Here is a 72,089-nt window from a genome sequence, read left to right as displayed (position 1 = left end):
ACACTTTATGGCAGATTCATCAGGGCTCACCACTCGGTCACCGCACCAGTGTTGGACATCTCCTGGGATGATTTATGGTCCTGGTTCATTACCCGTACGATTGATGCGACAATCGACAGTAGGGCTGAAAGCTTTCCCTTGCCAGCCGGTATGAGAGGACGTGGCTGAATAAGGTTTCCATAATGAAGATGTCCAACACTGGTGCGGTGACCGAGTGGTGAGCCCTGCCTTCCTTTTCACCACACATTTTTTATTGTGTTTATTTTTAAGTGTGGGTGGATGTACTGTCTCAGTGGAACAGACATCAGTGGATGTGTCAAGTTGAATTCTGCCTGGATTCTCCCTTTTGCAGCTACAAACAATGGTTTGATTCGGACGGTTAGGCACAGAAAGAATACACCCAACTACACGTAGAGAGGGGACGAGTCTGGATCTAAATAGTATATTTTTTCCAGTAAATAATGTTTGGATGCCTATTAGATGAATGCTAACCAATGTCCAGGGTACGGGGATTTTTGGGTATTGACGTTTGTTGAGTGGAGGTCTATCCCGTAGGTACCCTTATTTCCCTCTTGGCTCCTTTTTGTATTACATAGTAACAACAAGAAGCATGTTCGGCCTAATCAAAACTGAAGAGTGAATGCATTCTGCCTTCAGGAAACTAAACGCAGCTGTAGCTGATTTTTCTCTCTCTAGCACAGCTAACCAGCAGAGTGCCGGGGTGGGCGGTGCAGGCAGTAGTGGACAGGGAGACAGGCAACGACAGTACAAAAACAAAAAAAGAACTTATCTGCTCTGGTACCCATCGCTTCGGCACTCTTCTGCTGCTCACTGAAGCACAGGCTCCCAGTCTGCCCTGTGGCTAATCCTGAGGCTGCTCTCATGCATGAGTGTAGTGTCAGGATTAGGCTGAGTGCCCTCGATTTGCACACCCAGGGAGAATTTGGGCCTGTACTTTTCTGTCTCCAACCCGGCAATGTTGCTGGGATGGAGACAGCTCAGTGTGCATGACGGTTTGGCCGTCCTGAGAGGGACAGTCAAACCGACTTGCTCACTGATAGCGGTGCACCTAACACTCGTCCTGGTGATTGCCCCCGCGATGGCCCTGCCCCCAAGACTCAGGCTGGCCTAGAACATTAAAAATAAAATTATAACAAATTTGCTTTATTTTCAAAGTTTTGGAGGCTGCTGGCGGGGGAGGGGGGGACGCTCCTCCACCATACCGGAGGGTCTTCCACTTCAGCTAACCCTTCTGAATTAACACTGGCTCTGCGAAGCATATCCTGACAAGAGTCCCCCATATATTGTCCACTTCTGCCAGAACACTGGAACTGTCCTCACAATTCAGAATTGAGACTCATGCCGCTATTTTATGGTCATTTGTTTCCAGCCTCATTCCCTAATGTTTTCTGATTGAGGGCTAGTGCTTTAGTAACGTGGTGATTCTTTTTGGTCTTTCCTAAGCTAATTTAGTACACCTTAGACGTTTTGCGGTCATTGCAGCTGATCTGTTTTATCTAAGAAGAAATTAGATAACAAGACACTTCATCGCTTTCCTAGATTACTAAATTCCCCTCTTAGCACAGATAGAAGAAAACCTTTTCTTCATTGTCTTCAAGCCCATCCTCCTCAAACAACCAGCAAATCTGAAGGATAAACTTAGCACACCAGTTCAATGGTAAAAAGAACAGACATCTCCAAAGTCACCTATCTTTAATGGACATGAGGCAGGCCAATTTTTTTAATGTAACTAAAGGATCGTGTGGTAGCACACTGCTATTTTCAGACAGCGCATTTTACATGTAAAGGGCTATTACATTTGCACAGATATTCAATTCTGCTGATAAAACCATATTTCACACAAATGATAACGTTGCAATCGGGTTTCAGTGAATCTTTATTATTCGTGCATCACCGGGTAAAGTGTGGGTCTTACTTTCTTTTAATCATATTAAAATCTTTGCTTCCATCACACTTCAAAATGTAAGAAAATGGGCTTCATTTTTGCTTTGATAACTGCTGAATACGTACAGTTCATTTACAGGCATTTACATTTTGCTGTGTGTAATAAAAGATGACATTGAAAAGCCTTTCCTTTTACACACTTCTTGTACCCCAGCAAGATTGACACAATTCACTTTACTTTTCTGTCTGAAAATGCAAAGTGAAATCCCCATGTTAAGAAAATAAGCAACAATTTCTCAGAAGACATAGCCTGATATTTAAGCTCTGTCTTTGGCGCTGCAAATGTGACAAGATAAATACAGAATTTAAAGGCATCGTTATTTATTGCTTGGACTTTTGCGACCCACCAAAAATCGTCTTACGACCCTCCTGTGGGTCCTGATCCCTAGTTTGGGAAACACTGCCTCAGGCTCTTCCTATTCATATCTATGAAGCATGTACTTCTTTCGCCTGTAAGCTCCCACCCCTTGCCTCTCGTTTTTCATTTCTCCCATCTGTCTAATGTACATTAGAATGTTCCTGATTTGTAGATAGTGACACACGGGGTTAAATGAGTTTTCCATTCTCTGCTGCTAGTGAAGCACTTTACTCATTGTAGCAGAATGCCGGTGCTACAGCAAGGCTGCCATTTCTTTTATGTAAGAACAATTCTGTTGGGGGTGCGATTCTAGCAAATTCATTGTAAATATCTCTGGTATCTAGCTGCGCGGTATTTTGTTTGAGTGGAGCCTGTGTGTGTGTAGTCTGACTGGAGATAGAATGGGTGCAGTAGAGTGGTCCATCAGGAGCCAGCCAGGGAGCCCAGAAGGAGAAAGGCTGAGGTGACATGTAAATCTATGCTCCAATTGGGGCTTTATGCACAAAACTGTTTCTGCTTAGACCTGGATTGTAAATAATTAAATACAAATATTAATTGGAACTTACCTGCATGCAGATATTGAATAGTGCAATACCATTTAACAAGATGAAGCTTCATATGTGTTATACTTACACCGTTTTATTTTTAAATATGTTTAATTGATTTTCTACATTATGATAACATCAGTATCTGCATTACGGCATAAACCAATATTGGCCTTAAAAATGGCAGTATTTAAATGGCTCAGTCGGGATGTCCGGAGAATCCTAGCCAGTGAGTAGGAATGTCCATCTTGTTTTCTATGTCGCCACCCATGTCCATAGTAAATTACTTTTATGTACAATTTACACGAGTTGTAAGTACAACAGGAGAAATCTTCATAACGACACAGATCAATTCCATCCTTGAGTGACATGTGACCAACAATGTATAATAGCCTGAAAAAAAAGAAAACTAGAAGTCGATCACGGCGTGTGGGTACAAATCTAAGTGCATACAGCAGAATACAAAGTTCCCCGGGGAAAGTATTGCAGAGTGGAGAAGAGAGTTGATATCACAAGTAAAGGGACTGGAAGGGTTCCCTTGTCGGAACTTAGAGAGCCTCACACACCCAGAGTATTAGGTGTGAAACACACCCTGACTGAAGGGTGTCCAGTGTCATCATCGACTCACTGCCCCTCGACAGACCGGCGCTGCAATGTCTGACGGAGTACCTAAAGGCACTCTTTTGGCAGCGTTCTTTTGTTCCTTGCCAATGGTGGGTGTGAGTGAGGATGGAAGAAAGTGTAGTCGGTGCGAAAGTGAGTGAAAGTTAAAAAGGGTTATCAGTCCACACTGACTTTTATTGACGTGGCTGATTCCCACATTAAAAGGGGTGAGAGGGGAGTTAGAGACCGTGGGTATACAGAAAACTAGCTCAACCCCCTGGTGTGGTCAACATGTTTCTCGCCAACCGGCGATTCGTCAGGACCTCAACAGAGTACTACACAAAAAAACATAAGAATTAGATGCTCATTCACTTTGAAAAAGGCAGATACAACCTCTCAGGGTCGGGGGTATAGAGGGCCAAGGGGTCCTGCTCTATTTAGGCGACCTAGAGGTAAGGGAAAAAATAGGTTAAAAAAGAACAATTCAAGTCAAATCTCACTTAAGTTACTTTTTTCTCAGAAGATATAACGTGACTTCGGTGAATACTCTCCACACTGTGAGGGGTGAGGGGGGTGTGTGAAGGGAAACCAATCGTACCGCACATTGGGTGGAAATTCCCTTCATAATCGGTCTATTAATGGCACGATTAGTGTCTCACATTGGAGGTTCCCAGAGTGCTTTTCAAACACTAAACTGAGGTGTGATGCCAAAACTTTCAAGAGGACACCCATTCCTAGGAAAATAGCAAGCAGGTTCTTACCCTAAGGGAAGTGATAAGGGCCTCGCAGCATACTCCAGCGCTGTTAGGTTAGATGAACCTGTAGGGTATGTAAGGGAGGTATAAATTGGTGTCTAATCCATCAGGGAAGGGTTGAGGAAGTGTATGGTGGTGGAGGCTGGTTGGATATATGACCTCCATGGTGAAACCACTTGATTTCGTTAAATTCAAATTCGAAGATAAAGTCAAAAACATGGAGGAGGGATGACCACTCTATCAACCCCAGTGTGGGGAGTATTGTCTGAAGTTTGCATCCAAGATAACACTGCATACTACAGAACCCAGCGTATTGATGAAACCGGCGCTATGATGTTGACGTTCATCACGCTGATCCCAGCGTACCGAGTTAACATGGAAATGAGTAAGTGTCAGTTTAACTCATGTCTAGCGCTTTGCTGACAATGGCGCTGTGATATTATGGTACCCCACGCCGAACTCAGTCTTCAAATTATATATGTAAAAGGGTAGAGTTAACCCGGAGGCAGGGGGGAAGAAGAAGAACCAACGAACAAGGAGGAAACACCCCGGGACACTGCCCGTACTCCTTTAGATTCTTAGCCGTGCTGCGGGGAAGCGTAATGTCACAATGGCGGGGTAGGGCGTCATATACATTACTACCAGTGCCCACTGGCTCGAGGGACAGAGTGAGGTGGTGTTGGAACTACGGAGACTCACAACGAGTCTAGTTAGGTAGCTGGGAGCAACAAAAAAAAATACAAATCTAAGTGCACCTGTCGGAAAGCATATCAGTGGGCTTCAGGTATGCAGCTAGATGTGTGCGGTGGATCACCCAGTGTGGATGAGCCGACAGAGAGGACGACGAGGGTTGGGAGATGGGGGGAGGAGGGAAGGGGAGAGAGCGCCCAGGAGGGGGGTTTGTCTCGGCCAACTTGGTCTCAATTATTGACAGATAGCCCCGCCATTGAATAGGACTCTGTCGTAGGGGCGCTGACGCCTGTGAAGTCTGCTGCAGCTGGTTCATCTGTTCCGATACCATGGCCCTTTGTAAATCTAACAGCCACAAGTGCACGCTGTGGTCCGTCTGGGCCTTCCATGTCATGGCTATTTTGCGTTTGGCGAGGCCCAGGGCTAGATCTAGGAACTTATTCAGGCCTTTGCGCGATGCGCAGCGCTTTGTGACGCCCAGCAGGAAATGAACGGGCTGCGCTATTACCTGGGTGTCAGCTTCCTGTGTGAGTATATTGGCTATATTAATCCAGCACGTTTAGATGCTTGAGCATGTCCATACCATGTGCGTGAATGTGGCCCCCGGGTCACGCCACCTGGGGCATCTATCAACAGTGGTTGGATACATGCCGCTAGCCTGTGGGGTGTTAGGTACGTGTGGTGTAAGTAATTGAATTGGGTGTATTTCAACCTAGCGTTGGTTGACACCGTTTTTGGGTGACTGAGACATTGCGCCTGGTGTTTATCTGAAATAGTGGTTGCCAACTCAGCTTCCAGTAAGTTCGCGGGGCTGCCAGTGCAGGTGCATCATCCAACCTGAAGGAGGTGTATATGGCTGTTACTTTGTGTCTGCCCCATCCATGCGTCAGTAATGTTTGCAAGAGATGCGATATAGGATGTTCAGTGCGATCCTTATCCCACGCTTGTAGGAAGTGGCGCGCAAGCAGAGCATGTAAGAAGAATGAACCTTGTGGCACCTCATGAGTGTCTGCTAACTCTTCAAATGTTTGTAGTTGTGAGTCTGCATACATGTCACCCCATGTGTCTAATCCCCTCTCCCTCCAGGGTTCGAGTCAAAGTGTCCGTGGCAGGTGAATGTGCCGGGGAGTACCTCCAGTGGCAGGCCGGGGGCATGCATTGCAGTTCGGCTCTTGGGTAGCACATATCTAGATCAACTACGTCTAGCCACCGTCATTAGGATGTTCCCCCGTTGTTTTCTGGGTCAGTGTGTTAGTGCCCGACGACCACTCCAGTAGTGTCGGCTGATCCCAAGACACAGCCTCCATTACCAATTCGGTAAGGTTAATCCTACCCAGCCATCTCATTGACCATTGCAATTGTGCTGCAGGTAGTAAAGCTCTTAATTTGGAGCACCTAGACTGCCCTCCGATAATGGCAAACATAATTTATGTAGAGCCACCCTGGCCCTAGAATGTCCCCATATGAGGGAGACCAAAAGGGATTCCAGATCTTTAAAGAGTTTCCGCGGCAGGCGATAGGGGAGTGCGTGAAAGAAATATAAAAGACGCGGGAGTACCAGCACCTTGGGGATCTCCACCCGTCCCATTGAGGATAAGGGAAGGATTAACCAGAACGGGAGAGTTGATCTGGCTTTAGTAATGGAATGCCCCAGGTTACCATCCGTTGTGTCTACCCCTGAATGATAGACCTGGATCCCCAGGTATTTTAAAGTGTCAAACGCCCATTCCAGTGGGGTATTCGGTGCAGCCTGCCTCTGGGTTAATGACATAGGTGTCATCGGGAACACCACCGATTTAGACCAATTGACTCGCAGTCCAGAGGCCCGTGCATGTTCATCTAATAGGTCTATAATCTGTTGGAGTACCTCGGTTCGGCTGCGTAGGTATATTAATGCGTTGTCCGCGTCTAGCGACACTATGCCATCGGTGGTCTGCGTATACGCCATATTGGCCCCGCCCCCTGCACTTACACCGTTTACCTGGTTTGTCACACATAATATGTGGTTTAATTATGAGAAAACAACATATTGGTTTCTTGATTTGATGAGTCTAATTAAAATATAAATATTTTTTATATTTTGATAAATGTTATATATGAATATGAAAGCATGTTAACTGCTGCATTCCTCGTCAAGGAAATTTGAGAGGCTTCAGGGTTAAATGAGGTAAAAACACTTTTTTTTCTTTTTTGACTTTCTGTTCTTAACCATATATGGATTGCACTGGGCTGCTTATTGAATATATGGGGCATGCAAGGGAAACCCTATCATCGCGTTCGCTTGCAGTCTAAACACGTGTAAATACAGAAACGTAGGTGGCAGGCTGTGCTCATAAATAAAGTAAACCTATCAGGCAACCCGTGCCTTTAAAGTGCTTAAGCTCAAGATTCCTGACCTGCAGAGATTATACACACTGCTCGTCTCGGTTGAATCGAGCGCAGGAATGTCAAGGGGAGTGAACAAAGTGAGCAAGCATGCCAAGTTTAAAACACTGATAAATACACATCCTTAATAACTTGTGGGAAGTTCTTATCTGTACGTAGACCTGGCTGTTCATCAACACGGTGCCGTGTAGGGAAGGGATGGCAGTGAAGAAAGTGTCAGCCACTGGCCTTCAGATGTTAAAACGTGCAGTTTGGGCCCGTACATTACGGATACACAGATTAGCCAGATTCCAAAGGGTTTCTCTGAGTATTGCCATTTAACATATGCCCTAGTATGTAGCGGCATAGTGAGCAAAAAAAAAACGAGGAGCTAGGCTTCGGCACAGAATAATCGGCAGCGGCTAAGATTAACTCAAGCATTCCACCAATCACCTTCCGATGAACCAAAGATGATTTTGCACCTAAATATGATATCGCAAGTAAACGTTTTTTAGACCTAGATATTTTTTCTTCTAAAAGTATCTCTACACTCTCACTGTTTCCTCGATTATGAACTGCAATGCACTTTAATGTGATTTTAAAGCGAAATGTCGCTTTGCTCTTAAATGTGGTAGCAGTGTTGTTATTTTGCACGAAGGGTGATTTTGCACCCCTAAACCGGAATCTGCACATAACCGTTATTTTGCTGATACATGTGTTTCCCACTCCTGATTTTGCACCACTAAATGTCATGTGACACGGGGCATCCTTTTATACCTAATGTGACATATTTCTACTGCTTTTCCAGCAATACTATGTGATTTTTTATAGAAATATGACAGCACGCAGTTGCTGACTTTTCACAATGTGCAAATTGTGTGAATGTGTTTTTGCATCAACGTGTGATTTTTGTATTAAAGGTGCACCAAGCGTGACTTTGCAAATGTGTTTTTACACTTAAATGTTTTGACCCCTAAATGTCACACTATAACCCTTCCTACTTTTTACCAAGGATGATTTTGCACCTCAACATGATTGTGAACTTAAATGGGATTTTTACATTTCAAAGTTATTTTGTGAATGAACGTGATTCTGCAGGATAATGTTTTCGACGAGCAAGGTGATGTTTTACTAAGGGTGATTATACAGCTTACTTTTCTATCAACTAAATACGAGGTTCTACTGAGACACACCTATACCACATAATATGACATCTTATCATCACATGTTCTCTCTGTCTTGAGTGGTACCACATGGCTGCGCATTGCCGTTGTACCAAAACGAATCTTCTTCATAAGAAAAATAGGGGCTTATTTACAAACCCCTTGCGCCACTTTTGCGTCACTTTTCCCATGTTAAAAGTGACGAAAAAGTGGCACAAGGGGCTTGTAAATCTGCTCCATAGTGTTTTGTACATTCTTATAATGACCGTCAATCCAAAGCAAGAAGAGTGGCATATCAGATCAGGGCCCCCTTCAAATTGATCTACTCTTTTAACTAAGGTGTCACAACACATTTGAAGGCCACAGGGTGAGCCAGGGCTATTGGGCCATACCCATGGCGGTTTAACCCCTTTACTACTGCTTTCCTGGTGCCCAATCTAATATGGCACTGAAAACTAAACACCAAGTGCACCTTATCATCACTTGACCCTCAGGATAGCAAAATGAGCAGTCCAAGGATTCTCATAGAGGTAGTGTGGGAGCCAGAGACTTAGACCTCAACAGAAACGAAATAACATTCACCAATAATTTACCAATCAGGTGCATATCTTTTATACAATACAACTAATTTATATTACCAAAATGAAATGAAACACAAAGAAATATGTCTATGAGAACAGTGTGTATCAGAGGTACTATGGGGAAAATATGCTAAACAATCAGTCTTAGAATAATCTTACAGTTAATAATAAAACATTTCTTTATTCGGCTTTGCACAAAGGAAAACCATAAAAGCAACATTTGAAGATACAATTGGATATTTAAACGAGCGAACATGTTATAAAATGTAGTAAAATTCATCCAAAGACAGATTAATATATTTTAAAACAGAGTGTCAAAATATTTCATTTCATCAACTGGGGCTAGCACCGGGATACATTTTACAGATTTTTCCTGTGCTTCATGACACATTTTAGTAAATTAAGGACAAGATAACAAACAAATTCAGATTCTAGCATTTGGAGGCGTAGCATTGCAGGACGACACTGTCTCAATCCCCAACACCTTAGTAGTGGTAATAGCCAGATTTTCCTCTGTGGATGATGGAATTTACAGAGCAGTATTGTGTGTATATTGGACTGTTTAGATTCCTCATCACATGGACATGGAGAGGGGATTAGGTCCCATCTGTTACTCTCAGGAAATGCTACTAATCTATAAAAAAGATCCAATCTGAATCTTGTCATTAACATTCTCTCATGTGTGCTAATCTGTAATGTTAGGTACGGCTGAATAGAATGTGTAGCCTGAATCAGATTCGCATGAAGGACCGAGGGTTTTGACGACTCAGAAGTCAACCTCAAGGACTCTAAATGTCTAAGGGCCAGTTGTTTCAGGACTCCCTTAGGAAGGTCAATAATAGCTTCAGGTTGGGAATTATTTCTCGATACCAAGGTCTTTAAGGAAGTTTCTGATATAGCAAAGCCACTTTACTTTTGAGGATTGGTCAAGAGCCATTGTATCTACCACGATTGCCTGTGTCAGCGCATTTTTGTCTGAGGTCCAAATGCGCCGCCATAGCATCAATGGTTGGATCTTTAGCAAATCCTCTAGGTAGGGGATTCCGAGTTCCAAATGGGATGCATAAGTTGAAGTGCATCTCGGGGTAGCTACAAGGAATCTGAGGAAGGTGTTTTCTGCCACCTGAAGGGCGCTAACATCTACATGTCCCCAAACGCCCGCTCCGTATAAGGCAATAGCCTGACACTTGACACTATACATTTTTATTAGCTCCACTGGTGCCCTCCTCCCCAATCTCTGGGAGAAGCTCATCAGGGCCGCTATGGATCTTTTGAACAGGTGGCACCTAGCCTCTACTGCTGGCCTCCAAGTCAGCCTTTCGGTGATCATGATTCCTAAATATGGATACTGAGCGGTTTCCTCGAGTTTTTGGTTGTCGAGATAGATGTCCTTTGCTCGTTTTTTCCCTCTACCTGCTATCATAACGAGTGTTTTTTTGACGTTCACATGTAGATCCAATCCACCCATGAAGGCCGTATATCTATTCAGGAATTTCTGTAATTCTCGCGGGGTGCGCGACAGAATGACAGCATCATATGCATAAAGCAGAACGGGAATCAGGCGCTGTTTTACCCGTGGGAGATCCTGCCCCCCCCTCAACATCTCTAGCTCCAAGCCGTTAGTGTACAGTGAGAAGAGAAAGGGGGCCAGGACAGACCCCTGCCTCACTTCACGCTCTACTCCAAAGGATGTTGTCAACTCTCCATTTACGCCAAAGTACACCCTCGCCGATGCTTTAGAATAGAGCTCCCTCAAAAAATCTAGGAGAGGGGGATCCACTCCCATTTGTCTTAAGACCGTCCAGAGTTTTGCGTGCGAGACGCAATCAAAAGCGGCGGACAGGTCTACATAAACCATATAAACCGTGTACTTCTTTGCCTGGAAATGTTTGCCCAATATCAGGCTAAGATTAAGGGCCTGCTCTACCGTTCCAAACCCCTCTCGAAATCCGAAATCGAGGTCAGAAATAATGCCTCCCTCCTCCGCCCATTGCTGGAGTCGCTCAAGTATTACTCTCCCAACAACCTTACCCAGAGAGTCCAGCAATGAGATGGGGCGGTAGCATTTCACGTCCTGACGGTCCCCTTTTTTAAAAATGGGGACCATGATGGAATTGGTCCAAGATTTTAACAGTCTCACATTTGCAGCTGCTGTGCACACTCTAGTAAGAATGGGGGCCCAGAGATCCAAATTGTGTTTAAAGAGATCCACTGGGACCTCATCTGGGCCTGGAGCTTTCCCTTTTTTACTTGTTTCCAGTGCCACTAACAGATCGGGAATATCGAAGTGCAGGGGTATTGGATAATCGACTATTGGGTGTATGTTTTCTGTCCCACCTGATGTTGCAGTATTTTTAAAGATTTTAGAAAAGTGGGACACCCATGTATCTTTGTCTATAGCCACTTCTATCTTGGGACCGTTGTTATCTGTTAAGTAGGGTGATCTGACAATTCGCGAGAAAGCCTCGCTGTTTTTGGAGACAGCACTCGTATGCAGGTCTTCCCAAAGTTTCTGTTTCAATTAATGGATTCTTAGTTTACGTTCCCTTCCATAATGGCGCCTAAGGAGTTGAATCTGCCCCAAGTCTCTAGGTGTTTTATGCAGGGCCAGCTTTAGGTTAGTTGGGGCCACGGTACAACTATGATTAAACCACCCTTTACTAATTGGGTTCACGGTCCTTGGTTTCGCGGTGAGAAGTCCCTTGGTTTTCTCTAATATTTTAGTGAAATTATTTAGGACTTCTTCGTCAGTTTCTGATAGATCCAGACATTTAATTATATTTGGGTATGTTGCATTTACCAGTTTTTTTGTAATTTCATTTGGATTTATTTTTCCCCATTTTAATGTATATCCATTTTGTTTGCCTAACTCTAGTTTATTCTGGGCAAGAGTTTTCGCTATGACTGTATTTCGGGGCTTGGAATCAGTCAAGTGAAGATCCTTCCTCAGGGCGGAGTGATCACTGAGTGTGTTAGCCATAACCTGAAAGGATCTAGCTATATGTAGCAGTCCAGATGACAGGAGGATGTAATCGACTGTCGTTTGGGGTCCCCTAGCCACATAAGTTGGTTGGAGGGAGTTTAGGCCTGAACTTGGGCTATTGGCTATTACAAGGTCCAAGTCAGATAGGAGATTGTTCATAGCAATCCCCACCATTGCATGGTCGAAATGCACTAGTGGAGCGTCATGTTCATCCGCTATCCCACAGTAATTTGTTTTAGCCTGTGGGCATGGGTGGAGATTGAAGTCCCCTCCCCATAAAAGATGAATTGCCCCTTGTCCTGCCTTCAACTGGTGAAGCTGAGTTAATCTCTCTTGAATGTTACACAGAAGAATCAGGAATTGACCATCCTCTAAGTTGTTATAGACATTAAACAAGAGGATGGACTCCTTGTTCCTAAAGGAAAGAGAGAGTAATTGGAAATTTGGGTCGGAGTCGACTATGGACACTTTTAGGTGGTTCACGGGGTTTGTAATGTACGTAGTTAGCCCTCCCTTAGGTCTACCCACAGTGCTGTACAGGGCTGGGATAGAGTATGTTTTATAGCCCAAGAGGTGAAGCTCTGTCATAGACCATGTCTCTTGGAGGCAGATTATTTTACATGGCTCCAGGAAATACATGGCGGTCCCATCCTCAATCTTAGGGCGTAAACCCACAACGTTCCAAAAGAGGATAGGTATGGGATGTGGCTCTAAATTAGTCACTACGGCTTCGTTTGCTGGAGAAATTGTTTTTATTTTAGGCATTAACTGGGGTAAATTAGAATTAGTGGGTTCGATCTCCGTTAATGGTCAGCGACCTTTTCGAGGCCACTAAATCTATTCCTCGTCGGGATGCTGAACCAGGGATCCCAGCGAGGTGGTTCTCTATAAGTCGTTCTCAGTGTATGTGGACCCCAGTCATCCCATCCTCCTCCCTGATAACGCGGACCCACTATGTGCCAGGAACTATCATAGTCATGGTGACGAGAGCCCCCTATTTGCCTTGTATTGGCATATTCAAAGTGACGGGGGGTGCTACAACCCAAGGGGTGTCATGGTCATAAAAAGGACAGTTACGTTGTCTTGAGGGGTAGAAGAAGGAAAGTGGTTTAGTACCTATACCTCCATTTACGGTATTCACCTGTTACAACGCATTTTTTACAACGCACTACCACTACAACGCAGGCATTACAACGCATACCATTACAACGCATAGCGCTGGGGGGCGCTCTAGGATAAGAGGTAAGTTTAATTTACTATCCAACACCTTCCCTAGGGTCCACGGGGACTGGAGTTAGAATAGTAAATTATACTTACCACTATCCAGCACCCCAAAGCGCTATGCGTTGTAGTGGTATGCGTTGTGAATACCGCGTTGTAATGGTATGCGGAGTAAAAGTATGCGTTGTGACGTCATACATCCTCCATTTACACTTGTGTGGTCCCAAGAGCAAATATAATCTACTACTCGGGGGTCTTCGAATGTAATCACAATGCAGTCTCCCGGGGTTGTTTTTCTGCCATTTCCCACCCATGGGGTCCTACGTACCGACAGAATCCTACCTTGCCAAGTTGGCGGAATGGGGCGATTGGTATTTAGCCAGTGTTGGGCCTTATTTTTCAGAGACCACATAGGTTCTACATTGTGGTCCACTAGCTCGGGCACACCTGTCATTACCACTACAAAAGGGCATGCTTCCGGTGGCATATGAACAGGAAATCTAACTTCGGTATGTCCCCTAATGCCATCTCTATTGGATACTGGGGCCGGGGTTTTCGGGGCTAGAGTTTGAGTCACAGGAGTTTTGGATGCCACTTTTTTTGATGCCACTGTCTTAGGTGCAGGTGTTATTGTTGACAGGGCATTTCCCTGTGACAAAGTTGTGGCGACATTGGTAGATGGATTCACTGTGCTCTTATTATTCAGTGTTTCCGGAAGTGTTAGTTTAGCTGTTGCCACTGGGGGTAAAGGTGCGTTCTTTTGGGTAGTTGCAGACTTAGGGAGGGTATTTGCAGGCTTAGGAAGGGTTTGTTTATTCTGTTTGTTTCCCCCCATTTTGTGAGCCCCTGGCACGTGGTTAAATTGTAGGAGATTAGTAAACTTGGATAGCTGTGTCTCTAGCTGCGCTAACCTTGCTTCTATTGGTTGAAGAGAGAATTTTAATAAGTCAGCGATCTTATTTAGCAGCTGGTAGTTATTGCTATCAGTTAATTCCTTACTACAAGATAGAAGAATAGGGGATTCAAAATTAGTGGGGGCAGGGGTGTCATGTGCGGGGTGATGGATAATCGCAGAAACTACTAACTTTTCTGCTCTTAGGGGTGGATTCTCTAACATACTAGAGATATTGCCGATCTCATTAAGGATGGAATTTTTCGGACCGTTCTTTCTTTTCCTTATTGCGCCCTCCCTCCTCCCTCTTGCTTGCCTTCTTTCATCTGGTGTAATTTGGTGTGAAATTTGAGGTATTAGCTCTGGTGTTCTTTCTAGGTCTGAGCTTATCTGGGAGTCAGAGAGCTGGGAGGCCGACAGGTCCACATTGTTTGGCAGGCTACGCCTGCCCTCACAAAGGAGCCTCTGCCCTGCATTATTATCAGGTGCGGGAGTTCTAGCGTCGGCCAAGGTACCCATAGAAGATCTCTTAGCAAACGCCAAGTCCAAGGACACCCTTTCTTCCATCAAAGAAATACTCTGATCAATGAATGAGTTTGCCTTGGTAATAAAATTGTCCATGGGGCCTAACAGCTTACCCACACTCCCAGGGGCCTTGGTTTTGTTTCCTCTAGTTAGCACCATTTTTCCTATTAGACAAATACAGGGGAAAAGGTTCTAACATAGATATAAGATCAACGAGACAGAATATTTCGAGGGTCGCAGGAGCAGGGTCAATGAAAAGACAGTACATACGTTTCAAAATGGATTGCAGGAGGTGGAAGTTAGAGGGGTGGCCCAGTCCAATCTCTCACGTCCTCGAACGGCCTCAAACGGCCCGCCCTTTGCCCGGGCTTAGCCCCAGGCTTGGTCCCGTGCGCGTCCTGCGATCGCGGTAAGCGCGGGATTGATATAGAGAGGAGGAGGAGTCCGGGAAGAGGCAACAGCTGAGCATGGTGTGGTGAGCGCAGAGACCTGTGGGCCTCGCAGTCCTGGACTCACAAATCCAACGGCGGTAGTCTAATCACCCCAAGAGTCACTGGCAGACACGAAGTGACGGCAGCAGGGGCAGTTCCTCACGGTACTCGGACCTGGAAACAAGGCAAAGTCACAGTTGCGACTGCGAGCGGCGTCCACGAAGCGGGGGCGCGAGTCGCTGATGAAGGAGCCCAAATCAGCTGGGAGGAGTCCGGGAAGAGGCAACAGGTGCGCGTGGTGTGTTGAGCGCAGAGACCTGTGGACCTCGCAGTCCCGGACGTGGAAATCCAACAGCGGTAGTCTAATCACCCCAAGAGTCACTGGCAGACACGAAGTGACGGCAGCAGGGGCAGTTCCTCACGGTACTCGGACCTGGAAACAAGGCAAAGTCACAGTTGCGACTGCGAGCGGCGCCCGCGAAGCGGGGGCCGCGAGTCGCTGATGAAGGAGCCCAAATCAGCTGGGAGGAGTCCGGGAAGAGGCAACAGGTGCGCGTGGTGTGGTGAGCGCAGAGACCAGTGGGCCTCGCAGTCCCGGACTCGGAAATCCAACAGCGGTAGTCTAATCACCCCAAGAGTCACTGGCAGACACAAAGTGACGGCAGCAGGGGCAGTTCCTCACGGTACTCGGACCTGGAAACAAGGCAAAGTCACAGTTGCGACTGCGAGCGGCAGTTGAAGGATCACTGTAATTAGGGTTAGCAGACTTCTGTACCAGTGGTCGGTAGGGTAGTCCTTCAATGCCCTAGCCATTGGCAACATCAAACTAGCTCTTCCTAAATCCAAAATACCCCCAATGTGTAGAGAGCTCAATATCAAAGTGTGAGAGTTTGCAGAGTATAGTGACAGTGAAGTCCCCAAGGATGAAGTCCTCACTCTGAAGTGCATGTATAATTACTCCACCTCCCACATATGTTGTTCGGGAGCTCCAGGAGTACTGACAATGGTCAGTGAGTGCAGCTTCAGGTTCCAGCAGGATAACAGGCCCATAGCAAAAGTCACACTCTCAAACAGAGGAAGCGGACACCCACCAGTGACTGTGATTCGTTTGTCTTTGTTGGTGTATTCAGTTCAGGACTTCAGGTTCAAGGCAAGGTTTGAAGGCCATGGACACACTCTGGCAGCCATCTGCCTTTGAAAGTAGCATCTCAGTGAAGCAAAGGAGCAGGGCCTGCTTGAATGATTCCTCTCTGCAAAACAATAGAGAATACTGCCTTCACCTCCCTTCACACATTCAACTTGGGGCTGTACTATCTGCCATTCTGTATATTCCCCATTAACACATCACTTTAGGCTTTGGCGGTCCTGGGGCTGCCGTCACTTTTTGGCAGTCTGACCGTCTGCACACCTGGCGGTCGAATAGCCTGATTACAATGCTGACGGTGAAACCGCCATCTGACCGACTCTCGACCACTGCCACCACCAAGATTTGAGCTAAGCGCCGGCAGCAGGAGGGAGAGCGGAAGTCCATGGTGGTGGTGCCAACATGGGCACTGCCGTCAGGATTACAATTTCATGCTCTGCCGACCTTTTCATGGTATAGACCCTGCCATGACAAGGTCAGGGCAAAGATAGGCTTTGTGGTGCAAATGTCTCCAGAGCAAGTGTGCCCTGGAGATACGTTCCTGGTGGTGCTCTGTGCGTGCCTCCATGGCTTGTGACTGTTGACCTGCACTGTTTCTCTTGCAGACTGTGCTGCAGGAAAACAGTGTGCCTTACCACCTGGTGTCTTCTCGGTATGGCTGGCATTGGATGCGTCTCTTAACTAGAGCAGCAGTATTCTACCGCCATAACTGTGCCGCAGGCACAACGCCAGTCCTGCAGTGATATCGTAATACAAAGGTTAGTATGTCGCCTGCTTGTCAGCATTTTCCCAGCTGCCGAAGTTATGGGTTAGTGCTGTGCCCGCCAACATTGTAATCAGGCCCATAGTCAGGGATATTAGTGCAGGTGCCAGTCACAATATGGTGCAGAACTTTACATAAGTTGTGCCATTAAGCTTTTCATTCTTCTGCAACAGGTGAAATGCTTGTCCTGGACTACCGATCATTATGGATCATAATAACGGTATTGTGGCACCACCATAGCATGATTATGTCACAGGATATAGATAGAAGTCATGTGTACTTGGAAGGTTTTGTGTATCCCTCCAGTCTATAGAGCTATGCTTTGGATGAATGTATGACAAAATATCGAATACAAAAATATCTACATACAAAAATATCGCAACAAAAATATCGATTACAATAATATCGACATCCTATCTCTAACAAGGTAAGTACAAAAATATCGAAAAAAATATAGATGTCAAAAATATCGTTTTTTTTTTAAATATCGTTTTTTTAAATTAATTTTTTTTATATTAACAGAATAATACTTATAAATGTAATAAACGTAGTTAAAAATATATTATAATATTTAAAATTAATTAATAATGTAATAAAGCCAAATAATATAGATATGATACATAGTATATATTTCATTAATAATAACTCTAAAAATGTATATTAATAACTTATAAATAAATGAAATTATAATAAATTACAAATAAATCTATATACATAAAATAATAATATAAATAACAATTAATAAAAATGTAATACAAATTAAAAAAGTAAGTAAATGTTGGATAGCGTACGGGTGAAAATTACTAATCCCACTCCAGAGAGTGCAACAGTAGGGACAGTGTTGGATAGCATAGGTGTAAAAATTACCATTCCAACTCCAGGGAGTGCAACAGTAGGGAAAGTGTTGGATAGCGTAGGGGTAACAATTACTATTCCAACTCCAGAGAGTGCAACAGTAGGGAAAGTGTTGGATAGCGTAGGGGTAAAAATTACTATTCCAACTCCAGAGAGTGCAACAGTAGAGAAAGTGTAGGGTAGCGTAGGGGTAACAATTACTATTCCCACTCCAGAGAGTGCAACAGTAGGGAAAGTGTTGGATAGGGTAGGGGTAAAAATTACTATTCCAACTCCAGAGAGTGCAACAGTAGGGAAAGTGTTGGATAGCGTAGTTGTAAAAATTACTATTCCAACTCCAGAGAGTGCAACAGTAGGGAAAGTGTTGGATAGCATAGGGGTAACAATTACTATTCCAACTCCAGAGAGTGCAACAGTAGGGAAAGTGTTGGATAGCGTAGGTGTAAAAATTACTATTCCAACTCCAGAGAGTGCAACAGTAGAGAAAGTGTTGGATAGCGTAGGGGTAACAATTACAATTCCCACTCCAGAGAGTGCAACAGTAGGGAAAGTGTTGGATAGGGTAGGGGTAAAAATTAGTATTCCAACTCAAGAGAATGCAACAGTAGGGAAAGTGTTGGATAGCGTAGGTGTAAAAATTACTATTCCAACTCCAGAGAGTGCAACAGTAGGGAAAGTGTTGGATAGAGTAGGGGTAACAATTACTATTCCCACTCCAGAGAGTGCAACAGTAGGGAAAGTGTTGGATAGCGTAGGGGTAACAATTAGTATTCCAACTCCAGAGAGTGCAACAGTGGGGAAAGTGTTGGATAGCGTGGGGTAAAAATTACTATTTCAACTCCAGAGAGTGCAACAGTAGGGAAAGTGTTGGATAGCGTAGGGGTAACAATTACTATTCCCACTCCAGAGAGTGCAACAGTGGGGAAAGTGTTGGATAGCGTAGGGGTAAAAATTACTATTCCAACTCCAGAGAGTGCAACAGTAGGGAAAGTGTTGGATAGCGTAGGGGTAAAAATTACTATTCCAACTCCAGAGAGTGCAACAGTAGGGAAAGTGTTGGATAGTGTAGGGGTAAAAATTACTATTCCAACTCCAGAGAATGCTACAGTAGGGAAAGTGTTGGATAGCGTAGGGGTAAACATTACTATTCCAACTCCAGAGAGTGCAACAATAGGGAAAGTGTTGGATAGCGTAGGTGTAAAAATTACTATTCCAACTCCAGAGAGTGCAACAGTAGGGAAAGTGTTGGATAGCGTAGGGGTAACAATTACTATTCCCACTCCAGAGAGTGCAACAGTAGGGAAAGTGTAGGATAGCGGAGGGGTAAAATTAAACATACTTATAAATAAATGTATTTTTTTAAATAATAACAAACTTAACTATTAAATAAATATAAACCATTTACAAATACCAATACATAATTATTAGAAACATGATTAGCAATAAATAATTAACTAAAAAAATTAATAAAAAATACCATTTAATAATATTTATTTACCAATCAATATTTAATTAACAATTATATAATTAAAAAAACAATTAATTAAAAAACATTATTATCTAATTAAATTGAAATTACATCCCACCCTATTCCCCTATAAACTCACAACCCGCTACAGAACATAATTATCAATTAATCAATTATTAAAAAATAATTACCAATTAATTAAATTTAATTACCAATTACTTAAAATTAAATTATAATTCCTACTAATAATCAATTTACTATAATTAAATTACTTCCCACCCTATTCCCCTATAAACCCACAACCCGCTACAGAACATGATTATCAATAAAAAAAAATGAATTACCAATTAATTTAAATTAATTACGAATTAATTAAAATTTATTTATAATTCCTACTAATTAATAATTAATTTAGTATAATTAAATTACTTCCCACCCTATTCCCCTATAAACCCACAACCCGCTACAGAACATAATTATCAATTAATCAATTAATAAAAATAATTGCCAAGTAATAAAAATTAATTACCAACTAATTAAAAATAATTTATTATTCCTACTAATTAATAATTAATTTAGTATAATTAAATTACTTCCCACCCTATTCCCCTATAAACCCACAACCCGCTACAGTACTAAAATACAAAATTTAATTAAATTACATGAAAATAAATTAAAAACATAATGAATACATAATAATATACATAAAATTAATTTAAAAATCGATATTAGTAACATCGAAATTATTAACATCGATATTACTAACATCAATATTTAAAACATCAATATTACTAATATCGATATTAAATTCTATCGATATTACTTACCTTCTATATTATGTCCCTTTGATATTTAAACTTCGATATTATTGTATATCGATATTTAAATATCGATATTTTGTCTGCTTACCGCTTTGGATCTCAAAACTCATGACACATCATAGAGCTGAGCATGTCTGCATTATTGTTATATATGCTGAGCACAAAAACTTAATGATGCCAGTGAAACTACAAATGGGTCACTCAGGGCATGGGTGCAGCTCTCTAAACAACGAAGGAACCTACATAGGTTCCACCAAGTTGCACAGCCACATCGCTGCCTGAATCCAATGAATCAAATTCATATGTTCAATCTACTTTTTCCATTTTTTCACAGTTCATTTTCATCTTTCTTTCTTGCATCCAATTAATTTTGTTCAATCCAATTTTGTTTAGTGATGTTGCAGTGCAATGGGTTCAAGCGCGAAGCAAGTTTTGCACGCCAATAACTTTTGAAAGGAGTAATGGTTTACACATGATTAACTTTTAGATTACTAGGAGTGCATCTCATCCCCACTCAGCTCATTGCATCTCTCTAAAACCATGCAGGGGATATTTCTGTCCCAACATAAGGACATATCTTTAAGAAATGCTATACAGTACTACTTTTCTCATTATTTTCAAAACTCATAAAAAACCTTTTTTGCTTCCCTGGTACGACGGAGGAACCGGACTGCCGGACCTCAAGAATTAATGGGCTTACCAACTGGCGGTGATAAACCACGCTATTTATGGGCCTCCTCTAGATCCTGGATATGCAATGGATAGGGGCCAGGTGCCAGGGAGAGATTTTACTAGAGCTTTGTATGCTAGGAGAGGTCGATTTCCCCTTGTCGGGCCCGCGGCTCACGCGGTCCATGTGTGGCACGCAGCTACTCGATCCCTCAAATTGGAGGGTAAACTCACTCTGGCTACCGCACTGTGGAGCTCGGAGAGATTGGGCAGCCTGTGGAAGACGAGGGGTTTCGATAGGTGGGATCTCATTGGGATCTCCCAGATCAAAGACATTTGGGGGAGGGAAGGGATCCTCGCCTTCGAGGCCTTACAAGGGAAATCCCAGTTGCGGGAGAGCGAGCGGTACCGATACCTCCAGGTCAGACACGCCCTTCTAGCAAGATGCTCCACTCCCGGAGGCTTCACAGTTGGAAGACCGGGTATTGGATGGCCATGTCCCAGAAAAAACCATCTCCCTAATATACTAGAAACTGATTAATCATATGGGGGATCCACTGGTGACACTTAGGGACCAGTGGGGAGCTGGTGGCCTGATATTAGATGAAGAGATCTGGAGGGAAGCAGTCTCCTCCCGAAAGTGGTTGCCATCCCTATGAGACTTAGATTGGTGCAATTGAAGATACTACATCGGTCATACATCACGGGACCCCGGTTGGTACATATGGGTTTAGCAGAGAGTAGAGAGTGTCGGAGAGGATGTGGAGAGACGGGGACATTCATCCACATTTTGTGGCACTGTGTGAAAATACAAGAATACTGGATTAAAATCCACAATGTGATCCATGAGGTAATGAGTGTTGAGCTAATGCTGGAAACCCGACAATGTGTGCTGAATGTCTGGGAACCCACAGACCTGACCTCGTATGGGAAACAATGGGTAACCCTGGCATGTATGATTGCCAAGGGTAATATTGCTCAGCTGTGGGGGGCTAGTCAAGAGCCCCAGATAGAGAGGTGGATGGAGGAGCTAGATTGGTGCATGTACAGGGAGAGATCAGTATACGTCGCAAGGGGGTACCCCCGGAAATGGGAGAAAGTGTGGGGTGCTTGGAATAGCTTTACAGGGAAAAAGTTTACCCCCCCAGCTGTTGAAGAAGTGTTAGTGGAGTTGGATTCCCCATAACCCAGAAAAGTAATGGAATATCTTACTCTGTCATATGAAACTGCGTAATTATCAATAAGGAAACTAATGTGTTATCACCTGATGCTTTTGTTTTATTTTGTTAATAAAAAGAACTTTAAAAAAAAAAAACTTTTTAGCCAAATACGTTCTATCATAAATTACAGAACCAAACATGTGACCAAACTATCTCCTTGAATGAAAATAGGAAGTCTTCCACATCAACCATATCTCCACAACATTGGTTGATACCGAGGGAAATGAAGGGATATTACATGCCTTACCATCTCTACTGACCATGATACCACAAGCAAACCCTTTTCCACTTCCCTCATCTCTCCCTTATCATCCACATATCCTTTGAGAAATCTGTCTCCCAAAATAAGCTCCTCCTAAAGGGAGCTCTCTTATTGCTGCCTTTTTTATCCATCACTTGACACATCTACTCCTGGAAAACCCAGGTTGCACACCAAAGCCAATGCTATGAAGCATTCCTCCCCACATTGACTCTACAGTACAGGTTCCACAACAAGTCCCATTACCACAATCTCTAGCATTAGACAACTATCACAAAAAATGTGGGTTATTAGTTGTGCAGGATGTGAGGCCTACACAAGTAATAGGTCCACAAATGTCTCCTTACGGGGAACCAACCATCCCATTTTACCAATTGATATTCTCAGGGTAGCGAGCCGAAGCAATCCACGGTCTACTCAGGGGAAGTGGTGTGGGCTAGTAGTCATCATTCACTGACACACAATAATATTATGTTCTATCAAGAAGGACCAGTACCATGTAAGATTTATTTAAAGGTGAAGACTCAGAGTTGTACGTTTTCCGAAGAAAAGGAACCGCTTGGGTTTTTCATGAAGCCCTCACCCACCGACCGAGTCGGTGGCATGCTTCATCATCGGGCCCACCTCAGTGACACGGAATGTGTCCCGGGTGTGCTGCGACGCCAGATGTTACTGCGGAGCTGATATTCTTACTGAGTGTGCAGTGAAAAGGTGAAGGAAGTGAAAGTTAAAATGCCATACAGGAAGTCCCAGTACCCGAGGGATCAATTAAATTTAATTTCTGGGCCCCTGTTAGCGGTTAAAAGGCAAGCGGATGCGGTGGAGTTATTAGTGAACTCCTGCATCCTGTGTGGTCGACATGTTTCAGCCAGGCCTCTTTATTAAAACTGGCTTTCCTCAGGACCAAATGATATGTGAAGAAGTGCAAAGTAAACTATGAAACTAAATTATAGTGATTGTGTTAACTGATAACAATGTGTTGCACGCCCTAAAGTGCGTATATGTGTTAGAGGGGGATTCCCTCTGGTATTGCTACAAAAAACATATAGGACAAGGACAAACGTACAGGGGAGAGTCATATTTAGTATTTAAAATAATGTTACGAATCATTCAATGCAATGTTGCCGACTTATTAGGTGGGTGTCCGAGATTTAAGACGGCAGCGATGTGGCAGGAAAATATGCCAGAAAGGGGCGTGATAATTCTACGCTGATATTGTTCGGAGGTGGTGGTGGGCTAAAACAGCGAAATGGTAACCAAGTGAGGCACAATTTGGTGAAACATTTTATCCTCACATAGGCTTTTTCTGTTGAAGCCTTCTTGGGTCACCTGGCAGAGATAGAGACCCTAGGGAAAATATATAGTTTATCAAACAACCTGCAAGGGAAGAGAGTTGATGTGGCTTACCCCTGTTTTTGAGCTTGATTGGATGTGGTCTTACTCACGGTAATGCCGATCTAGATCCTCCTTGGAACCTATGGCCTTCTGCGGTGCCCGATACAAAGGTTATGGGCCTTGGACGGTGGTTATGTAGGCTGTGCTTTGACCGGATTAGTTCTACCTGTAATGTAGTAGAGATAGAAGAAGGTGCATGTTTGCGCTTTCGCTGAGTCAGACGCCGCTTATCACACCTAGGTTTGGGGTTAGTGGGTGTTCGCAATGTGCATGTGTGCCAAAGTGGTAGTGGCCGGGCATGCGCAGTGCTTGTCCCTTTTGTCTTGTACATGAGGAGTCCACGTTGGGGGATTACCTCACGGGATCATGGTTTATTAAAGTTAAAGGTTGTGTGAGTTAAAGGAATTACAGTTGGAGCGCATAGAGTGGACTGGGAACACTAAAGTTAAGGAGAAGTCGGAGTCCATAATTAGGAATGATTTAAAGAGTTCCAAGGTATGGAATCGTTGAGGCCATGGGTATGGGTGGAGAGACGGTATATCCAGCGTTGTTCTTTGCTGAACAGGTCCCTTTCGTTTCTGTCTGTCAACTTGAACTGTTCAATCACAGTCCAGTTGAAATCATTGGGAGTGTGGTTATGTGTGAGGAAATGATCAGTGAATTTGCTCACATTTTTGCCACATCTGATGGTGCTTCTGTGTTCGGACATTCTCGTTTTTCACTTTGCGGGTGGTCATGCCCACGTATCTGAGACCACACACGCAGGTGATTAGATATACGAGATTGGCAGAGTTGCAGTTTGTGAATTGGCGTTGGGTCCAGACTTTACCGGGTTCAAGTGACAGTGTTTTGGACGATGAAGTTAAGTGACACACGCTGCAATCATTGCATGGTTGGTGGCCAACGAGTTTAGGTAGTCCCCAAGCATTCAGGATTGTGTTGCATTTTGGGGTGTTTGGCGATCTGGGCCTGGTGAAGACCAATTGGTCCCTGAAGTTTTTGCTTCTCTTGTAGGCAAATCTTGGTTTTTCCCAGTTCCTTGTGCCTGAGTTAATAATTTTCCAGTTCTTTTGGATTATTCTCGACACCTGGGTGGACGCTGTGTTGTATGTAGTGACACAAGTGAGTACTGGGTCTTCCGGAGGATTGACGATGTTTTCAAGGAGGGCCTCTCTGTTCTGGTTTCTGGCCCTTTTCTTTGTTTTCTGTATGATCCTGTTGGGGTATCCTCTTTCAAAAAGCTTATCAGCTAGGTCTTGGGACTGTTTTTTGAAGTCTGATAATTCACTGCAGTTAAGCCTTAGACGTAAAAATTGTCCGTACGGCAGGTTTTCCCTCAGAGCTCGAGGGTGGAAACTTTCGAAGTGCAGGAGAGAGTTTCTTGCTGTTGGTTTGAAGAAAGAGGTGGTTTTCAGGCCTCCTTCCTCTGCCTTGATGAGTAAATGAAGGAAGGAAAGTTCAGATTTGCTGTGGGTGCAGGTGAATTTTAGGTAAGGGTCACAATTGTTAACCCAGATGAGGAAAGAATTTAGTGAGTCTTAGTCACCTTCCCAGATGATGAGCATATCGTCTATGTAACGACGGCATAGCTTGATCTTTATCTGGTAAGGGTTGGTGGCGGTTTGGATGAATGTGTGTTCAAAATGATGAACGTATAGACCTGCCACGCTAGGCGCGAAAACACTCCCCATCGAGGTTCCGTTGGTCTGTAAGTAAAACTTCCCTTCATACTCAAAATAGTTCTCCTTCAAAGCTAAGGTGGCACAGTCCATAATGAAGCTCACCGGAGTTTGGTATGTCCAGTTGGTACCTAGTAGAACGTCCCGAAGGACCCCCAGAGTGGCGTCTTGCGGCAAACTGGTGTATAGGCTCTCGACGTCTAATCCCACCAGGATTTGACTGGAAGGATCAAAGGTGATATCTTTGATGATAGACAAGAGGTGCTTAGTGTCCTTTAAGTATGATGGCGTGCATTGTACCAAGGGATTAAGGAAGAAATCACAGAACCGTGATAGAGGTTCTAGGAGGGATTGTATCCCAGACACAATGGGTCTCCCTGGTGGAGGGCTGATGCCCTTGTGAACCTTGGGCAGGATGTAGAAGTACGGTGTTCTTGCATTTTTTGTGCACAGAAAATCCGCTTCTTGTTTAGAAATTTTCTCAGTGTCCTTCGCTTCCGTCACTAAGTGGATGATGGTTTCTCTCAGATTATCCGTAGGATCCGATCTGAGCGGTTTGTAGTTCCTGGCATCGCTCAAGAGTCTTGTGCACTCCTTATGGTAGTCGGTTTCGTCCATGAGGACTATACCGCCCCCTTTATCTGCAGGCTTAATGGTGAGGGTTGGGTTATTCTGCAATTTTTTGATGACATCTCGTTCTTTTTTCGAGAGATTATGAAAAGGTTCCTTATATTCAAGTTGTTCCACTTCAGTGTATACCGCTTGTTCGAAGGTTGCAATCTCAACCGGTATTGTGGCCGGTGGTGGAACAAAGTTAGACTTAATTTTTAGACCCGTCTCATTGATATTTTCGCTGGTGATGGTCAGGTTGTTTTGTTTCTCGAAGAACGCTTTGAGTTTTAGTTTTCGGAAAAACTCAGCAAGTTATTGGTGTAGTTTGAAGAGGTCCAGTTTCGCTGTGGGGACAAACGATAGTCCTTTGTTGAGGACATCGATCTCCTCCTGACTTAGTTCGGTGGATGATATGTTGAAGACTAAAGGGTTAGTGGGCCTTATTTGCTGGAGCCCGGTTGCTCCCTTGATTTGTTCCTCGTGTTGGCGCTCACCGGTTCTTCCTCTGGGGCCCATTGGACGTGTGTGGGGTTCCGAATCTTCCCACGTTGTCTCCGGGCCCTGTCCTCAAAAAGGACGACGTTGGTTGTTGTTGCCCTGAAAATAAGGCACATTGCCTGGTGCATACATTGGAGGATAACCGAAGAATGGTGGTGGTTGTATTGGACCAAAGGGTGGTGGGCCATAAGGTGTGCCCTGCGGTGGGCCTTGCCAATGTTGTGGTGGTCCTTGCCATGGTTGTTGCCAGTGTTGGCCTCTTTGTCCTCGGCCTCTAGATTTGTTCGACCCAGAGCTAGAGTTGCTGGAGACGGAGCTGTTGTCTCCCGAGCTGTCTGTGTCTTTTTTGGCGGCAGTGTAATCATCTGCAGCGTACGGGTAAGTCTACCTAAACTCGTTGGCCATCAACCATGCAATGATTGCAGCGTGTGTCACTTAAATTCATCGTCCAAAACACTGTCACTTGAACCCGGTAAAGTCTGGACCCAACGCCAATTCACAAACTGCAACTCTGCCAATCTCGTATATCTAATCACCTGTGTGTGTGGTCTCAGATACGTGGGCATGACCACCCGCAAAGTGAAAACGAGAATGTCCGAACACAGAAGCACCATCAAATGTGGCAAAAATGTGAGCAAATTCACTGATCATTTCCTCACACATAACCACACTCCCAACGATTTCAACTGGACTGTGATTGAACAGTTCAAGTTGACAGACAGAAACGAAAGGGACCTGTTCAGCAAAGAACAACGCTGGATATACCGTCTCTCCACCCATACCCATAGCCTCAACAACATCAGGGCAACAACAACCAACGTCGTCCTTTTTTAGGACAGGGCCGGAGACAACGTGGGAAGATTCGGAACCCCACACACGTCCAATGGGCCCCAGAGGAAGAACCGGTGAGCGCCAACACGAGGAACAAATCGAGGGAGCAACCGGGCACCAGCAAATAAGGCCCACTAACCCTTTAGTCTTCAACATATCATCCACCGAACTAAGTCAGGAAGAGATCGACGTCCTCAACAAAGGACTATCGTTTGTCCCCACAGCGAAACTGGACCTCTTCAAACTACACCAAGAACTTGCTGAGTTTTTCCGAAAACTAAAACTCAAAGCGTTCTTCGAGAAACAAAACAACCTGACCATCACCAGCGAAAATATCAATGAGACGGGTCTAAAAATTAAGTCTAACTTTGTTCCACCACCGGCCACAATACCGTTTGAGATTGCAACCTTCGAACAAGTGGTATACACTGAAGTGGAACAATTTGAATATAAGGAACCTTTTCATAATCTCTCGAAAAAAGAACGAGATGTCATCAAAAAATTGCAGAATACCCCAACCCTCACCATTAAGCCTGCAGATAAAGGGGGCGGTATAGTCCTCATGGACGAAACCGACTACCATAAGGAGTGCACAAGACTCTTGAGCGATGCCAGGAACTACAAACCGCTCAGATCGGATCCTATGGATAATCTGAGAGAAACCATCATCCACTTAGTGACGGAAGCGAAGGACTGATAAAATTTCTAAACAAGAAGCGGATTTTCTGTGCACAAAAAATGCAAGAACACCGTACTTCTACATCCTGCCCAAGGTTCACAAGGGCATCAGCCCTCCACCAGGGAGACCCATCGTGTCTGGGATACAATCCCTCCTAGAACCTCTATCACGGTTCTGTGATTTCTTCCTTAATCCCTTGGTACAATGCACGCCATCATACATAAAGGACACTAAGCACCTCTTGTCTATCATCAAAGATATCACCTTTGATCCTTCCAGTCAAATCCTGGTGGGATTAGACGTCGAGAGCCTATACACCAGTTTGCCGCAAGACGCCACTCTGGGGGTCCTTCGGGACGTTCTACTAGGTACCAACTGGACATACCAAACTCCGGTGAGCTTCATTATGGACTGTGCCACCTTAGCTTTGAAGGAGAACTATTTTGAGTATGAAGGGAAGTTTTACTTACAGACCAACGGAACCTCGATGGGGAGTGTTTTCGCGCCTAGCGTGGCAGGTCTATACGTTCACCATTTTTAACACACATTCATCCAAACCGCCACCAACCCATACCAGATAAAGATCAAGCTATGGCGTCGTTACATAGGCGATATCCTCATCATCTGGGAAGGTGACCAAGACTCACTAAATTCTTTCCTCATCTGGGTTAACAATTATGACCCTTACCTAAAATTCACCTGCACCCACAGTAAATCTGAACTTTCCTTCCTTGATTTACTCATCAAGGCAGAAGAAGGAGGCCTGAAAATCACCACTTTCTTCAAACCAACAGCAAGAAACTCTCTCCTGCACTTCGAAAGTTTCCACCCTCGAGCTCTGAGGGAAAACCTGCCGTACGGACAATTTTTACGTCTAAGGCGTAACTGCAGTGAATTATCAGACTTCAAAAAACAGTCCCAAGACCTAGCTGATAAGCTTTTTGAAAGAGGATACCCCAACAGGATCATACAGAAAACAAAGAAAAGGGCTAGAAACCAGAACGGAGAGGCCCTCCTTGAAAACATCGTCAAACCTCTGGAAGACCCAGTACTCACTTGTGTCACTACAGACAACACAGCGTCCACCCAGGTGTCGAGAATAATCCAAAAGAACTGGAAAAATATTAACTCCGGCACAAGGAACTGGGAAAAACCAAGATTTGCCTACAAGAGAAGCAAAAACTTCAGGGACCAACTGGTCTCCACCAGGACCAGATCGCCAAACACCCCAAAATGCAACACAATCCTGAATGCTTGGGGACTACCTAAACTCGTTGGCCATCAACCATGCAATGATTGCAGCGTGTGTCACTTAACTTCATCGTCCAAAACACTGTCACTTGAACCCGGTAAAGTCTGGACCCAACGCCAATTCACAAACTGCAACTCTGCCAATCTCGTATATCTAATCACCTGCGTGTGTGATCTCAGATACGTGGGCATGACCACCCGCAAAGTGAAAACGAGAATGTCCGAACACAGAAGCACCATCAGATGTGGCAAAAATGTGAGCAAATTCACTGATCATTTCCTCACACATAACCACACTCCCAACGATTTCAACTGGACTGTGATTGAACAGTTCAAGTTGACAGACAGAAACGAAAGGGACCTGTTCAGCAAAGAACAACGCTGGATATACCGTCTCTCCACCCATACCCATGGCCTCAACGATTCCATACCTTGGAACTCTTTAAATCATTCCTAATTATGGACTCCGACTTCTCCTTAACTTTAGTGTTCCCAGTCCACTCTATGCGCTCGAATTGTAATTCCTTTAACTCACACAACCTTTAACTTTAATAAACCATGATCCCGTGAGGTAATCCCCCAATGTGGACTCCTCATGTACAAGACAAAAGGGACAAGCACTGCGCATTCCCGGCCACTACCACTTTGGCACACATGCGCATTGCGAACACCCACTAACCCCACACCTATGTGTGATAAGCGGCGTATGACTCAGCGAAAGCGCAAGCATGCACCTTCTTCTATCTCTACTACATTACAGGTAGAACCAATCCGGTCAAAGCACAGCCTACATAACCACCGTCCAAGGCCCATTTCCTTTGTATCGGGCACCGCAGAAGGACGTAGGTTCCAAGGAGGATCTAGATCGGCATTACCGTGAGTAAGACCACATCCAATCAAGCTCCAAAACAGGGGTAAGCCACATCAACTCTCTTCCCTTGCAGGTTGTTTGATAAACTATATATTTTCCCTAGGGTCTCTATCTCTGCCAGGTGACCCAAGAAGGCTTCAACAGAAAAAGCCTATGTGAGGATAAAATGTTTCACCAAATTGTGCCTCACTTGGTTACCATTTCGCTGTTTTAGCCCACCACCACCTCCGAACAATATCAGCGTAGAATTATCACGCCCCTTTCTGGCATATTTTCCTCCCACATCGCTGCCGTCTTGAATCTCGGACACCCACCTAATAAGTCGGCATCATTGCATTGAATGATTCGTAACATTATTTTAAATACTAAATATGACTCTCCCCTGTACGTTTGTCCTTGTCCTATATGTTTTGTGTAGCAATACCAGAGGGAATCCCCCTCTAACAAATATACGCACTTTAGGGCGTGCGACACATTGTTATCAGTTAACACAAACACTATAATTTAGTTTCATAGTTTACTTTGCACTTCTTCACATATCATTTGGTCCTGAGGAAAGCCAGTTTTAATAAAGAGGCCTGGCTGAAATATGTCGACCACACAGGATGCAGGAGTTCACTAATAACTCCACCGCATCCGCTTGCCTTTTAACCGCTAACAGGGGCCCAGAAATTAAATTTAATTGATCTCTCGGGTACTGGGACTTCCTGTATGGCATTTTAACTTTCACTTCCTTCACCTTTTCACTGCACACTCAGTAAGAATACCAGCTCCGCAGTAACATCTGGCGTCGCAGCACACCGGGACACATTCGGTGTCACTGAGGTGGGCCCGATGAAGAAGCATGCCACCGACTAGGTCGGTGGGTGAGGGCTTCATGAAAAACCCAAGCGGTTCCTTTTCTTCGCAAAACGTACAACTCTGAGTCTTCACCTTTAAATAAATCTTACATGGTACTGGTCCTTCTTGATAGAACATATAACCCCGGGGATTCGGACCAGCTTACCTGGTCCTCTCTCTCCTCTTGATCTATTGACACAATAATATTACTCAATAAATGATTCTCCACTCTGTTTTTCTTTGAGAAAAGTACATTTATTCACACACTACTAAAGACTACGTATTAATAACCTACTAACAATACAGGAATCTAAAAACATTCCATATAGAAATAAGCTGCTCATTACACCCTCAAGACAACTTAGGGCAACATTAAACATAACGTGCTATAAAAATGGCACGCTTCTCATACAAGCGGCCAATAAAGACCTGGAACGCTTTGACAAATTTTTCTCAATATTGAAAAATTACGCCCTCAGCAGCTGCAATTGAAAAAGAAGCATTCCTAACATAAATTCCCAAGCCATCACCGTCCTGCAGGGGATCATACCGGTGATGGCTGAAACGGGCAGGGAGAGGGAGTCTCATCAACCTACTCAAATTATATCAATTGATTGCAGCAACACCAATGACGAACCTCATATAATGCATCAGGAAACCAGTAACACACAGTCCAATGATAATGGTAGCACTTGTGCGCTAATCGGACTAAACACAAACACTGAACCCCAATTGTTACATCAGGTGGTAAATTAATCGAGGGACAGTGAAACTGAATCTGCCAAGGCTATAGTATCACAGCAAACTGATATTACTTCGGCATTTAAAACTGTCTCACCCAATGTTGAACAACATCCATGTCATGATTCCAACAAAGCAGAAGTCAGGGAAAACAACATACATCTAGCAATCGTTCCTTCACCTCTTGTCTCGAACTCCCATCCTACCCCTAGCATTGATCTCGTCCCACTAATGGGAACTGCTGACAGGGTGGAAATGTCAAAAGTAGTTAAAGGTATCAAGAGAGGCACGGCGGTGATCCTCAAAGGGAGTAGAGGATCTGTCCCTAAACACATAACAACATGCTCAGATCCTACTGTGATAACCAAAGCAAATCTTCCTAGAGAGACTCCCACACAACAGCCAGCTAGCATACCCTATAGACTAGACTCAGAAAGGATCAGAACCCCACAAATAAATAAGGATATTATAAACATCAGCTCACAATCTAGCAAGACTTACAAAGCCATGCTCGCCGCTATTAAAGATATGAAAAACCTGCTGTGCTTGTTGGAAAAATGGCTTGCAAAAATGGAGGGCCTTCAATCCTCCTCCCTTGAAACTCAAATTAAACACCATTCCACCCCAATGGCGTTTTCTAACAGAATTTACCGCCCCGCACGCAACTCAACTAAGTTAGGTGAGAAACATATCCAAACTGTCATAATGGGTGCTGGTACAATGTTTATGCAAACAAAAAGAAGGAGTATCCCCAGCGTCAGGTTTTTGAAGGAAAAAACTTTCGGAGGGTGAATTGTTTGGCAAAAGAAAAAAGGAAAAAGTCAACCTTTTTGATAGGAAACCCCTCACTCACCACCTGGTGGTGACTTGCTTCATCATCGGGGTCCACCCTGGTGACCTAGCGTCACCAGGATGTGCTTCGACACCTGGGTTACAGTGGAGCAGGTGTGACTGTTTGTGCAAAAAGAGGTGTTAAAATTGTCCTGGTAGTCTTAAAAACAATCTTTATTACAAAGTAATCAGAACAATGTTTAAAAAATGTTGGCGAGATATACCTTGGTGAGTTAAGGCCAAGGTATCTCTATATGTGTGTGGGTGGCTTGGTCAACATGTTTCTACCTTCAGGGCAGTAGCCCGGTATTCTTCAGGACCAAAAACAGGTGGATGGGGGGTGTGTGCCCCCTAAAAGGCACACCCTCTCCTGATCCCCTGTGAACCAACTGGAAAAATTACCAGCGGTAGATGTGCTCTTTAAAATAAAGAGGAATGTCTGGTTGCAAAAAAAGACCTGTGGGGGGAAGTAAAAGAGTACCGGATTCAGTAGAATTTCTATACTATCCTGTTACGTCGTGCAGTGTCTCTGTGAAATGGATAATCATGCCATGGGACGTGCCCTCCGAGTGATCAAGTATAGTGTTCAATACGGGTGGTTGGCAGGGGAGTATTATCCGAGTGTGCACTCTTGTCATAAGGTGCTTAAGTTTGTCATGCAGTACGTAATTATTGCCTTCATGGATATATATAAAAACATGCATCTCATTTCAAATGCATACATACTTAATTTAACATTCGTCTCATTCAACCATCTATTGTGCCCAGTGAATTTCTATGGGCGTCTCTAGGTGGGCGTGGCAGGTAGTGGCGTGTCCTCGTATGTCCAATGATACTAGGTAGTGCCCATAATTATACTAGATTGTGCCACGATTTATATATTTTTACAGACAAGACACACAAACAAAAAACTAGTGCGATCCCTCAACGGACCCTGCGCTCTTTTTACTCATACCTTTCGCGCCTTTTCAGAACTAGGTTTGGTGGTTAAAAGACCCTACCCCCTGCCCGTTGAAGTAATCAAAAGGCTTAAAACAAGTAAGCCCCATGTTCGAACCATGAAACCTATGTGCACTCCTACATGTTTTTTGTTTGTGTGTCTTGTCTGTAAAAATATATAAATCGTGGCACAATCTAGTATAATTATGGGCACTACCTAGTATCATTGGACATACGAGGACACGCCACTACCTGCCACGCCCACCTAGAGACGCCCATAGAAATTCACTGGGCACAATAGATGGTTGAATGAGACGAATGTTAAATTAAGTATGTATGCATTTGAAATGAGATGCATGTTTTTATATATATCCATGAAGGCAATAATTACGTACTGCATGACAAACTTAAGCACCTTATGACAAGAGTGCACACTCGGATAATACTCCCCTGCCAACCACCCGTATTGAACACTATACTTGATCACTCGGAGGGCACGTCCCATGGCATGATTATCCATTTCACAGAGACACTGCACGACGTAACAGGATAGTATAGAAATTCTACTGAATCCGGTACTCTTTTACTTCCCCCCACAGGTCTTTTTTTGCAACCAGACATTCCTCTTTATTTTAAAGAGCACATCTACCGCTGGTAATTTTTCCAGTTGGTTCACAGGGGATCAGGAGAGGGTGTGCCTTTTAGGGGGCACACACCCCCCATCCACCTGTTTTTGGTCCTGAAGAATACCGGGCTACTGCCCTGAAGGTAGAAACATGTTGACCAAGCCACCCACACACATATAGAGATACCTTGGCCTTAACTCACCAAGGTATATCTCGCCAACATTTTTTAAACATTGTTCTGATTACTTTGTAATAAAGATTGTTTTTAAGACTACCAGGACAATTTTAACACCTCTTTTTGCACAAACAGTCACACCTGCTCCACTGTAACCCAGGTGTCGAAGCACATCCTGGTGACGCTAGGTCACCAGGGTGGACCCCGATGATGAAGCAAGTCACCACCAGGTGGTGAGTGAGGGGTTTCCTATCAAAAAGGTTGACTTTTTCCTTTTTTCTTTTGCCAAACAATTCACCCTCCGAAAGTTTTTTCCTTCAAAAACCTGACGCTGGGGATACTCCTTCTTTTTGTTTGCATAAATATTCCTACCAGGGGAATAGGAGATATCTCTTGTCACTTCCCAAGTGACAATATCCCTTGCTCTCTCAATTGTTTTCAAATGCTGGTACAATGTCTCAGGCAAACAATAGAAGTATTAATACCAACAATCTTAGGAAAGTGTCACTAATGCCTGTTGAAGCCATACCACCTTTGATCAATGCGCAGAATCATTTTCGGTGCATACTTCTAAACTGTCGTTTAGCAAATAAACACACGGCTGACATAGCTGATCTCATACTTGACCTTGAAATTGACATAGCCATTCTAACTGAAACTTGGCTTTCTGACTCCTCGTCGCCTTGCTTAGACCTATTAGTCCCGCCGAACTACCAGATTCTGAGGCAGGATAGAAATATCAGAAAGGGTGGAGGAATCGCTTGTATATATAGATCTGACATATCCATAACAAAAATACAGGCTGACCCCTTAGAGTCTTGTGAATATCTAGGCATGTCCTTCGGATCTTCAGACAACCAGAATTGTAAACTCCATGCACTCTATCACCCCCCCGGGCACTAAGACCAAATTCATTGACCAGATGATAGAAATCATTACTACTAACTCTAATCTGCAATCGAATTATATTTTCTTAGGAGATTTCAACATTAATTGGGGACTTAGGCCCGCTAAAATTGAAAAGGGTCTCGGACAAAGACAAAAATCAGTGGTTCAATGGTGCCCTTAATGAAAAAAGAAGGTCAATGAGATTATCAGAACGTAAATGGCGACAACACCCATCTTCACCTCATCTAATCCTACTGAGACAATCCATGAAAGTGTATAACAAAAGCATTATTAAAACAAAAAAATAATTCTTCAGGAAAGAATTGGATAATGCAGTGAATAGACCTAGGAAATTATTCGATCTACTTAAAGATCAATCAAATAAATCTGCCAAAGTGGCTCCAGTCATGTCCAAAACAAGCTTAAATAGCGAAGACTTCTCAGTCTTCTTTACAGACAAAGCTATCACATTGGAGAAGGAACTCAAAAAAGCAGCTGAAGACATTGAAATTGAGAAGGGTATGGGGGATGAAGTTCAGGATGAACAAGAATCTGACAAACTTAAAAACAATGCCCGATGGTCAGATTTTATACCGGTCAGTGAATTAGACCTTTCAAAGATCATGTCAACCACCAAACCAAATAATCACTACAATGATCCCTTACCGGCAAAGTGCTGGTCATCCATAAACCACCTGCTAATCCCGTCGTGGACTAAGGACATCAATGCATATTTATCACAAGGCCAAATACCGGCTTGCCTAAAAACCGGGCAAGTCCTTCCTCTCCTTAAAAAACCGACAGAGAACCCCTCAGATCCGAACAATTTCAGACCTGTAACTAATATTCCCATGTTGGCCAAAATTCTGGAAAAATGTGTCCAACAACAACTCATTCTTCACATCTCTGATTTCAAGCTGTTAAACGATTGCCAATCCGGTTTCCGTCCAAACCACAGTACTGAAACTGCAATTCTGCACATAGTAGATGACGCGTTACTGGCTCTCGACCAGAATGAAACTTGTCTATCAATCTTGTTGGACCTGTCGGCAGCGTTCAACACGGTGAACCATGTCAAAATTCGTGATCGATTGAAAAACAGAATGGGAATTGAGGGTACAGTTCTAACCTGGTTCAGCTCCTTTCTTGATAATAGATCGCAAAAATGTATCGTCAACCAAACCCTCTCAAACGCAACCCACAATACTATAAGAGTTCCACAAGGCTCTTCGCTATCTCCGGCACTTTTCAATCTATACGTAGAACCTCTAACGGAAATACTACATAAAGCTAACATTGCTTTCCACATGTATGCTGATGACACTCAATTGTACATCAAGGTCGCTTCGTCCGATGAACCCTACTATGGCTAACCAAGAACCACTTAAAGCTAAATCCTCAGAAAACTGAATTCTTACTGATTACACCCCAGAAAAGCAAAAGTATGATTGCAGAATGGTCCAAACTTATCACTGCTCTAAAGTGCACTCCGAAGATCGTCGACTCAACGAAATCACTGGATATCATTCTGGACAGAAACTTGAACATGGCAGCACACATCAACACAATGGCAAAAAACGCCAGGTTCCACTTAAGCTACTTGCGTAAACTAAAACCATTCCTAGACAAAGCAGACCTCAAAACAGCAGTTCAGGCACTGGTCATTTCAAGGATCGAATATGGTTGCACTACCCTGGCAGGGCTCCCGAAGATCTCAACAGCCCCATTGAAAGCATGCCTTAATGCAGCCACAAAGAAAATTCGACCATATCTCTCCGCACTTGAAAGCCCTCAACTGGCTACCATTCGAAGCAAGAATTCATTTCAAGCTGGCATGCATCACTCATAAAGCTGTACACAACAATTCTCCAGTCTACCTTGCTCAGAAACTCACGCTTTCAGGAGGGACCCGATCCTCCAGGAGCAAAGCTAATCTACTATTGAAACTGGCTCATTTCTGTAAGAAAAGAACTTATGACCAAGCATTCTCAGGGGCAGCACCGACAATTTGGAACGCCCTCCCCCCTAACATCAGAAGAATTACAGACATAGCAACATTCAAAATGGAGACAAAATCGTTTTATATGAGGAAATTTCTTCCCTAAATGTTTACAGTGGATTGTCTGTTTATTAACCTGTAACGTGTGCTTAAATTTCAAGCAAGCAATTCTCTATCCAGTTCTGGATTTATATATGCTTTCTATCATGGTTTTATTTTTCAAAAGACTTTATGGTATCCTATCTCCCGACTAATATATATGTTATATACTTTCCGGAAGTGATCAGCAAGACAGAAAGGTCCAAAGATTCCCAGGTTTAAACAACGCTTTGATAAGCTCCTTTTATAGGTAGTTGGAGACACACTCGAAGCTCTGGACCTCTTGAGCTTCATAAAGGAAGACAGGTTTGAAGAATGGAGAGTGTGTACTCCATGAGAAATATATAGGTACTTGTTTGGATTAATATCCGTTCTTTAAAATGAGACATGGACAGCGAAATACGTGTTGGCTGTCCATGTCTCATTATAAAACAATAAAGATGTCTCACTGCAATCTGAAGTAGTTCTGGCCTTTGATGACGACTTTAAAGAACGGATATTAATCCAAACAAGTACCTATTGATTTCTCATGGAGTACACACTCTCCATTCTTCAAACTTTCCGGAAGTGTAAATCTCGTAAACCAGTAAGGTCGTGTATTGTAAGTTTCTGACTGTTGAAATTGCAGCTGTAAAGCGCTCTGACACCCTATGCAGGGTCATGTTTGCACTATAGAAAACAATAAATAAATACATAAATAATTTATAAATATATACATCAGGTAGATGGAATTACCTTTGGTGACATTCTGAAATCACATTTGGCCTCTACTGGGTCATAACCCTCTAAATCACAGTGCTGTCCCACCCCACCTATACCACAAATAGTCCTATTAACTTTTTCAGGGGATCACCACATCAATATATCAGACAAGCCTATTGGGTTTGTTAGGGGGTCACCACATCAATATATATTTCACACCTATTGACTTTATCAAGGGGGCACCACATACAAGTATAAGTCAAGCCAATTTCCATTGTTAAGGTGTTAGCATAATAAAATCTAAGGCAACAACATTGGATTTGTCAAGGGGTGTACCTCACTATAATATGAGGCAAATCTAATGGCTTTGTTTAGTGGTCATCACATTATAAGACCAATAATCACATGATAAACATTAAAAACCTATTACTCAAATCAGTAACCACATTTAAAAATAATTATTATTGCTAATAAAACCATTTCAATGTTTAATCAAAATCATTATCAGCATTATATTTTACATAAAGGATTGGAAATCAATATAACATGTGTCTGAGTCTTTCAGCTATACATTTAGACCACAATAAAAGGCAGCCATAGGACCAACTACAAGAAGTTCCTACACTTCTGAGCTGTATAGCAAATGCTCCACCACTGGAGTGCTTTAAAAACATTGAAAAACTTTCCTGGGGTAACGAATTTGATAAGCCAGGAAACTTGTAGTTTTAAAAATCACCTTTAAAAGGGGTTGCTGCACTCTGTGCAGCCCCTACAACACTGCAAAATAACGTAAGTGGTGCCCCTACCCCTCCTTGAGGCACCACAGTAGAGAGAAATATGCAGAAAAAACCTGTGCATGTCATTATGGGTCCTTCGCAGTCCCAAAGCAGTGAAATGGTAACAGTGGGTTCACCCGCTGTATGCTGTAGTGTAGTGTTTTGTTTTCCTTTGTTTACTTCATTCCTGGGTGCCCGGGCCCACTGGACACCTAAGAGCAGGTAAGCATGGGTGGAGCACAGGGAATCCCCTGTTCCACCGGCTCCGGACTTGCAAGAACGGGCGCACTCATGAGGGAGTCGACAATACCTTTGTTGCTCTTTTGCCAGGTGCAGCGTCTCGCCAGCTCCCACTGCAGTGTGAGAGTCTCTGTGTGCTTGTGCTGAACCACAGAAGAGGTCACTGCCTCTTTGCTCTATATCCCAGGGGTGTGGTCCTGAGACCCACTCTTGCTGCAGTGGCCATCTCCTTGCATATGGCATTTTCTTTTGTTAGGCCCCTGGGATGAGGTCCCCGGCCTAAAGTGCATACAGGGATGGGGGCTCCATACATGCCCCTCTTCCCCGTAATTATTTAAACTATAGTTGTGCCGACCCTCGGGCACTGGCCTACCCCAGGAGTCATTTTAGGAAAATATGATGGAGCACCAAATGTTCAGTTTCTTACAAAAGGTGAAAGGTCACAAATATTATTAATTAATATCTCATGCCCCAATGGCTGATTTCAATGATCTTGGGCTTGTTTTACTGGTGGTGGTGAGCTATAGCTACCGGGAGCACTTTCAGCAGTCCTTCTCCCCTCAAAAGAAGCATACCTTATAGGGGAACTGGTTTGAAATTTCCTTTAATTTGCCCTCCAGAGACCCCATGGCCTCTTGCAGGGCATCTAAGGGACAGTGGAGTCCAAGCCTGGTCATTAAGGGGCATCAAAAGGTCAGCACAACTGTCCCAGGAAAAAATATTCTAGTCTTGGAACGTGTTAGACCTGACATCATTGGCGTGAGTCTCCCTTCCATTTTGACGTATTTCCTCCTCTGTTTTCATATGTTTTTGCTTGTTTTATGCTTTGGGCACTGAACCACTGCTAATCAGTGCCACAGTGCTAGTGCTCCCTATGTTAAATTGATATAGTGATTGGATTCCAAGATTGGGTTATTTATTTGATTTATCTGTCAGCCCCTAGTACAGTGCACTTGTGTGCCCAGGGCTTGTAAATCAAATGCTGCTGGTGGGCTTGCAGCACTGGTTGTGCCACCCACAGAAGCAGCTTGTAAAGTGTGTCTCAGGCCTGCCATTGCAAGGCCTGTGTGCAGTCTAGCACTGCCATGTCGACTTGGCCAAGTGCACCCACTTTCCGGTCCCTAAACCTTACCTTTGCTTCATATTAGACACCCCTATTGTAGGCCCAAGGGCAGGGTGCATTGTAAGTATAAGGTAGGACACACCCTGATGTGTGTAGCATGTTGTAATAGTGAATTACAGCCATGTTTGTTTTTCACTATTGAAGGCTACCTAATCTCATAGGCCAGAATAGGCAGTTATGTTAAATGTTAAATGTTTTGTAGGCGCACAGCTGCCCCAGGAAGGGGCGTCCCGGCGCTGCTAGAAGATTATTACATCCTTATAATCCTAAGTGACTCATGGAACATGGTAAAAATTCGAATTTAGTATCTCTGAACTCAGAATAATAAAATACATCTTTTAGTAAAGTTTATTTTAATATCCTGTGTTTGCAAATACCACTTTTAGAAAGCAGGTATTTTCTTGCCTAACCATTTGAGCCTGCCTCTACTGGGTTGTGTATTCCTTGTCTGGGTTTGTGTGTGACAGGGCTGGGGAATTCCAGGAGACAGGCTGGGGCAGCCCAGTGGTGAATAGAGAGATCTGCATCTAGATGGGAGGGAGGAGTTGCACCTGGCCCTTCCCTCTACAATGCTGGCTCCACCCCCTGTGGCTTGCCTGATGTCTCTTCCCTGCACTGTGAAAGGAGAGGAGTAATCGTGTCAACAGAGTGCTCCAGAGCTGTATATTCCCTCCCCTGTGCTGGCTCCACCTCCTGTTGGGCGGCTGATGTCTCTGCCCTGCACAGTGAAAGGAAGAGAGTTATGTCCGCAAAGTGCTCAGCAACTGGTTTGAACTAGGCAGAGGTCTCTCTGCCTTCAGAGAACAAAGGATTTTGTGGTATACATTTTGGGACCCTGATCCCAAGAAATTAGATCACTTCTGGAACAAGAAACCTTTCTGCCAAGGAGAAGAACCAAGGAAGCTGCAGGAGTTTGGACTTCCCCTCTGCCAGTGTAATGTTTGCTGGGTTAGCCTGCAGTGGTTGCTTCATTGCCAAGGGAAAGGAGAAGGAACTTTGTAAGGACTTTCATCTACAGAATATTCGCAAAGGGCTTGAACTGTGCTTGCCTCCTGCTAAAGTCTTATGGACAAAAGACTTCACCTCCAGCTCCCTCCTGAATTTCCTTGCTGGGAATTCTGACTACAGTCACTTGCGTGCCGCTGGGAGCTGGAAGCGCGACGCATCGAGAGGAAGCGTGTCGTTGCCACGGCTGAAATCATCACAATGCCGGAGGAGCGAGCCTTCATCGCATCTCCCTGAGAGTGTGTGTTCATCGAAGCTGCCTGCTGCCGCATCGACAGAGAAGCGTGACGCCATCAAGAGAGTTGCCATCGCATCACCAGAGTGGCGCGTCGCAGGGCCTGTCGCGGCTCCAAAGTACAGAGTCGTTGCAAGGCTGCCTGGGCGTCATCGCATCATCATTGCATCGTCATCACATCGCCGCATCAAGGGCGCCATCTTCTCGCATCGCAACGGAATCGTCGCATCGATCAAGGCACCATCTTTCGCACCGCAATGGGCCCGCAGGCTGAGAATCTACGCATCACCTCCACGCCGGTAACACTCATGACGAGTCCCCTACTCTGCGCAAGCATTGAGGAAGGACGCAACCGTTCCCCCGGGTCACGGAACCGACCCATCTTCCCTTTTGCGAGACTTTTGTTCACTTTGCGTTACGCATCCAGGTATTTTGTTGAGAACTTTGTTGCATTTACCAACAACTTGAACTAAGAGACTTTAATCATCTTTTAAGTAATCTTAAGTGTAGTATTGTGGATTTCTGTCGTTTGTGGTCTTGTGTTTAAGTCTATATAAAGGATACTTATTTTTATAAAACCTGTGTTGTGTCCATCTGTAGTGTTTTCACTGTATTACTGTGTATATTCACAAATGCTTAACACACTGCCTCAGAGATAAGCCTGTCTGCTCGTGCCAAGCTACCAAGGGGGTGAGCAGGGGTTATTAAGGAGTGTAAACGGCTTATCCTGACTTAGAAGTAAGGGTCCCTATTTGGGCAAAGGTGATAACCATTGCCAACTAGAGACCCCCAGATCTAACAAAAGTCATCGGCAAATAGAGTCCTTAGTCCTCTGCTGGTTTCATGTGGGTTTTTCTTCCAGCTGTCCATGGTGTTAATGACAATGCCATCTAGGTCTAGGGTCTTCCTTTACCCCTAAGTTCTCGGGATGCCACTTGTATGGCCATTGGAAACCTGTGGGAGGGGGACATACCTTTGTCTAACCCTATCAATCAGTCAATCAAACAGCTTTTGCAAAGTGCTGCACAGTCACCCTTAGAGGTATGTAGGTGCTCTGTCTCTGTCAAAGAGCCAGGTTTTGAGTCACTTGCTGAAGTCAGCAAGTGAGGGAGTTGTAAGGAGCCGGAGGGGAAGGTCATTCCATGTCTTGGCAGGGTTGTAGGAGAAGGAGCGACCACCGCTGCAGATGCTACAGATGTGGGTGGGTGCGAGGGCGAGTGAAGAGGAGTGCAAGTGTCTAGCAATTTGGTGAAAGTTCAGTGGATAGCTGAGGTAGGCAGGTCCTATGTTGTGGAGGGCTTTGGAGACATGTGTGAGGATCTTGAACTAACATCTCTTCTGGATGGGGAGCCAGTGGAGGTCTCTCAGGTGGGGGGCAATATGAGTTCCTTTACTGAGGTTCAGGATGAGTCTGGCTGCTGCGTTCTTTATGGTCTGGAGTCTTTTGAGGAGTCGGGTGGAGATGCATGTATAGAGGTCGTTGCATAGTCGAGGCGGAAGGTGACGAGGGCCTGAGTGGCAATCTTTCTGGTGTTGGTTCAGATCCATCTGAATATTCTGTGGAGCATGCGAAGTGTGTGGAAGTAGTTGGAGGCAGCTGCATTGACTTGTCATTACATGGCCAGTTGGCTGTTGAGGATGATGCAGAGGTTCTGAGCCTGGTCGGTTGGTGTGGGTGTGTGTCCGAGGTGTGCCAGGCACCAGCTGAGGTCCCATGCGGAGGTGTTCTTCCAGAAGATCAGTACTTCAGTTTTATCAGAGTTGAGTTGGAGGCAGTTGTATCTCATCCATTTGGCTAAGTTGGTCATGGCATTGCAGAACTTGGTTTTAGCTTTGGATGGGTTCTTGGTGAGAAAGAGGATCATCTGAGTGTCATCTGCATAGGAGAATATGTGGAGTCCGTTGGATCTGATTACGTCTGTGAGGGGGATCATGTAGATGTTGAACAGGGTGGGGCTGAGGGATGCTATTTGTGGTACGCCGCATATGATGTCTTTGGGTGATGAGGGGAATGGAGGCAGTCGGTTGCTCTGTGTGAATCCTGCTAGGAAGGAGGCGATCCACTTGAGGGCATCTTATTGTCTGCCTATGTTGTTGAGTCTGTTGATGAGGATGTTGTGGGAGGATGTCAAATGCCAGAGAGACGTTGAGGAGTATCTGGGCCACAGTTTCTTGATGGTCGAGGAGTGTTCTGATGTCGTCTGTGGTGGAAATCAGTGTATTCTCAATGCTGTTGTTGGCATGGGAATCATGATTGAGAGGTTTTGTTCCATAAATTCAGTGAGCTGCTGGTTGAAGGCTTTTTCAAGTATTTTGTCTGGGTGGGGAGCAGGGAGATGAGACAAAAATCTTTCAGATCATTAAGGTTTATGTAGGCTTTTGTTAGGAGGGGTCTGATATCTGTGTGTTCCCATCTGTCTGGGAAGTTTGCTGAAGAGATATAGGTTTTGAGGATACTGGTGAGTTGTGTGCTGAATGTGTTCGTTGCTAGGTTGTAGAGGTTGTGGGGCCATTGGGCGCCCTGGAGTGGACAGAAGACATTATGGCTGAGGTGGTCAGGACAGTGAGCGGTTACCAGGTGGTAATGGTTTGTCCAGTGCTGGCTGGTTGGTTGAGAGCGTTGCATTGAGGGTGGCAGGCTGGGTGTTGAAATTGTTGTAGATGTTGATGATCTTGTTGTGGAGCAGTCACAGTATGTCACAGAGTTCTAGGGAGGGGCAGATGGTGTTATCTATGGCTGGTGGGTTGGAGACCATTTTGAAGAGTCCCTTTGCGTGGTTGGCTGTGGAATCAATGCGGGTGGTGATGACTGCTTTCTTGGCCTCTTTGATGTGCCGGTGACAGTTGCTGAATGCAGTTTTGTGAGCTGTTTTGTGAGCTGCTCTGTTGGGTGCACCGACGTTTCTTCAGTTGGTGACATTTGCACTTGGGGTCCTGAGTTCTGGGGTGTACCAGCTGGCATGGTTGGCGTTCTTGTTGGATTTTGTAGGTTTCAGAACTACAACTCTGTTGGTGCTGCCAGTGAGCTAGGCAGCGAAGATCTGGACGGCCTGGTTGAGGTCTGTTGAGGCCTTGGGTTGGGAGGTGGTGAGGACCTGTGACCACTGAGTTTCAGGGACCTTGCTGTTAAAGGAGATTTGATGCCTAGTAATGGTGTGCTGGGCGTCGCTGATGATGAGATGTGCAATGGTGCGGTCGGTTCAGGCGAGTTATGTGGTGTTGCTGGATTTCATTCTGTCACTGCAGGTGAAGATGGGGTCAAGTGTGTGTCTGGCTCTGTGCGTAGGTTCTGCTGACCAGTTGGGTGAGGCCAATATTGTTCAGGTTCTCCAGGAGGGTGATGAAGTTGGCATTGTTGGGATTGACAATGTGGAAGTTGAGGTCACTGAGTAGAACATAGTGATGAGATTCGATTTCTAGGGGAGAGATGAGGTTGAGGATGGTGTCGCAGAAAATTGCTTGGGGTACCAAGGGCCTGAAGGCGAGGGTACCTCTTATTGTGGTCTTTCTGTCAGTTTGTAGTATGAAGTTGAGGTGTTCCACGAAAGGTGTGGAGTCATCTTTTGGTGATGGTGCAGCTGATGATCTTGAAGATGATGGCAATGCCTACACCTTGTTGGTAGGTGCGGCCTAGGTGTATCATCTTGTAGCCTGAGTGTGGCAGTGTTAATGTCGGGGTTCAGGAGGGGTTGAGCCACATTTTGGTGATGATGGCAAAGTTTGTGGAAAGTGTGGTGATGCTGTCCGAGATGTCAATGGCATGTTTGCAGAGTGAGCTGGCGTTGAGCAAGATACAGTGGAGTGGTTGCAGGGTGTTCTTGGTCTTGTGGGCATGAGTGGTGTAGGATCTTTCATAGGTGTTTCGCAGGAGATGTGGCAAAGTCGTCAGGTGAAGGGTCCTTTGGTGGAGAGAACAAGATGCAGCCAGTGGCATAGCTAGACCTCTGGCCACCAGAGGCGGTCCCTGTGTTTGCCAGCCCACAGTGGTCACATGTAAGAGTAGGGAGGCTGCTGCCTCAAAATGCATGCCGCTGGGGCGGATCGCCACCCAAATCTCCCCTTGCTACGCAGCTGTTGTTTCAGCATCTAGGGTACAGGTCCAGGGGTTCTTTGGCAGTGTACCGTTGGGAAGAGGGAAGGTCAGGGGTCCTGTTGCTGGGCATTGTCAAACCAGTGGTGCAGTGGTGCCATTACCACTGCATGGCTGTATGGTGGCCTCCTGGTCGGTGGCATAAGTGGTCATGTGTGCCCGGCAGGGACATAGAATGGGCAGTGGCAGAACAGTAGGCAGCGCAGGAGCAGGGACAGCAGGGAGTGCAGAGGCAGGGAAAACAGGCAGCTCAGGAGTAGGGACAGCGGGCAGCGCTGGAGTAGGGACAGCAGGCAGCACAGGGGTAGGGACAGCAGGCAGCGCAGGTGCAGGGACAGGAGGCAGCTCAGGAGCAGCAAGGAGTGGTTTTGGTCAGTTCTTCCCTTTCACCTTGGTTTGACTACAGTCTGGTTAGTGAAACGCAGGCAGGGACAGTCCTGGTGTCAAGTTCCTTTATGTGTGCTTTGAATTGTAATAAAGGCAGGCAGGGCTCCTTTTCAGCCATCCTGTCAGGAGGACACACTCCTGTCCACACCCAGACCCCTTTGTCTCCTGTCAGGCCCACTAAACATTTTACAGTGGGAGAGCCATCACCAACCCAGACAGCCTGCCACTCACAGAAAGGTACCAGAAAATTTCAGGAAACCCAAATTCTTAAACGTATAATTTCAAATATGATAATTTAAAATCGGACGATACCATTACAGAGGATTTTAAATTACACTTAAAATGAGTGAAAGAAGTACTTCTTTCATCCCTACCAATCCAAATTTAGCATTTAATAAATGTAATAATGTAGCTCAATGATTCCCTGTGGAAGCAGCTAGCCTTGCTACGCTGATAATTATTTTTGGGGGATATTTTACTGTAAGTACATGTTCAACATTCATTCTAACATGTACTACTTTTAAATATCATGCGCTATGCCTATGTAGGCCTTGAGGCCTATAAATGGGCAACTTATTAATATTCAAAAAGGAAGGTATAGGCCTGTCAAAAGGGGTACTTTGACACATTTAATTAGCAGTTTAAGACTGCCACAAGCAGGTTACCTATTTCTAGCTGCTAGACTGTGCATAACAGTAGTCTCCTAAGGGCAGCCTGCAACCATGCACACACGCGGATCACTGACATAATATCGTCGACCACAATATCGAGTTACAAAAATATCGGCGATTAAATAACGAGTACAATTATTTTTTTGTGTCATCATTTTTTATTGGAGTTCAAAGATAGGCAATTTCATAGGTTACAAAACAATATAATAAATATAAATCAGTATGTGACAAATTATATACACCTGTAATATATTAAGGAAGAAGAAAAAAGGAGGGAAAGGGGAAAAAGAAGAAGGGAAAAAGCTATATATAGGGAGGGAAAGAAAAGAGAATTTGAATTTCAGGAATCGCAAAGAAAGGGGGTCCACACCTGCTGGAATATTTGTTCTTGGTCTTGTATCCTATAAATTACCTTTTCATAGGAGGCTGTCTGTATCATCGCAACCATCCAGTCCTCTTTGGAGGGAGGGCTAGGTGATTGCCACAGCCTTAAAACACAAAGTTTAGCAGCAGTAAGTGCAGTGTGTAGGAGTCGACTTTGAGGTCGTGAAATAGAAGGAAAACTTCTAAAGTCATGTAGCAAAATAGTGGCAGATGTGAAAGGGAGTGAAAGAGGAATAGTTTCTAGTAGTGTAGATCCTATTTGCTGCCAAAATTGTTTTATAAAAGGACATTCAAAAATTATATGCAGGAGGTCACAATTAGCTTCAGAGCATCTCTAACACCTAGAATGCGATGATAATCCAGCTCGTTGCAACTTTAAGGGAGTCCAATACTCGAGTACAATTATATCGACATCCAATACTTAATTAGGAAACTACAAAAATATCAACTACAAATTATCGACTAAAATATTTATCGAAATTATCAATATCGAAAGACAAAATATAGAATAAACAAATATCGATTCTTAAAAAAATAAACAGTACACAACAAAAATATCGATAACAGATATATAGATGACACTAATATCGAAAATTAGGGTATATCGATACTATAAAAAATACCTAAAACATTTTAAATACGATACAACTAGATATTTTAAATATATAACACACTCCAAAAGATATATAATACAAATAATATACATTGGTTCAAAAACATTAAAAAAAGAACACATTTTAACCGCATATCATCCAAACATTGCAGTGAATTTAAAAATAAACATAATACTTTTAACATATAGTTGCTAAATATCATTACATTTATTTTAAATAGAACAAACAACAAACCAGGTTTACTGCAGAAGTCTTAAATCGATAACATTTCTACAACACCAAACTAAGCTATTAAATTGAAAAAAAATCAAACTAACCAATAATAATCTCCCACTCTTACATCATCCAATCAAATGAAGCAACTAATCAAATACACAGTATAAAAGGATTATTTTCCTAATGCTATTTCCTGTTTCTAACTTTAAAAAAAGAAGAAGGTGACACTCTGACCAACTGTTTCCTGAGAAAACTACTTTACCAGACAAGACTCCTACAGAAATAATTGAAGTCAGTTAAACTAATTTGTAAATGAAACAAAAGTATTAGGCTAAAAGTTCTACTATTTCTCGAAACTGTTTAAATAACATTTATTTTTTACCTTTTACATTTCTTCTACAGACATCTCCAAAACACGGCAATAAACCATTAACAGATTATTTACTACAAAATTCAAATTGTAAGTTTATTTAAATGTTTTCTAACACACCAACTGCATAAATGAAAACCACACTTCTAATACACATTTTGGGCCAGATGTAGGTGGCCGTTTCAGGCCATTTACCGACCGGTAATGGCCGATTTTGGCCGTTACCGATCGGTAAATGGGTCACAGGTATGTAGGGGGCATTTTTTACCGATTCGGTAAAATTACCGATTCTGTAATTTTACCGAATCAGTAAAATAAAAAATCAGTAAATTTACCGATTCTGAGGCACCCAGATGTAGGTGGGACTCTTCTGAGTCCCAGAGGCCTTACCGAATCGGTATTTTACCATCAAATCCAATTTGATGGTAAAATACTGATTCCGGTGTGCATGCACATGTGTGTATGCACACCTATGCCATGTAACAGGCAGACCTTCCCTTAGGGCATGTATGCCTGCCACATGGCACCGAGCCTGTTTTGGGGGTGCCAGAGGGTGTCAAAGTGACACCCCCTGCACCCTTGTGAAAATCGGTATTTACAGATTCGGTAAATACCGAATCGGTAATGCCCATTCATTCCTATGGGCTTCAAAGCCCATAGGAATGAATGGGCATTACCGATTCGGTATTTACCGAATCGGTAAATACCGAATTCTTCTGAATCTGTATTCCAGCACATCTGGAATACCTACATATCCACCCCTTAGATTTACCGATTTTTAATTACCGAATCGGTAAAATTCGGTAATTAAAAATCGGTAAATCTATTTTACCTACATCTGGCCCCTAATCTTTATTCTATCTTCTTAACAGAAATTTTGAAGACATCAAAGCTAAAGACTCCACAAATTAAAAAAGTAAGTATATTTTTTCAATTATTTAAGAACCCTAAAATCCTAACTACAAGACAGCTTCCCCCTACAAACCTCTCAAAATGTTTTAATAGAGTAGAATAACCGCGTTTTTTTAATTTCTACCAACAGAAATAAAACAACAAAATAGAAGAGACAGCTTGAAAACACCTTTTGAACATTTCAAATTACAACAAAAAATAAATGTAAGTATACTCATTGAAATATAAATGCACTTAAAACATGTATAGCAGTATTTTAACTTATAATGTATTTATTTATAATCTTTCCTAGCACAACAAATATAAACATGACTGAAGGTGCTGAGTTTGTTATGTCACAAAAGAATAAACTAATATTATGGTGTATGGGGTATGTGTATACTCAAGAAAAACAGTCAGAACGTAAAGTATTTTGGAAATGTAGCAAATACTACTCTAACAAATGCTATGGTAGAGCTACAACTGAAGAAGCTAATGTACTATCTACCAAGGAACACAATCACCCCCCTAACGTAACTGAAATCGAGGTCAGGGATGCCCTTGAAAGCATAAAAGAAGCTAGTACAGGGACTGACAAACCAACAACTCAAATATTAAAAGAGGAACTCTTAAAAGTTCCTCAACATGCTTCTGGGCAACTACCCTCAATTGACTCCCTAAAACGAACAATTGCAAGGCAAAAAAGAGTCACAACAACTACTCAACCTAATCCAAAAACGTTTGAAGTAGTTTTCATTCCCCCAGAACTGAGTATAACTCACAAAAGGAACCATTCTTACTATTTGACAACAAATGCCCTACAAACCGAATTATAATGTTTGCTACTGCAAACAATTTAAGAAAATTACAAGACTGCCAACAATGGATGATGGATGGGACTTTTAAAACATGTCCTAAACCATTTTAACAGCTCTACAGCATACATGGACTGTACCACCATTCTAAAATGCCATTAATTTACAGTTTATTGCCCAACAAACAACAAAATACATACACAGAAGTCCTAAATACAATAAAACAGGAAACAAATAATTATTTTCCACAGAAAATAATTATTGATTTCGAACTAGCAATGATCAATAGTATATTAAAAACTTTTCCACACACAGCAACACAAGGGTGTTATTACCATTTTAATCAAAGCATTTGGAGACACCTACAAAAATCGACATTAAGCATACAGTATGCTACAGACAGCAGTTTTGCATACCAAATAAAAAAATTAATTGCCCTATCCGATGTCCCTGTTTCAGACGTAGCAGAACATTATAACATACTAATCGATAGCATATATTTAAAATAAAATCAAGATACACTAGCACCACTCCTCGACTACTTTGAGGACACCTGGGTGGGAAGGCTACATCAATCTGGCCATAGACGCCAACCTAAATTTCACATAGCTTGGTGGAATGTATATTTAAGTACACTCAATCAAGAAGCTAAAACAGTGTTGAAGGATGGCACAATGCATTTCAAGCTACCACTAGCAGAGGGAAACCAAGGAGGTCATTAGGATGGCGGGCGGACTTTGCCCGCCCGCCATCCTCACGGGGATTGAGACTGTCCGCCGTAAGGGCGGGGGTCCCGTGGTGGGGATTAGGATGCGCCCGCCACTGTGGCGGGCGCATCCCTCATTTTTAATATTGTGGCAGGCGGTGCTCTCTGCACCGCCCGCCACAATGCTAAAAATGCATGTATGCATTTTCATACACGGAGCGGCAGGCACCGCGTGGTGCCTGCTGCTTCGTGTATGCAAGTGCTGGGGGTACCACAGGTACCCGTGTGCACCCCCACCTATCATTCACTCTGGGGGCCCACAGGGGAACCCCAGAATGAAGACTGCATGCCTTTCCGTGGCAGAAAAGCGGCGGACGGTCTTTCTGTCCGCCGCAGTCCCCCGCCATACTAAATTGGCGGGGGGGAATTTAAGTGCAGATGGCGGGCGGATTGCCCCCGCCGGGCTGGCAGTGGCTACCGCCAGCCTGATGGGGGCAATCAGCCCGTCATCCTAATGGGTCCCCTACTGTCCAAAAACTAATCGAAGCTTTACAAAAAGAACAAAGCTACCAAGAGCTACGCATACAACAATCAGTAACCCAAATAGGACCTAAACTAACTAAACAGACTAAACAAATGTTTAGACTTCTCCAAAGCCAAGTCACCTTATATCCTTCTACACGAGGCCTAGACTACCTATCCCTAATAGCCAAAAGCCTACTGTGAATTATGTACACACAAATAACAGTACTCTATTTTATTTATACAAAATCTGATAAGTAGCATCAAAATATTATATGATAACAACTATTCTATAATTGTCATATAATTGTCATACATATTTATGTGTATTTTAAAAAAACAGGATGTAGACAATTAAACAATATTTCTTATAATATAAAAAATAACAATAATAATAACAATAGCATTTCACACCCAAATAAAATAAAATTAATAAACTTACAATTCATGTTGCTGAAAAGTACGTAATCCAACCACTTGTAATCCATGTTCTCCACCCCATTTAATTTACTATTCCCACTCCTAAAAGGTGAAAGTCAGGGAAGGTGCTGGACAGTAACACAATTTTATTTACTATTCCCACTCCAATGAGGTGAAAATCAGGGAAGGTGTTGGACACATACCCATTATAAATTACTATTCCCACTCCAGTCAGATAAAACTCAGGGAAGGTGCTGGACACAAACTCAATTTAATTTACTATTCCCACTCCAGTCAGATAAAAGTAAGGGAAGGTGCAAGACAGTAACCCAATTTTATTTACTATTCCCACTCCAATGAGGTGAAAATCAGTGAAGGTGCTGGACACAGACCCATTATAAATTACTATTCCCACTCCAGTCATATAAAACACAGAGAAGGTGCTGAACACTAACCCAATTTAATTTACTATTTCCACTCCAATCAAATAAAAGTCAGGGAAGGTGCTGGACACTAACCCAATTTTATTTACTATTCCCACTCCAATGAGGTGAAAATCTGGGAATGTGCTGGACACATACAGATTATAAATTACTATTCCCACTCCAGTCAGATAAAAGTCAGGGAAGGTGCTAGACACTAACCCTATTTAATTTACTATTCCCACTCCAATGATGTGAAAATCAAGGAATGTGCTGGACACAGATTCATTATATATTACTATTCCCACTCCAGTCATATAAAAGTCAGGGAAGGTGCTGGACACTAACCATTTTTTTTTTACTATTACCACTCCTTTCACATAAAAGTCCAGCAAGTTACTGGATAATAATCATATCAAATGTACTATTCCTACTCCAAAAAATTAAAAATGTAAACACAATCATTTATTTTAAACAATATATCCCATATCCCCTATCAAATAAACCTCCCATTAATAATGTATATATTTAAATTCAGGGAAGGTGCTGGACACTAACCCAATTTTATTTACTATTTCCACTCCAATGAGGTGAAAATCTGGGAATGTGCTGGACACATACCCATTATAAATTAATATTCCCACTCCAGTCAGATAAAACTCAGGGAAGGTGCTGGACACTAATCCAATGTAATTTACTATTCCCACTCCAGTCAGATAAAAGTCAGGGAAGGTGCTGGACAGTAACCCAATTTTATTTACTATTCCCACTCCAATAAGGTGAAAATCAGGGAAGGTGCTGGATACAGACCCAATATAAATTACTATTCCCACTCCAGTCAGATAAAACTCAGGGAAGGTGCTGGACACTAACCCAATTTAATTTAATATTCCCTCTCCAGTCAGATAAAATTAAGGGAAGGTGCTGGACACTAACCCAATTTAATTTACTATTCCCACTCCAATCAAATAAAAGTCAGGGAAGGTGCTGGACACTAACCCAATTTTATTTACTATTCCCACTCCAATGAGGTGAAAATCTGGGAATGTGCTGGACACATACCCATTATAAATTATTATTCCCACTTCAGTCAGATAAAACTCAGGGAAGGTGCTGGACACTAACCCAATTTAATTTACTATTCCCACTCCAGTCAGATAAAAGTCAGGGAAGGTGCTGGACAGTAACCCAATTTTATTTACTATTCCCACTCCAATAAGGTGAAAATCAGGGAAGGTGCTGGACACAGACCCAATATAAATTACTATTCCCACTCCAGTCAGATAAAACTCAGGGAAGGTGCTGGACACTAACCCAATTTAATTTACTATTCCCATTCCAGTCAGATAAAAGTAAGGGAAGGTGCTAGACAGTAACCCAATTGTATTTACTATTCCCACTCCAATCAAATAAAAGTGCTGGACACTAACTCCATTTAACTTACTATTCCCACTCCTAAAAGGTGAAAATCAGGGAAGGTGCTGGACACAGACCCATTATAAATTACTATTCCCACTCCAGTCATATAAAAATCAGGGAAGGTGCTAGACACTAACCCCATTTAATTTACTATTCACACTCCAATAAGGTGAAAATCAGGGAAGATGCTGAACACAGACCCATTATAAATTACTATTCCCACTCCAGTCAGATAAAACTCAGGGAAGGTGCTGGGCACTCACCCAATTTAATTTACTATTCCCACTCCAGTCACATAAAGTCAGGGAAGGTGCTGTACAGTAACCCAATTTTATTTACTATTCCTACTCCAATAAGGTGAAAATCAGGGAAGGTGCTGGACACATACCCATTATAAATTACTATTCCCACTCCAGTCAGATAAAACTCAGGGAAGGTGTTGGACACTAACCCAATTTAATTTACTATTCCCACTCCAGTCAGATAAAAGTAAGGGAAGGTGCTAGACAGTAACCCAATTTTATTTACTATTCCCACTCCAATGAGGTGAAAATCAGGGAAGGTGCTGGACACAGACCCATTATAAATTAGTATTCCCACTCCAGTCATATAAAACTCAGGCAAGGTGCTGGACACTAACCCAATGTAATTTACTATTCCCACTCCAATCAAATAAAAGTCAGGGAAGGTGCTGGACACTAACCCAATTTTATTTACTATTCCCACTCCAATGAGGTGAAAATCTGGGAATGTGCTGGACACATACCCATTATAAATTACTATTCTCACTCCAGTCAGATAAAAGTCAGGGAAGGTGCTGGACACTAACCCAATTTAATTTACTATTCCCACTCCAGTCAGATAAAAGTCAGGGAAGGTGCTAGACACTAACCCTATTTAAGTTACTATTCTCACTCCAATGATGTGAAAATCAAGGAATGTGCTGGACACAGATTCATTATTAATGACTATTCCCTCTCCAGTCATATAAAACTCAGGCAACGTGCTGGGCACTAACCGAATTTTTTTCACTATTACGACTCCTTTCACATAAAAGTCCAGCAAGTCACTGGATAATAATCAAATCAAATTTACTATTCCTACTCCAAAATTTTTTAAATTTAAACAAAATCATTTATTTTAAACAATATATCCCATATCCCCTATCAAATAAACCTCCCATTAATAATGTATATATTTATATTTTTTACCTATTTAATTTGTTTTATTAATAATATATTTTAATGAATTAATTTTTTTAAATTTGGAAAAAAGTTTACTTTTTTTCAAATTATCCGAAAATTAATTTTTTTATTTAAATATTTTTTTAAATATCAATTCCCACCATTAAACACTAATAACACAAATTTTGGTTAATAATATTAATTTTGGAAAGTATTTCTAAATTTTAAATTTAAATTTTCAATTTGCATAAAATTTGCAAAAAATGTTTTTGCATAATATATTTTGTTTTTATCATACTTTATAACACTCCCCACCCTTATCCCCTAATAACCCAACATCCCACTCCTACAATTACATAAAAATCTATAATTTTGATAAATATTTCTTTTTAATATTTTCAAATATTCAATTTTATTAGCATTTTTGAATTTTCTTTAAAAAAAAATGTTAAACACTCTGCACCCTTATACCCTAATAACCCAACATCCCACTCCTAAATTTACATTAATAAATTTAACATTTAAATTATTTTTATTTATATTTTTTAAATTTTAATTTGTAAATTTGCATAGTTTAAAAAATAATAAACAATATTTTAAAACACTCCCCACCCTTATCCCCTAATAACCCATCCCACTCCTAAAATTTCTAAAATATATTTAAAATTTACTAAATATTTTCAAAAAATTAATTACATTTGAATTTTAATTTTAATTTTAATAATTGTAAAATTTATAAAAAAATATTTTAAAACACTACCCACCCTTCTCCACTAATAACCCTACATTCCGCTCCTAAAATTACAAACATTTTAAACAAATATTCCAAATTTAAAAATTTATTTTATATTTAAATTTAATTTACATAATTTAAAAATTTAAATAAACATTTTTTAAAACACTCCCCACCCTTATCCCCCAAAAACCCTACATCCCGTCCCTAAAAATCTAACAAAAAATGAAAAATATAAACATTAATTACATTTCTAATATTTCAAAATCAGAAAAAAATCAACAATAGTAACAATTTTTTATATTTATATTATTAACATTATATACCTTTTTTCGATATTTTATACCATCTATATTTTATTTTCGATATTTTTTACATTCTATATATGTTCAAACGATATTTTTAACAACACTAACAAATCGATATTAACATTACACTATATTTTTGATTCGATAATATTTACTTCGATATTTACTTAAGTAAAACTAAAACAATATTTTTATCATCGATATAATTACATTTGATATTTCACTACACTCGATATTTTTGACTTGATATTATGCCCATTCGATATTTTGTAGTCGATATTATGCCCAGTTACCACACACGCATGTGCAAAGATGTTCATGTGTAGCATTCATGTTCATGGTAGTTCCCCTTACCCTAATGGCATCACAACAGCCTTATCCCAAAAGTCTGACACTGGTGGTAAACACATGCAGCCATGCATTTACTGTGATTGAAACTCAGGAAGTGAGATTCAACCACTTTAAAGGTCCAAAAACTGGGTGAATAAAAAAGCAAAACATCCTGGGATACTAAATGAACCGAACTGATTTGCAACCTATGCACAATCTATGATCAGTCTTCACAAGCAAGCTCAAAAGCATCACCTCCTCTTAATTAAGTGATCCATATCATACTCATTATAACAAAACTGTTCTGCTGAGCTGAAAGCCTTGGTCTCTAATGCAACTTCTTATCTGTAGTCATCCAAAACTTTTATATTGATGGAGTTGCACTCAAAGGAATTTGGTTCTCCTCATTCCCATGCCACTGATACTCCAACAGTATACAACACCTTCACCTCAATATAAAACAGTGGCGTGGTTGCATTTATACACAAGACCTCCCTTTAACTAAAATTGTTAGCTCAATAAAGTCATCCTTGTTCCAATTTCTCACTATGGAGATGCCTAATAAGACATTTAAGTCACTGAGGCTGAACATCGCACATTGCCCACTTGACAGCAAAACATGTTTCAATGATGTTTCCTTAGCTTGGAGGTTTATATAACGCTGCTTATCACCTGTGAGGGTATGTAGGCGCTGTCCATGGTCACCGCAAGATTAAGTGATTTGCCCAGAATCACAGGATGTTGCACCAACATCAAGGCCCCAACCCAGCTCCCCAGTAGCCAGCTCTGGCAACTGCGCCACATTCTTTCCTTTAGGATCAGCTCCTATCCTGTTGTCAGAAGTGCAGGTACACTATTAGACTCTGATCTTTACTTCAAATAGTATTGTGATGCAGTTTCTAAATCATGATGCCGCCTTCTCAATCAATCAATCAATCAGTCATTTGTTAAGCGCACTACATACCCGCGAGGGTCTCAAGGCGCTGGGGGGAGAGGTCGGGCCGCTACTGATCGAACAGCCAGGTCTTTAGCATCCTCCTGAAGGTCAGCAGATCTTGGGTCTGTCATAGGCTCAGTGGGAGGGTGTTCCATGTCTTGCGGCGAGATGGGAGAAGGATCTCCCGCAGGTGGTTGTTCTTCGGATGCGCGGGACGGTCACGAGTGAGAGGTCGGCGGAGCGTAGCTGGCGGTAGGGGGTGTAGAAGGAGAGCCGCCTGTTGAGGTAGGCTGGGCTGGTCTTGTGGAGTGCCTTGTAGGCGTGGATGAGGAGCCTTCTCTGATGTTTTGACGGATACTTTCTTTTTTGCTATTTTCTCTACATAGCATTTGTGTCATTACCTCTTTTGTACAATTTCGACTTAATTTCAGCAATACCTTTTAAATAGGGCTTCAACAAATAATATTCAGAGGTTTAGTTACAAGCCCCTTGTGCCACCGGTACATCACTTTTTACCATATTAACAGTGACTCATGGACTGCGAAAGGGGTTCGTAAATAGGCCCATCGATGTTTACAAAGCATCCAAAATTTCAGGAGCACGTATAGTTTCACCTACAAAACATGACCACTTTTCCACTTAACTGCAGCAACTTCATTGGCTGCTTCCACAGAAGACACTTTTTAAGTCTGTATGTAGTACGCAGAGGATCTTCCATGACGGTGGCAAAGAGAGCTTATAAATAAATTAATTAGGAACTTTTGTGGCCGTCCACTCAAGTTAGGCTCACAACTGCTGTTCGAGAATCCTCGGTTCAAATATAACAAGTGGGGTCTCAAATCTTTTCAACACAAGGTGCATCTGCCTGGAATAAAATTATTTTAAATCTACTAAATCAATCTGATCATTTGAAGTTTAGAAAAAGGTTTAAAACATGGCTTTTCTAATTCTTGGGTGGGTCATGCTAAACATCTGAGCTTATAAATTGGATTTTATAGGTTACAGTTACAGATTGGTGCCAATCTTAACGTATCAAATGCTGCACCTGTAGTGTGGGGTGGAGAAAATGTTCCTCGACCTATTGTAGCAAATATCCCTGTAACGTCCTAGACAATATTAGTTGATAAACACTGCACCCATTTGTTGTCAGGCCCTGCTACAAAGCCCTGGATTAACTGCCCTCTTCGATGTATTCTCAGAGGGGTGCAAATAGTGATGTGACTCAAGAAAAACTGCATGAGTCACCATTTGCTCGATCTTAAAAGGGAGGGCAAGTGTGGGGCTTCGGAGTACAAATACTCAATGCTTGCTAAAACAGATGTGCAATAGCTGCTAAAGCTGATAGCATTAGAGTTAGTAAATGAGCTTGCAGCTTTCCAAAGCCCAGGGGCATATTCTCAAGGATTTATCGCCGAGTTATCAGCATTTTATCGCAGCCAAAGTGCCGATAAATTTATCGCCCCATTCACAAGCTGGTGCTAACAGCCCATATCTCCAGTTTACCTGCGCTAGCATCCGCAAAAAACATTGCCACAGATGAGCCTGGGAACTATCGCTAATAAAATGCAGAGTAGGCGTTCCTTTGCAAAAAGCCGCAATAACACCACTCAGCAAAATTCTTAACGACCAGCCAGATCGGCGATAAAAACCCAAAACAGGCGATAAGGCGCATTAGGAGCAGGAATTTAACACCTGCTCTGACCTGGTGTAAAGTCGGATGACAACCTGCACCAGAAAAGGGAGCCCAGCCCAGAGCCACACCGAAGAACAACAGATGCCATGGAGCAGACGATCATGCAGCTCGGACACCCAAGAGGGCCAGAACACCCTCCGCCACCACCCCAGGACACCCCCGCGCAACCCCTTGGACAAATATATGCTGCATAAACTTCACGAAATCATGAACAAAACAATTTGCCTGATGTCGCACAATTACAACAAGTAACATGCATGTGTCATCACAAAAAGGAGAATCACTCATTCATCTTCGAATTACTAAACAAAACATTTTATTCAAATAAACTCAAAACAACAATTTTGAAGACTCATGACAGGTCTCCTCAGGACAATCTGTAGGTCACAGCCTGCAAAACAAAAATCCAGATAGGAAGGTGGGGCATGGGCCCATCAAAGGACAGAGAGAGAGAGAGTGAGAGAGAGAAAGAGAGAGAGGGATAGGGAGAGAGAAAGAGAGGGAGAGAGAGAAAGATGGAAAGAGAGGGAAAGAGAGAGAGAGAAAGGGAGAGAAAGAGAAAGACAGAAAGAGAGGGAGAGAGTGAGAGAGAACTAAGGAAAGAGAGGGAGAGAGAGACACAGTAAAAAGAAGAGGGGGATAAGGAGAGAGAGTGCAGACACTACGCACCCATGCTTCCCTGCTCACCGGCTGCAAAGGTGTGTCTCCAACAGCATGCCGGTATGCACTGCAGTTCACCAGGTTCCTCATCTGAAACGGAGTCCAGATTTATGAATGGTAGAGTACATACATCATCACTCGCCATCATCACTCGTCCGCTCCTGTGCACCCAGTCTGCTGCACCCCACCCCCTCCCGTCGCCCAACGGTGACTGCCCGCCCCTGCACACCCAGACCTCACTTCTCACCTACCGCCACTGGTGTGTCTCCATGAGGGCCCACCACATGCCGGTGCAAGCCCCAAGCCCGGGGCCTGTGAACATGGCACCCTACACATCATGCAGCCCCTCTCTGCGGGCCACCAGGTCTCACGCTTGATTCTGGATCTTTATTTTGCTATGGCAGAGTTCATATCAGTGCACACACTATCATGGCAGGTTGCTTACCTGCTCAGCCCTTTAGGTGCCACTAACTCTTTGACCAGTGAGGCAATGCCACATGGTGGTAGCACTGTCGGCTGGCTCAGGCCTACACTGAGGTTCAGCAGGGCCCACACTATTCATCACCAGTCCGGACTGCCAGGACAGGGCATCATCGCAGGCTGCACACCCGCTCAACACTTAAGGTGCCCCTACCTCAGTGCACCAAAAGTTACCGTCCCGTGGTGGTGTACCTGTGCCAGACGCAGTGTATCCGGGTCCACCAAGGCTCTGCCCTGCAAGTCATGGACCTTCTATGATTGAGTCTCGTGGTGCGGACGCCATCATGTCACCTCCGGCCCTGGGGACTGTAATGTTGCAGGGCCCTAGGCCCTTATGCATAAATAATAACCACACAGATACACCTAGATAGACAGTGGAAATCGCGTCGAGTACGTGCACCTGGACCTTTTTATTGACAGGGTCAAATGTCCTGTGATGCGTGTGCTGGATGGGTGTGGTGTGGGTGTAAACCAGCGGTGAGGGCGTGGCTGTGGCATGCTGACAACTAGACCTGTGAGCAGCAGATGACAACATGAAAGACCTGGAACATGTAGCGTTGTCGTCGTCCCCTGTGATCGTAAGCGGAGTGGGCTGGCCTGGCTTATGCCAGTCCAGCGTAAGTGTATGCACAATGACCCTGGGGCTCTGGGTGTTGTTCTCTACTGGGCTGGATGAGGAAGTAACTAGTGCGTGTGCCTCTGTTGTAGTGGTTGTGCCACCTGGACCACAATCAGCATGTGTCACCCTGTGACCCAAGTCCAACGACATGAGCAACATGGACATAAGGGAGAATCACTGACCCTACATTCATCCATACTTCCACACTTGAAAGATCACAGGCATGACACATCTGTGTGAATATGAATGTTTAATGCACATTCAGTGTAGTGTTGCAACTGGAGCAGCACAGGGCCATGCCAACCCCACGTCCTTAACGGAAAGACAAGTCCAACGGAAGAGGAAGAGTTTAGTCCGCAATCTGAATGCTGTGTCATTGGTGACCAAACAGAATATGGCAGTCAATGTCGAGGTCCAAGGTGAGTGTCGCAGAGCGTATCGGGGGACAGAGGAAGGTGATGATGCAGGGGACAGAACCAAGCAGAAACTGGCCATATGGCAGAGATGAATGCTACTGCGTCATTCTTACCACGAAGGCAGGTTCATCTGCATCTTTGTACTCTGCTGTTCCATGTGCATCACGTGTGGGTAGTGGTGTTCTGTCTCCAACACTGTGTGGCAGTGAAGCCTCTGGGCCGGAGGTGGAATGTCTGCCGGGCTGTGTGGCACTAGCACTTCAGGGGGCAGAGATGTGGATGAAGTGGTAGCAGCAGCAGTCATCAGCGCCAGGCCTTGTGGCAGCTATGCCACGAGGATGGTGTTTAGGGCAATGAGGAACCCAGCTACCTCTCACTGGTGTGCAGTCGTGGCAGCCTCTCTTTCCACCTGCGTCCGCTCCATGGTCTCCATTAACCTCCGCATGAGTCCCAACTCCCTGGTGACATCGCTAGAGCCACTCTGACTGGACAGTTGTTCTTGTCTCTGAGTCAGGACTCCAGCAAAGTCAGCCATAGTCCATTGGAGAGCATGGAGCGGACTTTGGGTGTCCGTTAGGGACTGTGAGTGGAACCTGATGTGACTTAGACACCCAGATATGGCATCTAATTTGGCTGCCATGAGGTCGAACTCCACCCGCACCTGTTCAGCCAGCTTCACCTGGCACCCCAACACACAGCGTTGGAAGCCCATGTGTTCTTTGTGGGGGTCCTGGGAGGTAACCGTGGTGGTGGGTGCTGCCTGCTGTGTGGTCTGTGCAGGCAGTGGGGTCTCATTGATGCAGCCTGGCTGCCCTGCTCCTTGAGGTGGGGTGCGGAAGCTGTCAATGAACTCTTTGAGGGCATCTGTGTCGTAGCTATGATGGTCCTCTACATCATCAGAGAAGAGAGGTTCGGTCAGATCTGCAGGAGGGGTTTGTTTTCCCTCTGCAATGTGAAGGGGAGATGCAGTTTAACATTGTGTTCAAATGTATGTTGTTGCATTGTACATGTTTCCATACAGACTGCATGACAGTGTACATTGTGACTGGGAGGAGCTGCCTATTTGATTCGGGACAGTGAACATTTCCACAACATCATGGATGTGTGTTTGCGCTTGTACATTATCAACTCACATTTCCATGCAATGCCTAATGTGATTGGCCAGTTTCTACACCCAAGCGGCACCAGTTGTGTCCTCTCTTCTGTTGTGGACGTGTTGCGGTTTGTACCACATCGTTGTCAATGTTTATGTGCTCCTCATGTTATGTGTGTGTCCTGCATTTTGGGGGAGTCGCCCCTGCAGTTCTGATTTTGCTGCCCCTGCTGCCTTTCATGCGGTGTGCTCAGGGCCGGACTGACCACCGGGCGGTTGTGTGTTCTGCCGAGCTGGGGGTTGATTTTGTTGATGGGGACCTGCGTGTGCTGAACAAAATTAGTTTTGCTTTTTTTATTTCAAAACGCATGCAGGTCCCCATCAACTAAATCAGCCCCCACTGCAGAGAAATTAGCCCCCAGCTCTGCAGCACAGAGAAACGCCCGGTAGCCAGTCCGGCCCTGGGTGTGCTTATACAGTGCTGAGATGTTGCATACTTGGGTACATTGGTCTCTTGGTGCGAGTTGGGGGTCTGGGGCATGGTTTGTCTGCAGATATACTCTACTTTATTGTGCATGTGTGAAATATTGCCCATCTCCCCCCATCCCCCCAGTCTCTGGTCGGTACTCACCCTGGTGCTGTTGTGTCAGGACATGTTGAGCAGTGTCTGGTCCCCCAACTCCTGCCACAGTATCCCCATTGATGACTTTGGACACCATTTCCTCCATCTTGTCCAGCTCCTCTTGTGGCGCTGAACTCCCCACTACAGTCTACATTGCTGCCTTCCGGTTGTTTGTGAGTTTCTGCTTGGCTTTGTGCTTCATATCATTCCAGCGCCTCTTGACCTCATACATTGTCCTCCTCAGCACTCCGAGCTGCATTCACCTTGTCCACGATAGACTGCCATATTCCATTTTTTGTTGCCAATGTCACAGTGGAGGTGACGAACAGTAGTTGTTGGTGTTCTGCCACCTCCGTTATCAGGATCCTCTTTTCCTGCGGAACCGCTTCTTCTTAGTCTTCTTGTCCTTGCCCTTCCCTGACCCTGAGGTCCCAGGCTAGTCCTCCGGGGGGCTTGTGGGGTTCTGGTTGTCCTCTGTACTTGCTCCAGCAACCTCTATTGTGCTTAGCTCTTGTTTGGCTTTTATTTGTATGTTTTTTTCTACTTTTGTAGTGATTTTTCCCGCCTGACGTGTGGATTGCAGGCCTGGCGCAGCTTATCGCAGATTTTTTTATCGTGGTTGGGCCCATTGCAACTCTTTTCGCATTGGGGTTTACATTTTTATCGCCGTCCCGGTGACTTTACCACGGACATTTGGCGCGTTATTGTGAGACTATCACATGGTACTGCCATGATATGAATAGAATGTTGACACAGCGTTATTTTCCAGGGATAGACTGCGATGTGCAGAGTTGCGTTAAGCTAATTTTGCGATAATTATCACACGTTCTTGACAATATCCCACTCAGTTTTCAATTTGCCTCAGACTGCGAAAAGAAGCAGGGGCCAGGTCAGGCTGCACTGCATTGTATGTGTATAAAACAAAACAGCTTGTGTCACCCTTTGAAGACAAGGCGCGTGCTGTATACCGACAGAGCACCAAGGTATTTCCGGCAGAATGCCGAAGAGATGCTACACATTGGTCAGTGATGAATGGTGTTATCTGTTATGTCATTTGCTGCCTGGATACAGACTAAATAACCAAAGGGGCATTTGTTTTAGTCCGCCATATATCCCGGCACCAGGCGCGAGGCTCGGGAATATTTGCCACTGGAATTACTATGCGGCGAGGGCCCGGTTCTGATGTTTACACAGTGCAGTGCACACTTACTTGAAAAGCAACATGAAAGCTGTTTTCTTTCAGCAGAAACCTAGAGGCCTGTGACTTGCAATACGCTGAATTATTAGAGCTATTTATATACGAAGGAGCGAACCATAACCTGTAACTTACGTCACACTTCACATTTAATGAGAATGATTTTTGTGTGGCTCTGTTTTGGGCCCCCTTTTTGTACTGACAACGTATTTGCCCAAATGACTAGCATTTTAATGTGTTTTATTTATGAACTGAGCACACTTTCAGAGCTCTACATTCATTGTCGTTTTTCATCACTCAAGAATATTTGAAAAAACTGCAGCTGTGTTTAGATTATAATAGTAGCGAAACCAAAGGGCGTCTGTGGCATTTCGACTGCTTCGTCGTCATTTTGTCATGTTCCTTTGGTTCCTTCGGACACAACCTTTCCCAAACTAACTTTATCAGGAAAACATTCGGCAGCATATATCCAACATTCTGCTCATTAAACCTCAACCCCTTTATTGAGGCGCAATGCCTTGGCCTCCTCTTTCGATGAGTGGTGTGAAAAAACCTTAAGGTCAACATTGACTTAAACCTTAAAACAAATGGAGCCCAGGGTTTGAAGATGTTGTCCCAGAACCATTTCAGACCCCAGCAGTGTGGTTGTAAATATTGATGAAAGAAGGAGGAGGCATCACATTTTAACCCAACTTTGCTGATCAGTTCTCATTTACAATGGTATCCGAGTTTATCCGTCCAAAATTCACTTCTGTGATGATGCATTTCTAGTACACTCCACATTAAATTACAACCGACACTTATTCTGCAAGTAAATTGCTTTCACAAACCTGAAACTAATTATGCATAGGCTGTGGGGATGCCACGCCCTGTATCCATACTAGAAGAGTGTTGTACAAACCCTGGTAGTGGTCAGGGGGGTGCCTGACCCTGATGGAAAGATTTGTACCCTAGGCGTGTGGGGAGACCAGGAGAGCACCAGATACACGCACTTACTCTGTAATTTGAGATGGTGGGGGCCTGCGGAACATTGCACAATTGTGAGTTAGTCCAACTCTGACGCTCTTGGAAAGGTTGACTACAGATATGAACTGGTGCATGAAAGCTGAGAGATTTGTATATGAAGGGAGGGGGTGCCAGCATAAATTCCAAAAGGTCTGGACTCCATGGCAGAGTTACTGTGGTCACCTATAGCATTAAGGGGTTTATACTCCATTTCATTGCGCCCACAGGGAACATCAGGGGTCATTCTTGGTACTGCACCATTGGTATGGCTGATTGTGGAAACTCGTGTACTGCTATGAACAATGTACCGCCTGTGCAGGGGACCAAGTAGCTACTATTGTCAAATGTAATGCACATTGGCTTTCGCATACTAATATATATATATATTTTTTTTTAGAAAGAATGGCTGAAACAAATTACTATTAACTATATTTAGAAAAAATGGCAGTGCCATCTGATGCATGTCAGCGATATTTATCGCTAATGACATGCAAAGTGGGCGTGCCAAGATGTTAGCGACTGAAAACAGTCGCTAACATCGCTATCTCCTATTACCTACAAAGGCGTAGTTTTGGAAATATTCGCGCTAAGCGCGAATATCTCCAAAAGCTAACACCTGCCCAGAGCAGTTCTTAGCCATGTTATCCAATGGGAGGTGGATAACATGGCTAAGAGCATTGTCATGATAATGTGTGAGTATCGCTGTATTTCCAGCGATATTCACGCATTTCGAATGATTTTTATCTTTTCTGAGATAAACCTTGATGATAGCAAGGTATCTCAGCGAAAAAAATCGTCGTAGCGCGGCGATAAAATGATTCCTGCTAACCCTGCTTAGCGATAAATATCGCTATTTCTAGGTAATATGCCCATGAGTCTTTATTTAAGTAGCCTTATATTAAAATCTTCTTATCTTCACTTTTATAAAACTGAAGACTTACGTCCGGTTGGCATAAGTTGGCAATTATGAAATCAGAGCAGGTGAAATCGAGTTTTTTTTTAGAGACTTCCTATTTCGGTTATTTCAGTCATTTAAAGTACTCCACTAAAATCATATAAATATAAATTTAAGTATACATAGATAATCTGATTGCCCCAAAAGAAATTAAGAATCAAATTAAAAATTAAAATCTTCTATGAGATGTTTTTCTTATTAAGGTGTGTGATAAAGAGGTGCACGAGGGGATACACTACTAATCTCTACAGATTTAAAGCATATGCCTTACAGAATGGATAACAATTGCCAATTAAAACAAGCACTAATCCAATATGTAGACCCTGCTCAAATGCAGAAAGGGTAATCAAAGAAGCAAGGTTTGAAACAAGCATTTGCAATGCAATAGGTCTCACATTCACGCGAGTTTAAGCTATTGGCATTGTGAATGACAATGGCTTTTATTTATGTTTCAAAAACGAAAACAAAAATAAAGGCATTTTTATTTGCAATGCCAATAGCTCAAACTCGAGTAAATGGAAGACCTATTGCATTGCAAAAGCTTGTTGGATTAGTGAGTAGAAACGCTCCCTTTCGGCCCGTGCAGCAAATTAATTAAATAAACAAGCGCAACCGCTGAAGTGAAAGTGAACCGCGCTGCAAATAAAAAACACACAGCGCTTACGGACTTATGAAGGAGACCATGTAACATCACAAATAAACGATCCAGTCCTCATGAGACGTAACAAATGTCGACAGGGTGGTAAAATGGAGGGACTGACAAGCCTCATTATCAATCGGAAGCCAGCAGTTACCAAGGACAATGACACCAGCCAATGAAAAATATGGGCGGAGAAAAGGCGAGGCTTCCACAGCATACTTGACTACTGCATGCTTCACAGAGTGAGCAGCATAGAGGTGCACGAGGGGGCACACTACTAATCTCTACAGATTTAAAGCATATGCCTTACAGAATGGATAACAATTGCCAATTAAAACAAGAACTAATCCAACATGTAGATACTGCTCAAATGCAGAAAGGGTAATCAAAGAAGCAAGGTTTGAAACAAGCATTTGCAACACAATAGATCTTGCTATTACTCAAATTTAAGCTATTGGAATTGTAAATGACATTGCCTTTTATTTAAAATTTTAAAAAACGAAAACAAAAATAAAGGGCATTGTTATTTGCAATGTCAATAGCTCAAACTCGCCTAAATGGGAGACCAATTGCATTGCAAAAGCTTGTTAGATTAGTTAGTAGAAACGCTCCCTTTCGGCCCGCGCAGCAACTTAATGAAATAAACAAGCGCTGCAGCTGAAGTGAAAGCGAACCGCGCTGCAAATAAAAAAAAAACAGTGCTTACCGATTTATGAAGGAGACCATGTAACATCACAAGTAAAAGATCCAGTCCTCATGGGAGGTAACAAATGGCGACAGGACGGTAACAAGGAGGGACTAACAAGCCTCATTATCAATCGGAAGCCAGCAGTTAACAAGGAGAATGACACCAGCCAATCTAAAATAAGGTCGGAGAGAAGGCCAGGCTTACATAGCATACTTGGCTATTGCATGCATCGCAGTGTAAGAAGGAAATGCGCGCAGCCGCTAGGCTCGACTTAAAGAAAGGCCAATCCATTTGTCAAGGGAAAATTCTTATAGCCTGAATGGATTAAAAATTACTCCAAAGTGGTTCCATTTTACCTCCTTTTAGAGTAGTGGTGCTTAATTCTTGTGAAATTCGCAGTCACCCTTACATTCTACATTACCCACAATGTTAAATACTCTGCAACATGCCACAATGCTGGGTTTGAAACACCCACAACAATTACACATTCTTCTTTTTTTAAACTTCTTTTTAACACACTATCAAGTGTTATCCACCTCCATTCAAAGTTGTGTGTTATGCAAACATTGTAGGAAAGAGTATTATTTTGTGTGGCTTTCTCTTTGCATCCAACTGAAAGAGCTGTTATATTAGACCCTGGGCACAGGAAGACTGTTAAACACAACCAAACACTTGTGTTAGCTCCCTAAGGATGTAAATAAATAGCTAATTCTAATTCACATCGCTACTAGAATATTGAGAACAAAATATCGAGGATCAGAACAACAAAGACAACGTAAGTATAAAGGTTTACTTCACTTAATTCCTAATATATGTACAGATTCGAGGCACATAGATGTGGAATTAAGAATAGTACATTTATACTTATCTATCTATATTCAAAGTTTTAGTCCTTGAAAATGTGCCCATGATATCTTGGTAGCATAATTCTTCACAATATTGATATCTCAACATAACATCCCTGTCGATGTGTACTTTGATGTATGCCACATTTTTTTTTGTTTTGAGTGCCCATTATTCGGATGATTGCTGTAGCACGTGGTTTGCTAAACAGACCTCAGCCACTGCATAACTTGTAAAATGAAATGTCCCTAGACTGTTATTTATTTATTTATTTTTATTTTGAGTGTTTTATAAAGCGCACTCATGACCCAGGGGAATCAGAGCGCTGTACATATGGTTGAATCAACAAGATGATAGGTATAGACAGATACATCAAAAGTAAAGAGCCACAATAGGCTGTTGCAACAGATATCACATTAAACGACGGTCAGTCCATTCATATTCTATTAGTCTGCATTGATCTAGCAACTTCATGGTTGGTATTTGCTGCAGCTCTGAAACTGTTCAGATCCAGGTACCCAGAGGAGCAACGTTTCAGAGCTTTCTCCTGTGAATGACGTGCTTCTGACCAATCTAGAAATTGCTGGCATTGTGACGTCCCTTGTGCCCTGGCTCTCCAAAAGTCTATGCAAGGAATCTATTCATTAGGATCTTTTTTACCTGGGTCGATGGGTTTGAGTGGACCTTGGGTGGTAAGAAGTTGCAGATCTTTGGTGCCGCCCCGGAGAAGGATCGTGGGAAAGTTTTTTGTTTTCAGAATCTAGGAGGTTCAAGCCTGAGAGAGTTAGCACTTCTTAGGTAGCGGCTGCCACCGGTCATTCAAATCTTTTCTGCCAGGTAACCTGGTCTTTAAAATGTAATGCTTTGTGTATGAGGCAGGCAATTTTCAATTGAGAACATGCCTCGAGGGGAAGTTAGTTTAGATAACTTAGCGATGGGGTGATGTGGTCAAAGTGTCTAGTTCCTGTTACCAGTCTCGCTGCAGCATTAAGATTAATTTTGAGTGGAGCTGTTCTCGCTTTGGGTAGCCCTGACAGGGTCACCGAGCTGTATTCTAGTCTGGAGACCACAAGTGCTTGTACTGCTTGTTTGTAGTCTGACGGTGGTAGAAATGGTATCTTCAGTATTCTGAGTTGGAATGTCACACTGCATGTGGTAACACTGATGTGAGCTCTCCTATTTAGACTCTTGTCCAGTGTTATTTCAAGGGATTTTGTGAAGTCAATGATGGTAGGCTTGCAATTGAGAGTGTCTAGGTGCTTGAGCCAATCTTGGATGAGTGGGGAGCTGTTTTGCAGGAAGAAAAGAAGGAATTTGTTTTTCAAAGAGTTCAGCTTGAGCTTGTTTTGAGACAGCCAGGACGGGGTTTTGACTAAAGTGTTATATAGTTGAATGACATTTTCTTGGGAGGATATCTTTAAGTATAGTTGTGTGTCGTCTGCTTACATGTGGTATGTAACGTTCAATTGATTGAGGACTTAAGTTAGTGGCTCCATATATAGGTTAAAGAGTGTGAGGAGTCAGAGAATGAGTTGCCTAGTTTGATGCGTTTTGAGCAATTCTGTAGGAAGGAAGCAAACCCCGATCTGTTTTCTATTACTTTTATTGGGTGTTCTGGTTGACCGTCTCAAATGCCGAAGAGAAGTCTAGGACGATGAGTAAGTACGAGTCGCTGTTGTCTAGTATCTTCAGGGTGTCGTCCATTATGTGCACAATGGCTAATTCAGTGATGTGTCCTGTTCTAAATCCTGATTAAAATTTGTTGAATATGTTGAATTGGTCAATCTGCTGGCTCAGTTGGTTGTGCACATATTTTTCTAGCAATTTTTCTAGAAAGAGGTTATTTGATACCAGCCGAGGGTTGCTCAGGATTGTATGGTCAGCACCTACTTTTTTCAAGAGGGTGTCTCTTGACCAGTTTTCAAGCCTTCTGGGATCCTGCCTTGTTTCAGCGATGAGTTTACAATCTCAGTTGAGAAGATGTGACTTAGTTTCTTTAGTGTTGTGCAGGGGATGGGGCCCTTGAAATGTGAAGTGGGTTTCATAGATTTAGGTTTTTTCTACAGCGCGCAGCTACCCTGGGTAAGACCTTTTGGACTTCTTCCTCTGTTAGTGTTTTGAACTCGCTCCAGGTAGCCTGATTTCAGTCTTGGAAGGGTGGCTCATCAATGGCTCGATCACCTGGCATGTAAGGTCATCAACGGGATAGCGATCATTGACTATATTGTCTTGTAAACTATGACTGTTGGTTGCAATTTTCTTTTTGATTTCTAGGATCTTTTCATTGAAAAATGAAGCAAAAGCTTCACATTTTTCCACTATGTTAATACTTAGCTTAGTTACATAGCTCACCCTCGTTTGTTGGTTGACAATTTCAAACTCTTTTTCTATGCTTAAAACCTGGTCGGTATATAGAGGGTTTTCATGTGCTCAAGAGTCTAAAAGTGGGGTCGCTATTTTTCTAAATCAAAATCTAGATGCAGAAATTGGGCAGTATGAAGACGGGGGGACAGGACGGTGGTGTTGGGTTACGTGCTTATTAAAAGGTAGGAAAAGACCAATTACATTCGTCAGCTTTTATGCCCCCGTGGAAGATCGTGCCCCAATGTATGACAAGTTATTTCAATCTTTATTGTTAGTCAGGGGGGACATAGTGATAGGTGGTGATTTTAATATCCTTATGGATATAAAATTAGATTCCACTAGTAGGCCAAGGAAACAATCTAAACCAAAATCAAGAAGATCCATTATGCAGAATATACCTTTATTGGATCTCTGTGACCCGTGGCGTGTTAAATTTCCACAGAAAAAAGAATTCACGTGTTGGTCTGGGAGACATAGATCATCATCGCGATTAGATTTCTTTCTAGCTTCTATGTTATTAAAATTTTCCTACCAAAAATGTTCCCATAATGGTTTTTCAGACCATGCAATGTTGTTAATTGAAACTAAGTAGGTGAAGAGACGAAGTCATCTAATAGATGGATATTTAATAAAATGCACTTGCAGGACAATAAGTGGGTCTCTTTCTTAAAAATCAAAATTTCTGAGTTTATAGCACGTAATCTACATACAGCCCCACTCCATATTGTATGGGACTCATTAAAAGCTTTTATTCATGGGATTATAATCAGTAAAGATGCAGAGGAATGGTGCACTATTAAACAAACTAAGACCTAACTTTATCAAAAAATCCACTTACTTACTCTGCGGCGCCAAGTTAATCCTTCGAGTGTTGTACAAAAAGAATTAAATGAGGCTAAACGTGAACTTAGTACATTTCTTTTTTCACGAGTGAACAGAAATTTTCAATAACATCTCAGAGGGTTTACGAGGAAAGTAATTTCTCTGGGAAACTCCTCGCATGGCAGGCAAAAGAGCAATTTGCCGCAAAGTTAATCCACTCTTTAAAGTGCCCTGTCACTCAAGTTGAAGTATCACAGACGGATGCTATTGGCACTATTATGTTGTCCCACTATAAACAGATTTACAGTCAGCAGCAAATAATAGATCACTCCAAGCTCTCAAATTTTTTAGCCAGATATAATATGCCCTCCCTAGCGCAGATAGATAGCGATTCAATGCAGCAGTTATTTTCCAAATCAGAATTAGAATTAGTGGTTAAAAATGTACCTATAGGTAAAGCATGTGGTCCAGATGGCTTTCAGGCTGAATTTTTTAAGAGTTTCTTTACCCCGCTTTCTGATTTATTATTACAATTATTTAATTATATGTTAATGGGTGGTCAAGTTTCAGATTCTTTTGGGGAGGGGACCGTTGTTAGTTTTCCTAAGAAAGGTAAAGATTCAAAAGACCCTAACTCGTACAGGCCTATCACATTACTTAATACCAATTATAAGATCCTTACTAAATTACTCGCAATACGTTTTAATTCAATTGCAACAGATCTTATTCACTTAGATCAGAATGGTTTTGTGGCAGGCCGGCAGTTAGCAACCAATACCCATTTTCTTACGGAAGCGTTAGATTATTTTCAAGTTAAAAAAATCCCAGCTTTAATTTTATTATTAGATGCAGTGAAAGCGTTTGATTTAGTGGTCTGGTCAACTTTATTTGTTATTTTAAAACACTTTGGTATCCCTTCACAAATTATTAGTTTAATTCAAAATTTATACACGGGTGCCAGAGCAAATATAATGATTAATTCTGTTATGGTAGGTACAGTTTCTGTCCAACAGGGCACCAGGCATGGTTGCCCCTTATCCCCTATTCTTTTTGCTTTTTTTATCGAACCGTTAGCTATAGCTATCCGTGAATCTGTAAATATCCCTCCACCAATTACATCTATGGCAAAAATTAAACTCTATGCCGATGATATCATGTTGATAACTAAGACGGATATCCAATCCCAAACTGCTATTTTGCAGCTTTTCGAAGAATTCGAGGCCTTAGGAGGTTACCAAATTAATTTAAAAAAAACTGAAATCTTA

The sequence above is a fragment of the Lissotriton vulgaris genome, chromosome 1_1 (assembly GCF_964263255.1).
Source record: "Lissotriton vulgaris chromosome 1_1, aLisVul1.2, whole genome shotgun sequence".
Lineage (NCBI taxonomy): Eukaryota > Metazoa > Chordata > Amphibia > Caudata > Salamandridae > Lissotriton > Lissotriton vulgaris.
The sequence above is the reverse complement of the archived record's forward strand: the minus strand, read 5'-3'. Positions refer to the sequence as shown.